At 33.6% G+C, this 72,089-nt stretch overlaps 3 protein-coding genes and 1 long non-coding RNA gene across 7 annotated transcripts; 2 read left to right on the forward strand and 2 right to left on the reverse strand.

Moving 5' to 3' along the window:
• The first annotated feature begins 19,963 nt into the window (after positions 1-19,963).
• LOC18442064 (ethylene-responsive transcription factor ESR1) lies at positions 19,964-21,611 on the forward strand. Its single transcript, XM_006852288.2, has one exon. The coding sequence runs from the start codon at positions 20,363-20,365 to the stop codon at positions 21,371-21,373; it is 1,011 nt and encodes a 336-aa protein (XP_006852350.1). The 5' UTR covers positions 19,964-20,362; the 3' UTR covers positions 21,374-21,611.
• Positions 21,612-28,823: 7,212 nt separating this feature from the next.
• Positions 28,824-40,489, reverse strand: LOC18442063 (Protein kinase superfamily protein). Of its 3 annotated transcripts, XM_020671956.2 has the most exons (8): positions 39,918-40,489; positions 39,772-39,817; positions 39,246-39,356; positions 38,841-38,973; positions 38,490-38,685; positions 30,270-30,394; positions 30,010-30,168; positions 28,824-29,419 (listed from the first exon to the last, which is right to left on the reverse strand). In XM_020671956.2, exons 4-8 carry the CDS (start codon positions 38,874-38,876, stop codon positions 29,105-29,107), a joined length of 831 nt encoding a protein of 276 aa, XP_020527615.1. In that variant the 5' UTR covers positions 38,877-38,973; positions 39,246-39,356; positions 39,772-39,817; positions 39,918-40,489; the 3' UTR covers positions 28,824-29,104. The 3 variants fall into 3 exon arrangements, with proteins under 3 accessions (XP_020527615.1, XP_020527614.1, XP_006852349.1); XM_020671955.2 differs by having other exon boundaries at positions 39,772-40,154; XM_006852287.4 differs by having other exon boundaries at positions 39,246-40,489.
• A 12,222-nt stretch (positions 40,490-52,711) lies between these two features.
• LOC18442062 (protein gamma response 1) lies at positions 52,712-61,259 on the reverse strand. Of its 2 annotated transcripts, none has more exons than XM_006852286.3 (4): positions 61,063-61,259; positions 60,295-60,391; positions 54,129-55,215; positions 52,712-53,738 (listed from the first exon to the last, which is right to left on the reverse strand). In XM_006852286.3, the coding sequence occupies exons 3-4, from the start codon at positions 55,210-55,212 to the stop codon at positions 52,939-52,941; spliced, it is 1,884 nt and encodes a 627-aa protein (XP_006852348.1). In that variant the 5' UTR covers positions 55,213-55,215; positions 60,295-60,391; positions 61,063-61,259; the 3' UTR covers positions 52,712-52,938. The 2 variants fall into 2 exon arrangements, with proteins under 2 accessions (XP_006852348.1, XP_088724834.1); XM_088868708.1 differs by lacking the exon at positions 61,063-61,259 and adding an exon at positions 60,571-60,982.
• Positions 61,260-66,103: 4,844 nt separating this feature from the next.
• Positions 66,104-67,812, forward strand: LOC148781815 (uncharacterized). Its single transcript, XR_016056857.1, has 2 exons — positions 66,104-66,169; positions 66,279-67,812. It is a non-coding gene; the product is annotated as an uncharacterized LOC148781815 (long non-coding RNA).
• The last annotated feature ends 4,277 nt before the right edge of the window (positions 67,813-72,089 follow it).

Genomic DNA, 72,089 nt, shown 5'->3' on the forward strand with positions numbered 1-72,089 from the left:
ATAGGTTTTGGACATGGACCCGATTCCAAAAGTCGGACCCATATCCGTACCTATCGGGTCTCGGGTTTGGTCAAGTCCATTACTAACTTCACTATGAGTTTCTCGTTTTTTTTTACCATCATATATTCATATTACGATCACTTGCTATTAGATTTCAAGCTTTTTGATTTGTCGTTGAACCGTTAAATATGACTAAAATTCTTATTGTATACGATGCTTGATACACCCAAACGAATAGGGCTTGAAGTATTTTATCTTCAACAGTTTATGAGTATAGGTCGGATCCGACCGGACTAAGACCCAAAACCAAATAGTATTCAGGTCAAGGTTTTGGACCCCAACCCGTGTCGGGTATAACCGGCAGGTCCTAGGTCGGGTCCGGGTCCATTGCCACCCCTAATTCCATCCTCTCAATTGGGCTGACTTCAAAAACTTCTACTGAAATCCACCGCAAAACAAATAAACGAAATGTGGATTATGATTGCATGGGTATTCAAAAAGAGGGATTAAAATTTTAGTTATCCAACTTTGAGTTGCCTGATAAATTGCCCAATTCCAAACAGGATTAGGAAGTGACAATTTTGGTTCGAAAAACCTCAAGATTACCTGATTTCTCCTTATTTTCATATTTTTAAAATTTTTCGTTGTGTATCGTTAACGATAATTTGACTGACTATTCACACGAATCGAATCGGGAGAATGCTAGATGCACTGTGTACGTGAGTCACGATTCTACACATGAGATACAATGGCTTACGGAAATATAGATTCAAGTAAGGGTGGCATTGCTCCTGGGGGCAGGCCAGCCCTAAAAAGTTAGCATCTCGGCCACAAAAAGTGGCCCAAGTGGAGGGCCGAGCAGGCTTAGGACAAGGCTGACTTGGTTCTACCAGCTTGGCCTGACCCGTGTAGGGCTGGTGCTGGACCTAAACCAAGGCCTCTTTGGCCCGGCCCAACGTTTGCCCGAAGGAAAAAATAAATAAATTTACGATTTTGCAACCCATTTTGCCATATAGTTTTGGAATTTGCATAGAAAACATTGAGCAAAACAAAGGCGTTAGAGAGGGGAAGATACGTTTTGAGGTGCATTTTGGGGAGAAAATTTAGAAGGGTATTTTTGGTATCAATGGTGAAATTTAATGGGAGGCGGTATTATTTTGGGGTGCGAACAAGCTGGATTGGCGTGGTTCAAATTTGCAGGCTTTTTGTTTGGGGAGAGAGAGAGAGAGAGAGATGGGGGGGGGGGACAAAATGGTCAGAGAAATTCTGAGAGAGGAGTAGTAGTTAGCAGGGCAGGGGGACAAATATGACAAAAATGTGGGTGTGCCTTTGCTTTCACTTTTACACTTGCACCTGCAAAAAGCTTTTCCTTCCCCTTGGAAAACCCCAAATCACTACACTTCTCTCTCTATCTATCCCCTACTATTTACATTTCTTTCTCTCTCATGTCATTTATTTGGTCTTTTGACGCTTATAGTAAAAACCAGTATGAATATTGCCTTAATGGGTAAAATACCACAAGGCTGGGTGCTCCGAAGATGACTAAATACCAATTGTTTTAAGGTTCTTCTTGGCTTTTCTCATGCATTTAAATGGCAGCTCTTCTGTGTACTGTGTCCCCCATGCATGCATGCCATGCCATGCCGTGCCGTGCCATATTTTACCCATACATGGAATGTTTGCGTGTTTTACATTTTTTCGCTTTATGGATGTGGTTAAAATTTTGAAGGATCCTCACATCTGTGGCACAGTAAAAGCCAAAAGATCTCATGCTCTTGAGGGGGCATAGTGTCCATTTACTCCTTCCGGCAACCCAATCTAGTAGTAGTTTTAGGATCTTAAAAGTTTCTTGGGGCTGAACTACTAAGCTCCATGATGAAGTTTTTGATTACATTCTCACCAAAAAGAAGGAGTTCAAATCTCCACAGATTTTACCCCTTCAGAAAAAGAGCCCGGGCTTAAATGGTTAGAGCTTGACGGTTTACAATGCTATGTCCTGGGCTCAATTTTTACCAAGGGTTGGGGCCCTCTCCCCTCTGACTCTCCAAAAAACAAATCCTCTTCTACCTATTTATGTTATATTTAACAAAAAATTTCTAAATTGCATTTTTCGTGGGCTTGAAGAAAATAACACTTTAAGATTGAATAGAAAAACCATCCAATTTTTCAAAGGTAAAATCTAGAACTCAAAATTCAAAAACTTTTCCTTTGAGAATCATCATCTTGTGGTTTTTAGAAGGTTCCCAAAATTTCGAATTCAAAAGAAATCTCCCCAAATTAGTCTTCTGCCAGTGGAAGTAAGATTACATTTTGCTTGGAAATAAAATATCAAAAAGAAAAAATGACAAGATATATAAAGAGGCAATGGAATATAGGCATCATTTAAATTTTTTTGCTATAGACTAATTTGATAGATAATATTTTATCTGAGAGTTGCGTCTAACATATTGATCTCTAGGATTTTCAGTACGTGTTCAAAATTCAATCTTGTAACATCAAGTTGTCTGCTTAATCGACTATTTTGAGAGATTTAGTGATACTAAAAACTTTTTTAAGATATTTCCTATTGACTCTTGACTATTATTATGGTAAGGTCTCCAAAAAATGCCGGGCAACACCTAGGCAGCCGGGGGTGGGTCAAGGCCGTCCAATGCCTAGGCATCCACCCAAATTTTTGGTGACTGAGATTCAAAAGGGGGCAAGGGGTGTCCAGTAATCTTGTTTTAGGCCTAGATTTTGTAATAAAAATACATATTCATGCATTTTGTATAATTATATTCATCATCGTCAAAGCTTTTTCCCACCCAATTAGGGTTGGCCACACAAATTTCAGTATGCCATGCTAATATATTAGAGGTCATACCTTAAGTAAAACAATAAGTCATCTCTTTTTCTTTCACTATTTCCAACTATGTCCTTTTGGGCCTACCTCTTGTCGTTTTTTAGCATTCCATTTGAACTAATTTGTACCTCCTAACATGTAATGTATTGGGTTTGTACCACGCATGGCCAACCCAACTAAGTCTACTTTCTCTCATCTTATCATCTATTAGTGCCACACCTAAATTTTTCTAAATGTATTCATTTCGAGTTTTATCCCTTATTGCCTTGTCACTCATCCATCTCAACATCCTGAGCTATACTCATTTTATGGGTATATTATTTTTTGACCGTCCGACATTCCGCCTCATAGAGTAAAGCTAGTTTCACAGCTGTTCTATAGAACTTTGTCATTTAGCGTCATTGGTATGTGGCGCCCACCCAGCTTTAATTATGTGCGATATATTCCTCAATCTATCTATTTCCTGGCGCACTTTTATAATCCAACCAAAAATAAATATGAAAAATATCCCAACCGATTGGTATTTTTGCATTAGGGCGGGCACAGTCCCCAAGGCGCCCGCCCCAAATACCCTGGGTGCCCACCTAGGCAGGATTCTAGACGGGCGATCAAGTCAGCTTGCCCTAGTTGGTCCGCCCAAGCCTGGGCAATGTGCCCAAGCCCCCCTAGCCGACTTAGGCCGCCCTCATAGTTGCTGGGCTGACCGCTTCTTCAATTAATCGTCATGGTATACTGGGGGGACTGACCACTTTTTGAATCAATGGCCATGGTATGCTGGGGGATTATTGTGCTAGCGTGGTACCTTATGGTTTAGGTTGCAAGTTCCCAGTATGTCTCTCAGCCAAAATTAGTTGAAGGTTTGTACACATTGCGATCATTTTTTCAAGCATATCTAAGTCCATCAATAGTTCTCAAAGCTAATGCAGTTTGATCCCTACGTTTCTTTAGTGGATCTAGGTTTAGGGAAGAAAGAAGATTGAGAACACATTTCATTTTTTATATTATATAAATAAAAAAGTGGGAGGTGAATAATTACGTTTTCAAAAAAGTGCAAATATAACAACAATGTCTCATTTTTTATATGCCCAATTTAAGGGGGCAACGGTGAAGTTCTTAGTTTTTTGACAAACTCTAATGCAATGACTGGGGTTTTCTGTTCAATGAATTACCATCTTTTCCCATGCACTCACCATACATGCCCATGGCCAACAGCATGCAACTTCAACTTCACATCTTGAAAAGTTGGTTATAGGGGATAGATGCATTCTCTACTATGAAAAAAAAAAAAAAGCAAATAATAATAATGATAATAAAAAGAACATATAGAAAAAATACATATTTATTTTTCACTTTCAATCAGAAACATTGAAAAGTGTAGAACATGAAAGACCAATAGAAAAAGGGATTGTATATAATGATAATATTTACCTTTAATAGAATGAGGTCATAATTACTTACAACTATCAAATGTAAAATCTGATAGTTTGGATGTATTACAAAGTTTGAGAAAATTTATTTTGAAATTTGACCTTGGTTAACTATAATAAATGCAGCTATATAATTTCACATCCAATAGTAAAACTTAATTGTGATCACCTTGTATAAAAAATAAATGGTGTAAAATTTTAAACTCCAAAAATAATTCAAATCAAGTAGATATACATATGAATGACAATATTAAAATCTAAATAATGCGTTGCAAGATGCATTATTTTTAGGCGTTGAAAACTTTTTTTTCTCCATATCTATACCTCTCAATATCGAGATGATCAGTTAGACGTTTTTCCAACATCAAATAGACCTTTCATACTTTTTCCGAAAATAGGTACAAAATACATTTCTAAGATGGATTTTTGAAAAATATTGCATTTGAATAAGTTGATGCACCAAACAACCATCCTTCACATAAATCCATTGTTGAAAACAATATTACCCATATTATATTTCATAAGGTTTTAATAACAATCTTTACCTAAGTTCATTGACTTGTAAGAACCATGCGTTGCCCCCCGCACTAATCGACCTATGTCAAAGTATCAACATGTTTCACAACCCAAAAGAAAATAAGAATACCCATGTTACACTAACTCTTATTCACAATTATCGAGCTCTAGTGTCCTGGGCCTTGGGGCACTATTTCCTGTATTTTCTTGGGAATTGAGGGAAATTTTTATTTATAAATTAGAGCATACAAATGGATTTTGAAAATGATAGATTATAGTCATTTAACTCTAGAGACTGAACACAAGTATACAGCCCTCTTTTTTGTCAAGTTGAACTAAATTTTGTCATTAAATTAGAAAGAAACAGTTTAATTTTGAAAACAAAACAGACTAAAGAGAAATATAAGTTGAGAGTTGAAATAAAAGATATTTAAACCAACAAAAAAAAAAAGAAAAAAAAAAAATGGGTTATGAAGATTGATCCGTATCTAGTGTATAAAAGGAATGGAAAAGGAATTTCATATGAGAAGGCGTGGGGACTATTGTATCTAAGCAATATAATAATGTAAAAAATGGGGAATATGTATCTAATGTATAAAAGGAATGGAAAAGGAATTTCATATGAGAAGGCGTGGGGACTATTGTATCTAATGGGGAATATATATATATATATATATATATATATATATATATATATATATATATATATATATATATATATATATATATGGATGCGGTTTGTATAGTGCGAGGCTCTAAACAATCAAAGTTGAGCCCACTTTTAAATAGCATCGAGAATTGTGGTTTGAACATTGAAAATATTTGTGATAGCCTTAAAATATGTTTTTATCTCTAATTATAAAATCTAAAGCTTCAAAAATAGTGTAGCTAAAGCAGATCTATTAAAACTTGAAAATCTTGAAAATTGATGGTCCAAAATGCATTATAAGATCGCTAGTTTCAAAACATGAAATCCATTTTTTTTCTCATGTCCATGCATCTTGATGTCAAGATGATCGATTTAGAGATATTCGGACATCAAAGCAACCTCTTCTAGTGAATTTTTCAAGGTAGGCTCTATTTTGACTGTTTAGAGCCTCGGCTCTACATAAACGTTTCCCCTGTATATATATATAGAGAGAGAGGGGAGAGAGAGAGAAAGAGGGGGAGAGAGGTTCCCAAAGTTGATTCAGGATCAAAGTTAAGGGGTAAGAATCGAAAGATTCTCTGAGTGTTTGGAATGTAAGGATTTCTGGGGTTTATAGTTTTGAGTTATTTTGATATGGACGGCCACAAAGAAAACTGGTCCCCCTCTCTCTTCAACTCTCTTCTTTTGTGTTGTGAGGGATTTCAATCTGTTGGTTAACTGAATTCCTGCTACTGTCCTTTTCTGATTCATGAACCAAACCCCAAACCCCAATCCCCCTCTCTCTCTCTCTCTCCCAATCCCCCTCTCTCTCTCTCTCTCTCTTGTTTCTTAGTATCTTACCCCCATATTCATGTCCTCTCTCGAACTCACCACCCTAGGCTTCCGAGTATCTATGAGTTAGGTGGTTTGATTAGGGATCTTAAAAATAAATAAATAATGAAAAAATAATAATAATAAATATTCGTATTATATTTTTTATGTTTTCTATTATTTTGATAAGGGTACGATTTTATGGAGCCTAGGCTCTAAACAATCGAATTAGAGCCCACCTTCAAATAGTATCGAGAAATGTGGTTTCAACACTGAAATTCTTTGTGATAGCCTTAAAATATGCGTGCGGTTTCTATAAGGTCGCAACCTTAAACAATCCAATTAATCCGTACCTCCAAATTTTTTCATAATATGTAATTTTGTTGTAAAGAATTCTTACAATTATCTTAAAATCTATTTTCAAATCTAATTAGACAAATTTTAAATTCCACAAATGGTTAAAATCAAGTAGATCTATAACCATATGAAAATCTTGAAAATAGACGGTTTAGATAATGTGTTGCAAGATATACTATTTCTGGACTCGAAAACTTTTTTTTTTTATATTCATACATCTTGACATCGAGATGATCAATTAGAGGGTTTTTCAACATTAAAACAACATTTCCGATAGATTTTTGAGGTGCATCTGTAATTCTACATTTTAAGGTTGCAACCTTAGATAAATTTTTCCCTTAAAATATATTTTCATCTTTATTTGTAAAGCTTAAAGCTTCAAAAATTGTGTTAAAGATCTTGAAACTTGACGGTCTAAAAATGCATTACAAAATACACTATTTCCAAACGTTGAAATCCATTTTTTCTCTTGTCCATGCGTCTTGATGTCGAGATGATTGATTTTAAGATATTTGGTCATCAAAACAATCTCTTCTAGTGAAATTTTTGAGGTAGGCTCTAATTTGGTTGCTTAGAGCCTCGGCTCTATATAAACTTTTCCCTTTTGATAAAGAATAGATAGTATTTTGATCGAGAATACTTATTTTTACATTTTCCCTTCTTTTTGGGTTTTTTTTAAAATACCTCAATCACAAATTGATTTATTTCAAAATCTATTTTCACTGCTTTTTTATTCACATTTTACATGTGTTTTGATGAATGTTATTTTAAATATATTTTTCTTATTTTTTGGGTTTTTGTATTTTTTTTTAATACGTTTTTGTTTGGCTGGACGGGGCCGAGTAAGTCAACTCACGCATGGCCCGAGTCCCATCTAGAGTTTGTATGAGGCGCACTCCTTATCCGATAGAAGTAAGGCGTGCCTGTAAAATTTTATTCTAAGATGTACTCTTGTTGGAAACCTTATGATTGGTATGAAAATCTATTTTTATTCTTCAATGTGAAAGTTACAATTTTAAAGATAGTATAGATTAAGCAGATTTATAAACACTTAAAAATATATGGTCTAGATAACTTGTTACAAGATGCACAATTTTTTGAACTTGAAATTCTTTTTTTTTTTTTTTTGTCCATATCTACACATCTTGAGGTCAAGATGATCATTTGGACGAAAACATTCTCTTCCGGTGGCTTTTTTAAAGTGCAACGTATAACAATTTCCTATACATATTGGTTCTACTTTGTATCTCAATGAGCCTTTTATTCTCGGATCCAGTTTAATAGAGTTAGCCGACACATCTATTCCTAAGTGTTGCCCTTCCAAGATTCATATTAAAAAGAGATTTTAGATTAAAATTACGGATTAATAATTTAAAGGGCAAGCTTTTTATGTTTCTCCTACAGCATAGAAGTTTTATTTTCCCCCTTGTCCAACCGTCCATTCTGATTGGAGGGCTAAGATTGCCCCAATCGTAATGTCACATCTCTACACTATTTTATTTTTAATGTTTTTTTTATAAACTATTTTGACACCAAAATGTGCATGTCCATTCTTCTATTAAACTCGCACTAGAAAAAAATATAAAAAAAATATTTTCAATAAAATAAAATGACAAAAATACCCCGGAAAATTTCAAGGGGTATTTTGGTCATTACATTTTATGAAAAAATTATTTTTAATATTTTTTATTGGTGTACCCTAATGAGAAGATGACACGTATCAAATTTCATATAGATACAATTTGTATAAAAAAATAACTAAAAATAAAATACTTTGAGACATTGGATCTAGGATCAAACAGTGAGTGACTATTTTGATCAAAATTGGACAGCTGGATGGTAGGGGAGGATAGAACTTCTATGTTATAGAGGAAGCATAGAAACATTTCCCTAATTTAAAACATGAGGATCATAAAAATCATCATCATAGTCTTTTCCCAATTATTTGAGTAAAGTAAATGAATTTTAAACTTAATTTGTTAAAAATATATATATGAGATCATTAAATTGCAAATTTAAATAAAATTTCTAAACTAAAAATATAATATTTTGAAAAATATTTTTGGAGTGATTGTTTATTTTGGGATGGAACCTTCATTTTCATCAATCATAACGATGGATGCGTGATACCTTGTAGGACGCTAAAGTGGAATTGCATCCCTCGATGCGTAAACCAATTTTCCTTTAGAATTTTAGTTGCACCAAAGGGTACCAATCGGTCTTTGCAAAATCGAACCCGAATGGTAAATTGGCTATGGTTTGGAAGCAGTTTAACCGACCTAGTCATTAAACCGGCCGATTCAACCATTCTAACAAGGCAAGTCCCAGGCAGGCAAAAAAATGTAGAAAAAAATAAAAGAGATACAAATTTTTTTTTTACTAAAATATGAAAAGCATTTAAAAAATGATTGAAACAAAACACGTTCAAATGAAATTGAAAATAAATGGATAAAGATGGATTTTAATCCATTTTATATTTTTCAAAGGCTATTTTTTAAATTTTCTTAACACGATAGGTAAATATAAAAGTGAGTATTAATGACCAAAACAATTTTTAAATTTTACCGTAATGTAAAAAATATTTAAAAATACATTACAAATCAATTTTTTTATTTTTTAGAATTTATATACATTTTTTTGATTTTTTTTTTAAATACTGATTGATCACCAAAACTGCTGAAAATCGGAACAGACCAGTGGCCGATTCCGATCTAACCGAGCGATCAGCGGTTATATCGAATAGTTTTGCGAACACTTGTGGCAATATAGCGGGCCTGAGCTGAGTTAGCCTTGCACTTATCCCCATTGGTGTGGCTCAGACCCTGTTAGGGCTAGGCCAGGTGAGGCTGAACTTGGCCAACACTGTCCTTTGAGCCACAGTTTTTGGCCCATGCCCTACTTTTTTAGGGTTGGGAAGGGCCAACAGGGTGGGCATGCCCGACGACCCCATTGCCATCTATAATTGGGGTGGCAACAAGCCCGGCTAGCCTTAGCCTTGGCCCCGGCCCTGTTAGAGCAAGGCCGGGATGGGCCAAAAACAAATATGAAAAAATAGAAGAAAAGCTAAGAAAGAAAAAAGCCCTAACTAGGCCCTCAGGCCGAGTTTTTAGGGCCACACCTCCCCGGCTATTGCCAACCCTAGTTGCACCCTTCTTTATGACCTCCCATCTTAAGTATGGGCGTCTGTTGGTCAATGGGAGATATGCGTCCTCGGACTCATCAAACACTTCACTCTCTCTCGTGTTACCGTTTTTCAGCTACGGAAACGTGTAAAAAGAAAAAGTTTATATAAAGCTGAGGCTCTAAACAATCAAATTAGAATTCACCTCAAAACTTTCATTAGAAATTGTTTTGATGTTCAAATATCCTCAAATTGATCATTCCGACATCAAAATGTATAAGCATGAGAAAAAAAATAGATTTCAAGTTCTGAAAATAGTGTATCATGTAACGTATTTTTTTTCAAGATTTTCAATTTTTTTAATATCTGCTCAATCTACGATATGTTTTAACTTTAAATTTTGTAGTTAAAGATGAAAACACATTTTAAGGCTAACACAAAAGATATTCAGTATTGAAATTAAAATCACATTTCTTAATACTATTTGAAGGTGCGCTTTACTGTGATTGTTTAGCGCCTCGAGTCTATACAAAACCGCACCCAATGTATAATATCTCTTATTTTACTCAAGGTTCTTGTGAGCCACCCGTGTTCACTGTGTCCTATTCTTCTTTTTTTTTTTTTTAATGTTGATTTGTCCTTTCTCTCTCTTCTTTTTAGCGTAATGTAAAAATGGAAAGAGACATGACTAGGTAATGGTACTTGGTTAGAGAGCTTGCATCGATGTTTTTGGAAGCACTGCACTGCACTGCACTCACTCCACCTTAGCTGAAGCTGGACTCAAATGTTCCTCAGTTCCTCGACAATGACTATTCTGCTACTGCTATGATTTTGATTTATTTTTGTTCCTTTTTCTTTTTAGAATTTGAGCCATTTAATCCAACATTGGATGAAAGGTTTTAAAAATAGGAAAAATTTGTCCATACATACTTAAGATACTGGTTATTTAACATTTTACCCACTAATTTTGATTTATATTCAAAATACCCATCAAAATATACATGATTTTGAGTTGGAGTAGTATCAAAAAGGAAAACATTAAATAGTAAAAAAGCATGGTATATTTTGATAAATTTTGATAAATTTCTTTAAACCTAACACCTGGTGTTAGTAGGTTGATTTTCATGCCTCGTGATTCATTTTTCTATTTTTCATGATTTAACATTTAAATGATGAATTCAAAATATTACATAGACAATTTTTTTTTTTTTTTAATTTCATGTAAGATAGTCAACTCTTTGTAAAATTGATTGCCATCATTACTAAAAAATTGATTGCCATCATTACTAAAATAACATTTTGTGAGTTGTTTGGTACACATCCTTTTTATATATTAGTTATTGGATGTGGTTTGTATAAGGATGAGGCCCTAAACAATCAAAATAAAGCACTCCCTATCAAAAGATGCTATTTCAATACTAAAAATCTTAACGATGACTTGAAAATTTATTTTCATATCTAATTGTAAACTTTAGTGCTTCAAAAATAGTGTCAATCAAGCAGATCTCTGATCACTTTGGTAATCTTGAAAATTGATGGTCTAGAAAATGTGTTGCAAGATGCATTATTTCGGGGATCCGGTTTCTATGCGGCCAAGCCCGCAAATATAGAAATGTTGGCCTCTCAATAGATATATTTTTAGATGGATTTTAAGACTTAATTTTTAAAGACATGTAATCTCTAACATGGAGACCATGAATATGAATAAATAAATAAAAATTAAAAATAATAATTATAGCAAAAAAACATTTAGACCGTTGGCTTCCATTGTTTTTAGATGGAACACCTACTTACAAGGATGGATGCTTTACACTTTCTGGAAGTTATGTGTAGAAATGCGGTCCAAGCCGCTTGAAACAATTTTCCTTATTTCCAAGATATGAAATCTTTTTTTTCTCTCATATCTTTTATCTTGAGGTCGACAAGATCAATTTGAGGATTTTTGGACATCAAGCCAATTTCTTCTAGTGAATTTTTTAGATGCTCCTTAATTTGAGTGCCAATCTTATATGAACTTTCTTTCTTATTTATTTACATAAATTTTTAGTAATTTTTCTACTTAAAGGCTTTCAAAAAGATAAAATTATATGTAAAGCTTCATGAAAATTTGTCCCAGTAATTTTAAAAGATGCACCTCTAAATCACAAACAAAACATTAACTCCGTTCATTTTATTGAAAACGATAAATTATCCGTGATTTATCCATCAATGATATACATCCAACAACCTCATAATGTATAGATATGCAGATACTGGCATATTTAATCAAGATATTTTATAGCTCAAATAAATAAATAAAAGAGAGATTTTCCATGTACAAAAACTCAGGAAAAATAAATAAAAACCTCAAATCACAGCTATTAATAAGGAGATCATTTACATTTCGTAATTTTGGGACGATATGATGGGCATTTAGTCGTCGCCAAATAGTTGAAAAATCTTGAGAGAAAAAAAAAACCATCAATCCCATCTTCTTTTGAAGCCCAGACAACCCCAGCTGTACCTTTTGAAAACCACCCCAAAAAAAAGTTCCAACAAAATTAAAAAATTGTCAAAAAGTTAAACTTCCTCTTTCTAAGGTGTCCTCTTTCAATCTTTTCCATTAACTCCTCAATTTCTTCTCTGGAGATAATAAATACATGGTGCGAAAGCCCACGAGATATTTAAAAGAAAAATATCAAGTAAAATCGAAAATATTTAAAAATGGGTATAGTTTTTATAAGGTTGCAACTCTAAACAATCCAATTGAGGCACACCTCCAAAATTTATCATAACATATAATTTTCATATAAAAAATTCTTAGGATTACTCAAAATCTATTTTCGTATCTAATTATAAAATTTTAAACTCCAAAAATAGCTAAAAACAAGTAGATATATAAATATATGAAAATCTTGATAATGGACAATCTGAATAATATGTTGTAAGATGTACTATTTTTTACATTCACAATCTTTATTTCTTTCATACTCATTTATCTAAATGTCAAGACGATCAATTAAAGAGTAATTAAAATAACATTTTTTTATAATTTTTTAGGTGTGTCTTTAGCTCTACATTTTAAGATTGCAACCTTATAAAAAAATTTTCTTTTAAAAATAAAAAAAATGAAAATAGGAGAAAAACCCCATTATGATTTGAAGTTTGAAATTTGAACTGAGCATTAAATAAAAAGAGATAGTAGAGAAACCCTAGAGATTGGACGTGCATGAGGGAGTGTCACGTGCCACTTAGAGAGGAGCATGGAGATTGGACGTGCATGAGAAGAGGTCACGTGCTAGTTAGAGAGAGAAAGACATGAGATTAGAGAGAGAAAGAGTAGAGATTGGACGTGCATGAGAAGAACATCACATGCCACACCACGCACAATTGGAGGAGAACCAGAAGGCAGATGACAGACATTCCATTTTCTCTCCACCATTAAAATGCTTATCAATTTACAGGAACCCCTGCACAAATTACTCTCCCCTTCAAAAAAAATAGAGAACTTGAAAAGAAAAGAGAGAGAGATTAATCCTTTAGAGAGAGAAAGAGATACATTCATTCTTCTGCAAAAAAAGCTGGTTCCTGTTGATTCTATTTCTCTCCTGACAAGATCTGCATTTGTCGTTGAGATCTAGCTTGGGCTTCTGGCTTGGCCTTTATGGTTTATGACCCCACCACTGTGTGATAGACATTCTCTTCTATTGCTCTTTCATTTCTAATTTATTTATTTCAATGGGAAGGGAACTGCCTATTATTTAATTGGGGACAAAAAATTAGTACCAATATCTTGTGATTGAACCATTTGAATTTGGAGGTCACAAAATCTAGCCCATCATCAAGGTCACACGCTGCAACTTGCACCCCTTGAATACTGGGTAGAGAGAGAAAATGTACCCTTCTACATGTTTAGAGAGAGGCTAATATGGTTGTCGACTCTTAGGCCAAAGCAGTCGTCACTTAGAGAGAGGCTAATATGGTTGCCAACTCTTAAGCTAAAGCAGTCGTCACTTTGAATGAAGCAATGTGTATCGTGTGCCGTCTCTTTGAATGAAGCAATGTGTAGTGTGCGTGCCCCCTGATTTTGTAATGCTTTTTATTTTATCTCATGTTGCTAGTGTTCCCTTGCCGTTATATAAGAACTTTGCTCCCTCTTGATTTTGTAATGCTTTTCATATTATGTGATGTTGCTACTGTTTTATTGTTAAGAATTGTCGATGTAATATTTCTTTTGATTCGTTAAAAAACCGGTAGGAGCCTGATATCCTCACTTACCCAAAAAAAAAAAAAAGATTACGCCTAAGAAATTTTTAGAGACAAAGAGAGTATTCAAGAGAAATGGGTCAATTGGTTGCATCTTTTTCTCATAAATAAAAAGAAACTTGTAAGAGATTTGTGATTAGGGCAAGCTAAATATGTTATTTGAGTGTCTCCACTCTATATTGTGAATTTAATTGAACCCCAAAAGGCTAAGCCTATAAAAATAGGAAATTACATGTTAGAAAAGTTTGTTGGGTACTTGGATTTGTATTATAAAATATAAGTAGGCATGCTAGAGACATTTCTACGACCTGAGTACAGCTAAGGAGCCTTTAATCAGTCCACCTACTAACCCTTAGAAGCCCTACAAACCCTAGATCAGACAAGCCCATGTGATCCACTAAAACCTTGGTTTCCAGCCCTAAAACCCAAAAAGAGTAAACAGTGGACAAACCAGTAAAATAAGAGAGAGGAAGAGAGAGAGAGAGCTCTTGGGCTCCCCAAAAACAACCCATTTTGGTAAACTAAGATAATACAAACAGGAAATTACATGGGAAAATATTTAAAGAACAAAAGGGGAACAGATTCTGAGCGCCGGCAGGGTAATCATTCTGAATGATAATCATGAATGTATCAGAACTCTCTCTCTCTAAAAGTCTACGCTCTCTCTCTCTCTCTCTCCAAAAGTTCTCACTGGTTTGGATGGGATACACGCAGTACTTGGAGGCAACTAATCAAGTTAAGATCTTCCCAAAACCCTAGGTCAAGGCACTGGTTATTAGGAAATTGGATGTGAAAATTAGGGTTAGGTTTTTATTTGGTGGGTAAATATGGGTTAAGGGGTTTTATTTGGCGGACAAAATTAGGGTTAGGGTTAGGGTTAGGGTTTGAGGAAGGGAGGGCCTAGAGAGATGTGCAGGCCTGCAAGTAACTGAGCAGCGACAAAAGAATGGTGAAACATCGTTCCATGCATGCATACGGTCCACGGACAGAGAAAGCCTGAAAGAGAGAGAGAGAGAGAGAGAGAGAGAGGGGCACACGTTAACTAAATTAATTCGTCCACGAGTCTCAGAGATAGGGAAATGCCAACGATATGTGAAGAAATAGCCTGGGAAATGCCAAAAATATGTGAAGAAATAGCATCGATGGCCCCTGGATCTTGAGTGAGGTTCTCTCCTTCTCTCTACAATGTCCCTTGAAAAACACTGGTAGGCAGAACTAAGGGAGGCAGTAGGCCCGGACCCACCCAAGACCCGATCGAGATCCGGGTATGAGTCTAAAAATTAAACCTGAGAGGTCGGGTTTGGTCAAAATCTTAGACCTGAATGCTATTTGGCAATAGGTTTGTGCGCGGCCTGGTATTATTTTTTGGATCTCAATACATGAAATACATTTAAATATGGTTAAATAAATATATATTTTAAAATTTTTAGGTGGGGTTCGGTCGGATCTGTCCTATATCAATTTTTTCGAGTTCAACCGGACCCGACGACGACCCAACCGGTTGCCAACCCTAGGTAGAAATAAGGTGCTTTTATAAAATGTGCCTAGACATGTAGTTATGAATGTCCAAAATGGCTTGAAAATCTATTTATATTCTTAATTATAAAATTTAAAATTTTAAAAATAATAAATATTAAAAAATATTGAAAATAAATAATCTAGATATGTACTAATTTTAGATATCAAATTTTATTTTTTATTCGTATCAGACATCTTAAAGTCAAGATGATGAATTCAAAGATTTCTCAATGTCGAAACACTCTTTTAAAGGATTTTTTAAGACCGCCTTACTTCAACAATATAACGATGAAACCTTATATAAACTTTTCTTACACAAAATGCTCATTAGCACAATCGGCTTCCGTATTCCAATGCCCTTAGCTTTTTGGCTACAAAGGTGGATACACCTATCTCATTATACATATATCAGGTTAGAACTATTGCGCTGGTCGTTAGGACCGTAGGCTGTTGTTTCGCTTGGTCTAGTCCAAAGCAAAGGTGTGTTAAATATAAAAAACTAATCATAGTCAACTTTGGGTCAACAAGTCGAGTCTAAGCAAAACTTAATTTATAAAACACTGGTCCAAATCAAATAGGGTCAATTTTGATTTATTACTTTGGATCAACAAGTCGAGTCTAAGCAAAACTGAATTTATAAAACACTGGTCCAAATCAAATAGGATCAATTTTGATTTATTGGATAGGCCGTTTTTTACTAGTTCGACTAGTTAAATAGCCGTTTTTTACAAGTTAGACTAGTTAAATAGCCGTTTTTTACTAGTTTGACTAACTAACTTAATTTGGGCTAATTTTATTTTAAATAGGATGCAGTTTGTATACAATCGAGGCTCTAAACAATCAAAGCAAAGCACAGCTTCAAATATTATCAAGAAATATGATTCCAATATTGAAAATCTTTATGATAGCCTTAAAACATATATTCATACTTAATTATAAAATTTAAAGCCTAAACAATCGTGTAGATCAAGCATATTTATGAAAACTTGAAAAATCTTGAAAATCGATGACCTAAAAATGCATTACAAGATGTATGATTTCCAAAACTTGAAATCTATTTTTTTTTTCTCATATCCATGAATCTTGAATTTGAGATGATCAATTTGAAGATATTTGGTCATGGAAACAACCTCTTTTAGTTATTTTTTTTAAGTACGCTTTAATTGGATTACTTAGAGCCTCGGTTCTACATAAATCTTTTCCTTTCAAATGTACTTCATATTTTACCCTATTATTTAACCAGAAAATTATTTTTAGACTATTAGTTATATTTTTTTATTTTTTTCATTCGAATCTAACATGTTTAATCAGTAAACAAATTGGTTTTGACTAAAGTAGACATCTCACCAGTTTGGTCCCTAGTCCAATTCTAATGACACTGATTATACATGTAGTACCTGAATACATTAATTATGGACTTCTAATAGGGAAAGGTTTCTATACTTTCCCTACATCATAGAAGATCTATACTTCCCCTACCATCCAGCTGTCCAATTTTGATAAAAAGAGCCACTCACCGTTTGATCTTAGATTCTATGTCTCAAAGTATTTTATTTTTAATTTTTTTTATACAAATTATCTGAATATGAAATGTGGTATGTACCATCTTCTTATTGGGGCGCACCTATAAAAAATATTAAAAATAATTTTTCAATAAAAATATAATGATCAAAATACCTCTTGAAAATTTCAGGAGAATTTTTGTCATTTTATTTTATTGAAAATATTTTTTTTATATTTTTCGTTAGTCAGAGTTTAATAGAGGATTGGACGTACAATTTTTGGTGTCAAAAACGTTTATAGAAAAAAACTTAAAAATAAAATAGTGTAGTGATGTGACATTATGATTGGGACAATCTTAACTCTCTATTTAGAATGAAATGTTAGATAAGGGGAAGTACATAAGTTTTATGTTGTAGGGGAGACATCAAAAGTTTGCCCCTTTTAATATACCCAAATGAAAAATGGTTTTCTAAGGAGTCCATGTGCCATGAGTCTCTCTCTCTTCGCATATATATATACCTAAAAATAAATAATTATTATGATTATGTTGCCTGTCGTCAAATATCGCCGAGCAATAGGCAGCATGTTTCATATTTCACTTCTAATCTTCTTTTGAAACATTGAATCACAATGAAATTTGGGGACGTGTAGAAATTTGATACGAGAGCGTTGGATAAAGTTTAAAATAAGGACACGGTCTCTATGCAGCGAGCTCGAAATATTGTAGAAATGTGGGCTTGGTAATAAATATATTTTTGAAATACAATTTAATCTTAATTTTTAAAGAATATATAAACTTTAACATGGAGATCATGAATATGATTTTTTTTAAAAAAATTATAAATAATAATTATATTAAAAAAACATTTAGACCTTTAATTACACTTGTTTTTAGATGGAATATCTATTTGCATCCATGTTTAAGATGTGGAAGCTTTATCCCGCTCGACCGTATATGGTAGAAATGCAATCCAGCCCGCATAAAACAATTTTCCTAAAAATAAATATCCCTCAGCATCTTGTTGTCGTGAAAGCAAATTGTTTTTAGAAATCTGAAGCATATCATCACTTAAAAGAAATAGAGATCATATAAATGGGAGGTGATATGGGTTATGTATTTTCTAGCTATAATTCCATGACGATGTTAATGATACATTGTCATATGCTTGCACTTTTTCACGTTCATTCAGCTCTCTCTGCTGATAATTAATGAAAAAAAGTTTATATAAGGTTGCAACCTTATATTATAAAAGAAAGGTGCATCTCAAAGATCCAAATGAAAAGAGTCTTACGAAGTTAGAAAACTACTAATTAATTATGTCAATTTCGAGATATATAGATATACACACTAATAATTCAGGTCCTAAAAATATAGTATGTTGTAATAAGTTTCTTGGACCGTCTATTTCAGGATTTTCGAGTGCTTATAAATCTACTCGAACAACATTTTTTTTAATTTTAAATTTCATCATTAGGGTAAAATATAGATTTTCATGTCATCCTAAGGTTTCCAATACCAGAACTATATTTTTCAACAAAAATTAACGATATATCTTATTTATATGGCATAAAGTCCGCACCTTATACAAATCTCACCCGTAGATAATTATTCCCTTTGCATTTTGGAGCACCTGCGAGACATGTTAATATGATCAAGCATTTCAAAACCCAAAATTTGGCTTTGAAAAAAATCAGTAAATTAACAGCAGATAACATTATTAGGTGATTCCAAGGGGGCTTGAAGCGTCCACCCATTGAATCGGATCCGTATCGGTGATTATCGATCCAGATCATTGTTTTCAACCGTTATATCCGTATGGCTTACCATAATGAAAAGAGACCCAATCTAGGCTAGTTATATAATTTTGAAGATCTTTCAGTGCGTCTCCTCTCAATCATTATCATTGAGAGCGGACCATCTCACTAGTCTAACAATTTAGACCACTAAAAAACCTGATTCATGGGAACCAATTAACCCCCAACGATTTTCGATCCGAATTGGAGTTTTTTTAGACCTTCCCTGAGACGATGCCTAAGGGTAAGCAAACAATACACAAACTAGTTATTTGCTAAGATAACCTCATCTCCACCAAGCATCCTTACAAACGGCCGGTGAAGATGGTCTGCGGCTCTCCAACGACCCTCCACACATTGTGCACATAGATTATGTAATTTTATCATCACTATCGAAGCTTTTTTCAAATTTATTGGGATCAGCCACACGAATCTTAATTTATCATTCTACTATATTATGGGTCATACCCTAAGTGAAACTATTAATCTCTATATTATTTTCATTACTTTCAACCGTATCTTTTTAGACTTACCAACTATTTTTCTATTAATGGTCATACACTATATAATTTATTTTATATTTAATAACATGTTCTTTATATAAAATGCTTGTTTTATTTCAAAAAAATAAAATAAAAAACTATTTACTTTTAGTATAAAGATGTCACAACTATTAATATGATTTTTATATTTAAAAAAAAATTCTCAAACTTAACACACCATCCGCTTTAACATCTAGTGGCTAAAAGTACTCGACCTCTTCCTAAGAAGTAAAAATGGGTGTATAGAATAATACCCCTTTCTTCATTGACTTTGAACTTTCAGGTGAAGGAAAGCTGCCCTGCAGGAAGGCTCTAACAAATTCCGCAAAAAGCCACGTATAATTAAGAATCGAGTTTAACGAAACTTCAGAAATTTCGGTAGAATATGATAAGGGTAATATGGTAATTTATACCTCGAAAGCCTCGCCACCCTCCCACCACTAGAGAAGGACGGTTACGCGTTAGAGTTCCCACTGCTGCATGTATAAATCAATTAGTTTTTTTAAAAAAAATTAAAAATATATTTCCAGAAAAATGCAAAAGAAAATAAAATATAAAAAACATAAATAAATTAGAGGAACCGCCACTCCCACCAATCTATAAATACACCTGCGAGCCGCCCCTTCGCTTCCCAATTCTACATTCCCTAATCTCTCTCTCTCTCTCTTCGTTCTCTCTCTAAAATTTCAGGCTGCTCTCTCTCTCTCTCTCTAAAATCTCAGGCTTTGTCTGCCCTTTCTCTTCCTGAAACCTTATAACTCTTCTTCATGGTTTGCTGTTGAATTTTCCTAGAGACAGTACTCTCTCTCTCTCTCTCTCTACATTTTTTGGGGCTTAAGCTGTGATCGATAATTACCAAAGCGAGTTGCTTTCTCTCTCTAAACTCTATTACTCCTCTGCTGCCTCCCAAAGCGCTCCAGTCTCCTCTCACCATTTCCACCACTCTCTCTCTCTCTCTCCTCACAATTCCCATATATTTCTCTCTCTAAAAAACTCTCGCTCACAATTCCTATCACCCTCTCGCTTTCTCTCTCTAAAATGGACGAGTGCAAAAGCCACCACCACGACTCCACCTCCCCTTGCTGCCTCAAGGGCAAGAAACCCGCGGCCAAGGACCCGTCCACTGCAGCACGCTACCGCGGGGTCCGTCGCCGTCCCTGGGGCAGGTATGCGGCCGAGATTCGTGACCCCCAGTCCAAGGAGCGGCGATGGCTCGGAACCTTCGACACAGCGGAGGAGGCCGCCTGCGCCTATGACTATGCTGCTCGTGCCATGCGTGGCGTCAAGGCCCGCACCAACTTCAATTACCCCAACACTCCTGACTTCCCATTCCACTTTCAGTCCTTCCCCTCTAAAGCCCCACCTCCTCCTCTCCCTCTCCCTCTCCCTCTCCCTCCTCGTCGCTATGACTGGCTTGCTTCGAGCTCCAGTAATGGAGGAAACAGGTTATCGACTTCGATCGAGAAAAATCAGATCGATATGATGCTTCTCCAGGGGTTTGTTTCGGGCTATAATGTGGCACCCAAAACCGAAGCCGGAAATTTGTTTTCTGGAGATTTTTCCTCGTGTCTTCCACAACCCATTTCGAGGCCTGAATCTCTGAATTTGCCCTTCCTGGAGGAACCAGTTTGCGAAGCAAAGGTGGAGGAAGCTAGAAAACTGCCAGAATTTGATGACTTTTCCGTAGAGTCTCCAGATTCTGGCCTGTTGCAAGAGGTGATTCATCAGTTCTTCCCGAAGAAATCACCGGATGAAAAATTTGGGCGGAATCTCAGCAATATCGAGGATGCAGCGGGTTTTCGGGGTAGTGACGTAGAGGAAGAGGTGATCAAGGGATTAGAGAGTGATCATTTGAGCATGTATTTAGATTTGCAGAGGCAATTACAGGAGGGTGGCATGGATAAGAATGTTGTTGGTTGTGATGGTGGGTTTTGTTCTCAGGCGATGGGAGTTGGGGGTTATCCAGCAGTGACAGAGGGGATGATGGAGGAATTGATAAGGTGCCCTGCATTGCTAGATTTGTTTGCTTCAAAGTTGCAGAATCTTTGAATTCAGAGAACCTTTCCTTTTTTTATTGTGGTCCTTAGGAGTTGCTTGTAAATTGGCTTTTTATCTCTCTTTTTCTTTCTTTTGGAGGATAGTCTCTCTCTCTAGATTGAGTTTCAATAGTCTCTCTCTCTCTCTCTAAATCTGTTATCTTAGCTCTCTATGTTGTCTTCACCTGTAGTCTTTGTATTTCCATGCATTGGATTATTGCTCTTTCTTAGTAAAAAGCCTTTTTGAATTTTATTATGGCTTGAAGGTTCTTCTCTTTCTATCTCTAATGACTGTAATGGGTCTCGCTCTCAACTTAGTACCTCTCTCTCTCCTCTCATTGTTTGGGTCATGGGTTTAAAGCTTTTAAAGGAGTCTCTCTGTGGACATGCAGTACATATGAGTGGATGTAAAATGAAGAAAGAATGAAGTCGTCTAAATATTATGATTGCTATGCTCTTCATTTTGTTCTCAAGTGAAGAAGGTTTTATTTTTAAGAAAAATTTATCCCGGTAGTCATGAAATATGAATTATTTGTCTCGATTAAAAAATACCCATAAGTCTCAGATAGTGTAAAAAGATGAAATGCAAAAGCGTAGTTTAATAAAATTTCCTATTTTTATTGACCATTAGGGCCAAGGAAAAAAAAAAAATGCTACGTCCCATCAGGACATATGCATATTCAGCAATGATATTAAGGATAATGGTTTGATAGAGTTGGAGCCCGATCATATTAAAGCTTCTCCTCATAATTTCATCAAAAATTACAATTCAAGCACGGGAAAGCCTTTAGATTGATTATCTCAGATTGAACTGTCAAAAAAAAAAAAAAAAAGGGTTTTAAGCTTTAAAAATCATGTCTATTGCAACAAATAATCTAGAACGTCTATTTTCAACTTAAAAGTTAAGTGTTAATGGATTCACAAGATTTATACTATTTTATGGGTTTCAAATTTTATTATTGGTTTTAGAAATTGATTCTAATTTATTATGGAGATTTCTGCTGCCCAAAATGCTCTTTCCAAATGAGGATTTGATGGGAGGTTTTCAAAAAGCCTAAGCCCTATAGAAACTTCATCCTAATAATAATATAACAATAAAGTTAGTGAGATGGAAAAAGCCCATCTAATCACCGTCCTCCTTCCATGCTTTTTTTTTTTTTTTTTCTGAAAATATATTTGCTCAATTTGCACGTGTGCTTCAAATTATGACTTGCTGTTTGCTAAGCTAGTTCGTGTGCTTTTAATTATCACTTGCTTTCGAAGTGTTTGATTATTTCGTGTGCTTTAAATTATCAGTATATACCGATGCCTATGCAAAGGAATTTAAAGGTTAGCCGCATGTCCTTTTAAATCCACGGCTTCTAAATTCATGAGCATAAGAAAAAAGATGTAGAATTTATAAGGCTTAGGCTTTTTGAAAACAAAGTAAAGCCTCATCTCGAATTCGGAAAGCACTTTGGAAATCTTCACGTTGACTCTAAATAAATTTTCAACACCGACTATGAAATTGAAGTTCAAAAGTTGGTAAGGATATTGTGAATTTGTGGGACACTTATTTTCCAATACCAAAATGACAATTTTCGGTTAGTCTAGGGCTGCAACCGTACGAAAATATTTTCCAAATAATGGTACCTTAATTCCTAATAAAAAATAAATATGGGAAAATATTTATATGGACTATTAGATTGATATGGTTATCGAATTTTTTTCTAGTATGCTCCTGGGGATTATGCTCGTCGAATTATGGACTTTATGGGAATATGCACCGATTGAATTTAAGAGGTCAATCCAACAGGGAAATGGACTATATTTGGGCTGAAGTGCATATACGTATGAGCACAGTATTGTGGATGCGCCTTGTGAAAAAAATGAAAATGAATAAAAAATGTGATAACCGATTGTTGGATTTGATAAATTTCATACCAGAGATGTTCATCACGAGAATGTGTCAATTTGAATTGTGGCTTCTGGTGAATGTATCATGCTTGTAAATGTATAAGCTAAGAGCTTTAGCTCGGATAAACCTATCAAGAAGCTAATGTAAAATCTCAGATTTTATATTGATCAATGCAACTCCTCGGAACCCCCCTTCCTTTGCCTTTTATTCGCTTGTAATTTAAGGGGTCATTGAGTTTCATCCCAAGTATTGAAAACTTTTACATCGATTGTTTTGGCTTGGATATTAGGGTTGTGAAAAAACATATTAGGATTTCAAGTTTTAAATATAGTGTATTTTATAACAAATTATGTATACCGCTTATTTTGCCCTTAAAATAAGTGTTTATGGATCCACAAGATGTGTACCATTTTTTGAGTTTTAAATTTTATTGTTGATATTCAAAATTTTCTTTTAGAGCCTCATGGAGATTTTTGTTGCCGAAAATACTTTGGGGCGAGGATTTCATAAAGCCTAGGCCTTATGGAAACTTCATCCGTATGTAAAATCTTCTTAGGCATCTTCTAATTCCTTTTTTGATGGCCAAATCTAAAACCTATCTTCAAGACCAGTGGGCTCTCCATGAGCAGAATTTATTGCCAATAAGCCTGCTCCTTTAGCTTCAAGGACCCTAACGAGTAGTGGGGCCTAACAAACATAGGCTTGATATTGTCCTCGTTAGACTTCTAAATTGATAGCAAATTAATGAGTTGAACGAACTCTACTTCAACAACTATTTTTTTGGAAGAGGATACACTAAGGTAAGGGATAGGCGCAAAAAGACATAGTTGAAAGTAGGGAAAAAAAATGTGGGGATTTATAGCCTCACGAAGGGTATGACACTTAATAGAGCCAAATGGCGGATTAGACTTCGTATAGCCGACCCAAAAAAAGTTTTGACAATGATGATATTAATGCCACTCAATCACATGGTGAAATTGTTTTGAGCTACTAAGCACTTGTTTTCCTTCTTTTGTTGAGATTTCATTTGCATCATATTTTTTTTAAAAGGCTAGGTTAGGGTACTCATATATATAAGTATTTTGTTAATATACTTAACATTTTTAGACACTCAATACTTTTACCCCACCATATAGTAAATTTTTTTATCTAAAGGTATTTTAGATAATTAATTAAAGACAAAATTTAAATTATTGACACAAAAAAGAATATTTACTAACTACCGTGCATAATGACATCATATCACTCATATGGAACAATGATTATTTCTTAAACACTAATAAATGCAGCTGTTTTCTTATAAAAATATCCATTCGACACTTTCTAATGACGTAAAGTATCCTTACTAAAAAACAATTTTCACCGCAAAGCATGGCATATTAGTGTAAACAAAGAAGTTAAGTGAATTAAGATAAGGGCAAGCTTTCTATGTCTCCCCTACAACATAAAACTTATATGCTTCCCCTTATATAACCGTCCATTATGAATGGAGGGCTAAGATTGCCCCAATCACAATGTTACGTTTATAACCTATTTTATTTTTAATATTCTTTTATATACTATTTTGCCACCAAATTTTGGATGTCCAATCCTTTATTAACTTGCACTAGTGAAAATATGAAATAAGAATTTTCAATAAAATAAAATTATCAAACTACCCCTGAAAATTTCTATGGGTATTTTGTCATTATATTTTTTAATCTAAAATTTTGGAGATTCATGATTTAGGTTAAAATGATCATGAACATGAAAAAAGAAAAAGATATTTAAAATATGATTTCTTTGAAAAAATTTCTACACCATATAAACTTTGTGAGTTTTTTACATCGATCTTAAAGGTGGATGTTGGTGAGTCAGCGGGTTTCTTGCACCCGCTTACTCATGAAATACTTTTCCTTTATTCTTGTCCTACTAATCGGTATGCATGCTTTATTTAAAACTATTATTTATAGGAGAAAGTTTATATAAGGTTGACATCTTAAAATGTAGAATTAAGGTGCACCTCTAAAATCCTTCAAAAATAGTTGTTTTGATTTTGGAAAAATATCTCAATAATCATCTTGATATCAAGATATATGGATATGGAGAAAAAGAAGATTTCAAGTTCTAAAAATAGTACATCTTGTGACATATTATCTGGACCATTCATTTTCAAAATTTTCATGCATTTATAGATCTTTTTTAATGGAATCATTTTTGAAGTTCAAGATTTCTCATACCATCCTAAAAATTTTCGAGATCAAGATCAAGATCAAGATGTCAATCAAGACTCATTGTTCTCTTTGATGCCGGTTGGGAAGGAGCCGATTTCTTGCTTTGGATGATTCTAGAAGTAGGATCATAAAGGATTCATACCTTTAAAACCTGGCATGCGCTTGTTACGACACATTTCTTTCTGCTTCCTTTCTATCTACAACTTCCTTATGTAACTCCTCTTCTTCTTTCTTCAGTGTTGCTTGATCGTTCTTTTGTCTCCTACAATGACTGTCCAAACTCGGCTGGTCAAACCAGAACTGGGCGCTCGCCAATCCGATTCTGGTGGTCTTGGATATTTAAAAAATAATAAAAATATAAAATCCCCTAAAAAAAAGAAGGGAGGGATTTGTTTGTGATATATTTTTAACTAATTTTTATCATTTTGAAAGAGATTGAAAAATGTTTTGCCTCTTAATACTTATTTTTATACTTTCCCATCTCTTTAAAAAAATTTTGAAAACAAGCCTGGGCATAAACCAATTTTTTAAAATCCATTTTTTTTCACTACTTTTAATCGAGCTTTAAATATACTTTTCATTTCTTAATTTTTTAATAATTTCTCTTTAACACTTGTTTGACCAGCCAGACCTGTTCGATTAAGCCGGTCGAACCAACCAATTTTTTAGTTATTCAAACCCGGCTCTTGGCCGGTTTCCGAGACCGGTTCGATTTTTCAAACGCTGGTTAATTTTCTCCATAGGCGTACATTCCGAGGGTTTGCTGGTTCGAACTTTTAGGCAATGGAATATCTCGAAGGCGTGTGAATTGTTGAGAGGGTATGTGACCCTGAACGAATCCCCTTACGTCCAAACAAACTGCCCAGTGATTTCTGGATCTCGTACCGATATAGCCATTAACCCGCATCTCTAAAGACGTTCCTCAAATGACCAGGCTATCCCATCTCCTTCCTGGGCTTGCACCTAGCAACAAAAATTTTAAAAATATATCTCATGAAAATAAATGACCAAAATGCCTCTAACAGTTTCAGAAGTATTTTAGTAATTTTACATCATAAGAAATATTATTTATTACTTTTTATCATGCATGCTTTGGTCAAATGTATGCATGCTTCAAATTTTTGTTACAAAATGTCCGATCTTGATTTGACACTCGAGAGTCAGCTTGCGACATTGTGACTCAAACCATCTCAACCATCTACTCAAATCTAACGGCTGAGACCAAAGGTTATGTATACTCTATGTGTGTGGAGTCACATAAAAAGCATTTCCTTTTGTTTTAGGGTGCGGTTTCGATAAGGTTGCAAACTTAAACAATCCCATTAAGGCGCACCTCCAAATTTTATCATAACATGTAATTTTGTTGTAAAAAATTCGTAGGATTATCTTAAAATCTATTTTCAAATCTAATTAGAAACTTATAAACTCCAAAAATAGTTAAAATCAAGGAGATCTATAAACATATGAAAATCATGAAAATGGATGGCCTAGATAATGTGTTGCAAGATACACTATTTCTGATACTCAATTTTTTATATATATATATTCATACATCTCGATGTCGAGATGATCAAATAGAGGGTTTTTCAACATTAAAACAACCTTTCCGATAGATTTTTGAGGTGCATCTGTATTTCTACGTTTTAAGGTTGCAACCTTATATAAACTTTTCCTTTTGTTTTATATCTTAAAGGGTGCACTTTCTATAAGGTTGCAACCTTACACAATCCAATTAAGGAGCATCTTAAAATTTTATCATAACAAGTAATTTTGTTGTAAAATATTATTAGTATTATCTTAAAATATATTTTCATACCTAATTAGAAAATTTTAAATTCCAAAAATGAATAAAATCAAATAGATTTATAAATGATCGCATAAGACTCTCCCCCACCCATGTGTGTAGAACCCCAAGGGATCACAATTAAATTTGACACGGATCTATAGAAATATCAAATCCCATATCCATGTGATAACTTTTCTAGAGATCCGTATCAACTTTAATGATGATCATTTGAAGTCCTACACACATGGGTGGAAAAAAGTCCTATAAGATCATTACTCTTTATAAGTATATGAAAATTGACGGTCTATATAATATGTTGCAAAAACGTTTTTTTTTTTACATTCATACATCTCAATATTGAGATGATCAATTAAAGGGTTTTTTCAACATTAAAACAACATTTTCGATAGATTTTTAAAGTGCATCTTTGACTCTACATTTTAAGGTTGCAACCCTATATAAACTTTTTCCTATCTTAAATCCCCCACTAAGGATCTGTTAGATCCGTAGCAAATAATTAAGTCTATAGCCGTTGACACCACTACGATCCTAAAAAGTGCGTAGCGGTTGCACTATGGTACAAGCACCATTTCAGCGCTTCCTTTGCGCCGTTCTAGTGGGTGTCAATGGCGGATCTAAGGGGAATTTTAGATGTAGAACAAAGAAGGGAGATAAAACGAATACGCGCATAAACTACAAAAAAAAAAAAAAAAAAAAGTATTTTTATAATTTCAAAAAATTAGAGGGATATTACTGAATTTCCCCATGGATCACCATATTTCTTATACAAATGCTGCATTGTATGATTTGCCTTGTGAAGATACAGACTTTGGTGCTTTGAATATCCTAATAAACACTTTCCTCAAAAAGCTACATATTCTAGTATTTTAAGTACAAAATGTATACAAAGAGTCCATTTATTTTTGACAATAAGAAGTTAAAATCATCATTACCAATGGATTTGAAATCAGGTGGTTGAATGCGCATCATTGTTTGCACAGAGTCCAAAATAAAATTTCTTGAATGTTAATGGTATCATTGTTTGCACAGAGTCCAAAATAAAATTTTTTGAATGTTAATGTTATGACACACTGCCAATCTAATTGAAGTTTACATCCAAATAACTAGAAATGTTCGTAACTGCCTTATACTAAAAATAGATAGTTTCATAGTATACAATCCTTTTTAAATATCAGAATGATCCTTTGTAAGGTTCTTACTAGAGTCATTCACTATCGTCCTTCTGCCATCCAAAAATTGGACGGCAATAGACCTCATACTTTGAGGCCATTAAAGTCCCAGCTCACATGCATTTTCCATTTCACAGCATATATTTCATAGCTGCCATTATGTTGGTTTCATGTTTGCTCTGTTCCACTAATAAACAGCCTCCAGTCACCAGCCTTGACATCTGCCATCTTTTTCTTTGAATATGAACATTTAAAAACTGGACCTTACAGACTAGCTCCACTAAACTCGGAGACTAGCCATCTTCCAAATCAATATTCTACACAAAATCTTTCCAAATACAGGCTTACCCACCCATCTGAAAATGACAAAATTAATATACATACTAATGCCTCAAACTAATTTTATTATGAGCATGGGAGAAATTGCAAATGGGTCAGTGTCCAATATCTGATATTTATGAAGATGTAACAAAAAACTTCATGGTTAAAGGTACATTCCTTGTATAAGTTAAACTAAATGTGCCCATTAAGGCGCCGGTCACTGCACATTATCAGGACATAGGGAGGACAACTCCATGGTTAAACATACATTGGGTGATTTGCCTAAATGACCAGGGTGCCTTCTCTTACAAAAAAAATAAAAATAAAGATAAAAAGGTCAGTAGCATTGGTTGAAGCAAGAGAAGAGACCTTTTGGTTTATTCGTGAGGTTGCCTTTTGGGGTCTCTCCCATATCATCACGAGTGGCCATCAAGGAGCTCGTGCCGGGAGATTCAGGTGGCAAGACTCTGTTTTCAGAAGTAAAAACATGAGAAGGGACCGATGTCACTGGTGGAGAAATAGTGTAGAGATAATTCCTGAGCATCTGCCCTATTTGGCTGAAATTGGGTCTGGAGTTAGGGTCCTCTTGCCAACACGAAGTCAATATGCGTGCCAATTCTTCAGGGAGATCGTCAGCACTAGGCCTCACATTCTGAACAAGACAGAGGGCAGCTAATAATTTACAAACAAGCTTAAATGGCAAATATATGATGCGTGTAAGCAATCTAAGTGAGACACTCGATAGAAATCACATTCACAACATCTTATCATTTATGGATGTCTTGGGGAGAAAATGTTGGAATTTCAGAGTGTATTCTTATTCACAGCATCAGTACGTGCGAGCACACGTGGGCACACACACACAAGCACACGTGGGCATACACACGCACTTCATTCCTGGTCATGTGATGACTTGGAAGAATAAAATCATAACCCTCGACCATTGTAAGAAAATCTTCACTGTTTTGTTTGTACTTCTGTCCTCATGTCTGTTCTTCTGTTTTTCATTATATCTTTCCATATTTTATTTCTTTTACATAGATTTTTCCAATTTTTTTGACATTAACCTTTCTCTTTTCTTTTTCTTCTTCTTTTTTTTTGGTAATTTAGTGGTAGTAATTGAACTTGAGACGTATGGCTACTAAATGTCAGTTGCTAACCAGTCAATCCCAGGCCATCTGATAAATGCATGATAACTTATGTTGTGGACATTTTTTGGGGTCAAAGATTGACTAGAATCACCTTAAAAGCTGCTGCATAAGCTGCCTGAAGGTTTGACATGCCCTCAAAAGGCATCCGATTGTGTAACAATTCCCATAACACGATTGCAAAGCTGTAAGCATCTACTTTGTGATTGTAATGCTTTTTCTCTCCATGTCTTAATGTTACAGTACTATAGAGCTGCAAGAAAGATAATGGAATGATCCATTAGTCAGTTTTATTAGTTTTCTTTTTTATTTTTTGAAAAAAAATTGAAGTGAAGAGAAGCAAGGAGCAAAGACCTCAGGGGCCATCCATCGATAAGTTCCAGTTTCAGCTGTCATCATTTCTGTCAATGTCTCTTCCCTTGCTAGACCAAAATCTACCAGTTTCACTGTTTTCTGGTCGGCAGTCAGTAGTAAGTTCTCTGGTACAAAACAGAAAAAAGTAAAACAAAAGAACATCACAAGAAAAAAGTAACAGAAATACGAGATGTGGGTGTTAGAAAAAGGGGATATTTGGAGCATTTAAAACAGAGGACTGCTCATATCATCCACCCAAATGAAGGAGTAAGCCGTCTATAGTTTTGCATGCATTCTAACAAGATAAGCAATAAATACATCATATACTGATTAAGATTCAATAAAAGAAAAGGGAATGCACCCATACCATTGAAAGAGAAACAAATCCATACCATTGAAAACTATTTTGGAAAAAAACAAGGGTAGGTATCAAATGAAGCTAAAAAATATATGATATTGATGGAATTGGAATTAAAAAAAATGCATTTATATAACAGGTAAAATGTCCTAAAAAATAGAAAGTCGCATGCATATGAAAAGGAGGGAACCCAGTTCGTGCTCTGACTTCCCAAGTTCCAGCAAAAATAAAAGGTAAACAAACGAATCAATGACCAAGAACTGTACTGAAACTGGCTTCAACTCCACATGCTCAGGTATGATGAAAAGCCACTATTCTTGTCATTCCTAATAGCATTAATAAACCAACATAATATTCATCTTTTTGCACTCTTCGTAACAGGTAAATTGTATAAACATCAAATTTAAGCATACTTGTACTAACATGAACTCTGCTTTTTATCTTTTTCATGTCATTATTATTGGGAGAGTCCGTCCCATGTGGGAGTTACCTAAATGGAATTTTTTCCTTGTAGAGGACCCTTAGTTATAAACATGTGTTCACTTGTTGTTCAAGTCATATGAGATAGTTAACAAAAGATAACTACACCTGAGAGGTTGTAGGCTTCTTCAAAAGAGATATCCTCATGTGGACCCCAATTGAGATAAGATTAAATAAAGTGGTCAAATATTCCACCATTTATCTACCTTAGAGAGAGAACAAATTATAAAAGGGCCTCAAGTGGGGGGTGGTTGTTCTCTTGGTGGGTTTAACCAAAGCCTCTTCTTTTTAGTTGGAACCTCTCCATTGTAGAAAGAAGAAATCTAGTGATCCTATTTGCAGAGAAGAAGAGAGAGAGAGAGAAGCTTGTTAGATAGAAAGAGAACCTTTTCTTTTAGAAAGAGAGAAAGCCTCCAAAAAAGAAAAGAAGCTTTTGAGAGAGAACCTCAGAGAGGAAAAACCTAGAGAGAGAAAACCCTCTAGAAGAAATCAGAGAGTCAAAGAAGCTTGTTTCTTGGAAGAACATTGTAACCATTATTTTAATAGTGGATCTTATCTCTTCCTCCCGTAGACGTATAGCCTAAAATGGTGAACTACGTAAATCTAGGTGCCAGTAAGCTTTTATTTTATTTGTTTTATTACGCGATTTTCACTCATACACACGCACATCGGTTTTGGTACATCTTGTGTCCCATAAATCTGGGTTCCGCTACATGCATCCGCATTCATGCGAGAGGGCTCGACTGGGTTAGCCCAACAATTACATGGGTACAATTATCATTTGTAGGTAATGTGGCTCTTGTATGTCTACAGAAGATGACCACATCAGGATCATGCTTCATAGTAAGTAGTTAGTGCCTTGGTGGTTATTGTGGCTTAGCAGAAAGACATTGTTCTTGTGGTGCATCGAAAGAGAAATCATTTTGGTCATTGTATATGTCTTAGGTAAAAGATTACCATTGATATAATACAAGGATACAAAATCGTTTCCACCATTGGACTATCTAAACTGAGATAGGCTTAATACCAAACATCCAAGTGTCAATAGATTACATGATTTTGTTGAAAGTCAACCAATATTCAAAATGAATTAGGCCAAAACACAGATTCTTTTAGCATTTGTGTTTCAAATTATCCAAAATGCAGTTGAATTTGGCTGAATGAAAATGCAGCCATTTTTTTACTTTTAAACCTGAAATGCAATGTGACCAAGGAACCTGACACCCTACAAATCCAATGGGTTGAAAACACAGCAATTTCCATATGTACCCCTATATTCAGATGTCATGGGAGTCAATGCATGAGAAAAATGTTCACAACGCACTAATAGCACAAGTATTTTCATCTAGATGGAATTCACCGAGTCACAGTACTAATAAGGATATGGTGTATGACTGAAAATACCAAATGTACACATGTAAGTGTGCATGTGTCACAAACTCAACTTTCTCATAATAGTATCTGTAAAGTGTACATGTGGATGAGCACGTTTTTAGCGTATGATTGCCTAAGTGGGGAAGTGGGAGTGTAGGCATATACACACATATTCCTAGATCAATCATACAATCAGGAAAAGCAAAAGAAATAGTACATGAGAAAGTTCATCCATCTAAAAAGTTCCATTGAATGTGGGACAACTCACAACATTCAAGCCTTGAAGATAAGAAAGTTCAAAATATCTCTGTTATCTGCAAGATTATTTGGTCACCAAAATATTAGGCCGGACTCTTAAGAAAGTCCAGTTAGCATCCAAGAATTCCACAGTTGCATTAAGTTGAACCAAAGGCCAGGTCTGAGCAGTGAACTCACGCTTCCTTTTGCATGCATCCAATATACCAACCAAGAATGCAATGGAAGGATGAAATTCTACATGAAACAAATGGTAGTATATTGTAAATCAATATCAATACAAGATAACCAACACTTAGATAAACAACAGTAGAGATTGACATTTACATCCTAAGACCCTAGAAAGTTTTTATAGAGTGCTGTTTGCAGCATGTGAAATTTCATTTCTAATATCTACATGGTTAAAGACCACGTCATGATTTGACAGCAGTGATTCTCCATAAGCTGCACCTGTGACATCATGCATGCAAAATGACTATCCCCTATTGTATTATCAATTGTCAGTCTGTGCATCTGCACATTCAGTGGCTAGGGACGAAATTGACAATGTTGCCCACCACATTTTATATTAAAAAGAGAGGGGAAAGGTCCTTTTTAAAAAAATTATGAACCCAAAATGCAAACTGAGATTTAATTCGTACTCATGTGACCACACATGTAAGCTATGGATACCAGCTGCTGCAAATTTGAGACTTGGGCTGTTACTGTGCAGAAGTCATGAATAAAATCTTGCAACTTGCAAAAATCTGAAAGTTAAGCGCCATCAACTCGTCAGATATGTGGATACCATGGTTAGGGTTCACAAACTTCGTGGAACTATCTATTGGGTAGTAACAAGAGGGAAAAAAAAAACACTATAAATGATCTTTGAAGATGAGCCACTCTCCATTGAATTTGCTACTAAACTATTTTCGCATGAAGTACAAAATTAAAGCAATATTAACATGCCATTGCATACCTAGAAAGTAGGTCTGAGGCAAGGAGCACTAATTTCAACCATCAAGTAGTACCCAAACTATCCTAATTGCTACATTGTTTGTGGACTTACATCTCCTATCATTTTGGACCTAGAAACACAAGAATCCTTCTTGAAGATGAGCCACTCTCCATTGAATTTGCTACTAAACGATTTTGGCATGAAGTACAAGATTAAAGCAATATTAATATGCCGTTGCATACCTAGAAAGTAGGTCTAAGGCAAGGAGCATTAAAATTTCAACCATCAAGTAGTACCCAAACTATCTTAATTGCTACATTGCTTGTGGACTTACATCTCCTATCATTTTGGACCTAGAAACACAAGAATCCTTCTTGACCTACAAAGAAAGGAAGGTAGAACACCAATACAAGAATATCAATCATTTTGGTAATCTATAAAATCTAGATTCAAATTAATATATGGTACACCACAAACAGGGGGTATCCTCCATCTGTTCTCAGAGATGGTGGAGATGAAGCCCTAGTTCACACGACAAACATTCATATGGAACTACAGTTCATACCCATTGTCGTTCCTGAGAATGATGGAGTTGTTATGAGACTGCCAATTATCTCTAGCCATGCCTTGATGGATAGCTTTGAGGAAGCATATGCCAAGTTTTAGGAACCATAGCTTGTTTTCATCTTATACCAAGGAGAAGCATCAGCCTAATTTGAAACAATCTAGGCCCTTGTATAAGCTCAACTCCATCGTAGACGGCCAGGCCTAAACCTATTAATAACAATGGAGGTAAATATAGTTCTTTATTGGCAGGCCAGCTCTGTTTGGAATGAGAAAGCTTTGAAATCTTGACCTCTCCTGCAAGCCTGGTATCAAAAGATTGGGCCAAAGGAACCAAGTATTTTTCTCAATGATAAATATATCTTATTGGATCCTCATCATTAGGGAAAAATTACTCTCTCACATCTTCAACATATGCATCAAATTTCCAGTGCTGAAATTCCAAAGGTGAAGCTTGATGTCAAAGTTAAATTACATTGATCCAAAGAACCACTTTGAAAACTTCAAAGAGTTTAATTTATGGTCAATTGTTTTTCCTTTACTAAAATATTTTGTTGGTTTACTAGTGTAGAGCAAGTTCAAAACATGCACAATGGAAGACATCCGCAAGAGAATCACAAAAGCAAATAAAAGATGCACTTCCTTGCCAGTCGTCAATGGTCCCTTGATCGGTTTAGAAACAAAACTTAAAACAATAATCAAATCTCTCAGAAACCGAAGTAAAACAAGACTCTTTACAGCATAAAAGAATGAGTTCTACCCCTAATACTTCCCTAAAAATCTCATATCATCCTAATCAAAATCCTAATTCCGAATCTTCCAAATCCACCCCTAATTGGAAATAAATTCAGAAATTCCAGAACAGTCCAGAAACTAAAAAATTGGGACTCCCCACTAGCTAGTGGAATTTGGTTAAAATCCATGCCATTCCATCTAGTGAAGCCAATGATCGTGCTCCTCTCTTCGAGCTACCACAGATCAATATATAATATGCTTTATTCCAGAACCAGCGACAGTGATGGAATTCTGGACATATCCTTCAACGTCAATCCAGATGCAAACTTGAATTCAATTTCCATATTAAAGATTCCAAATTTCATAGGATTTTGGAATAGGGTTGTTAAAATCCAGCCTAATCCATCTAGTGGAGCCTGATTCTTGCTCCTCTCATTGAGCTACACTAGATTGATACATAACATGACTTATTTCGGAACCAATGCCAGTTGCCGAAATTCTAGAGTAAGCTTGAATTCAATTTCAATCCAGATGTAACCTTGAATTCAATTTCAATCCCAAGAGTTGTAAATTCCATAGAAGCCCTTGCTCCTATTCTATATTCAATGGGTCTTCTTCTTGGAATAGGGTCTTAGGACCCTGGTAGGCTCAGGAACAGCTCCATTTGTATTACATAGATTTCAGACCAATAGAGGATATCTATGGAACACTACAACGAAAAACGATAGAATATAAAAGAAGCAACAACTAGTTTGTAACTTGTTTTTTACTGCTTATAGCTCACAAAAACCATATACAGAAAATAACTTCGTTGACCTTCACAATTTTGCTATATTTTACTCCAAAATTTGTTTTTCTGTCAGCCAAAACACGTGGAGATCTAAGACCCAAAACAACACTTAGAGATGTTAAACCCTCCTCAATAACCAATATTCATCCGAGCTTCACCAGATCCCGAACCAAAATTCAGTAAATTTTGACAAAAATCTATCAAATGTTTTCTTTCTCTATTACTTAACAATATTTTTATCTCTTTATTAGTAAAATTCATCAAAAATTTGACACATGACTTTCTCAAAATTGAAAAACAAATGGATAAGTTCTGGTCAAAATTCAGTCAGAACTTTGAACAGTTCCCTCTGAAATTTAACCCTTCGAAACTTGAGTTGTTTGTAGCAAAATTATTGTATGTTTCAACCCATAATTTGCGTCGTGATTCCAAAAAAAACTACCCAGAGTCAGTTTCATTTACCGTTTTGGAAAACCCAAAACTGAATTTGGAATCTCAAATCTTGCAACATACACAAGGATGATAAAATTATGCACAACATTATCTAGACAGGAAACATAAGGACAGCAAATAATCTAAACTCGACTAAGAATCCAGACCCCCAAACCCAAATAATTCACCTTCATCAAAATTCCAAATCCAATAAAAACGCTGCTTGTGAGTCATGTAAACTTGATATATGACATCTTAAATATTTCAAGTTTCTGCAGAGCAGATAAATCAATACTCTAGGGGGCTAATAGGTAGCTTTCACATAATTCCTAAGGAATCAGACATGCAACAAGAAGTGGTCTTCTTATTTCAAGTTTACATCAGCATCCTGGTTTTGTTTTTGCAATGCATTTGGCATGAATTAGAGAACTTCATATTTATCCTTGAATGTAATGAGCTGGTTTCCAAAGGATTAATAGGGGGTAGGGAAGGAGTTGGGAGGATAGGTGTGACAAACACCCACTTACGCTATCCAAATTGCATGATTAAGTCATGTGAGTCCTGATAGTATCTAGAGGTAGAAATATTTTAGGCCCCATGAGAAGTCCACTATCTTCCTTTCTGTGGCTAAGCTCCACCATTTCTTAAAAATAATTGTATACACCACATTTCTGAGTCCACTATCCCAACACATCTTTGTTCCAAATGGCTCTCTAGTCAATAGTTAGAATTTGGAGAGCTGCTGTTGGTCTTTCTTTGAACGGAAGAGGTTAATTTCAATTAACCAAGCATTGTGTGGATCCGCCATGGAAGACTAGGTGAGCATTCATAGAGTACATTCATTGGAGAAACACATGTACGATACAGAGAAGTGGATAATGAGATCGAACAGGGGGTTTAGTAAGCTTTGAGATGATTTAAAGATCAATTATGGAGTGGGTTGGGAATTCAAAAAACTCTGTTGGATAGCATGGGGGTGCAAACTAGTTTCGATTTTGTAGCAATACTTGATTTCTAATATAACTCCTCCATGGCTGGTCCCAAGCCGGTCATGCCGGTCCCAAGAACAGATAAAGGAAGGTTGTATTAGGTAGGCAGCCAGAGTAAAATTTTGCCGCACCCTTCAGGAGTCCTAAAAACAGAACATGATCCATGTAGCCGACCCCAAATAGTTGGGACAAGGCTCGGACGACGATGAATGATGATGACTTGATTTCGGATATGCAATGCAAGCTACTTATTTGGGTTCATTCCAGCCTGGAAGTATATAGGATGAATTGCATTGTGAATCACTTCAAGCAGACAACAGATGAGTTGAAGGGGACTGAAGGCTTAGAAGGAACATGAGAAATGATGAGTTGGCAAAGCGGGTGATTCCGACAAAACTCTTAGAAGGGGAATTTGTTTTGTTGAAAGGGGTTAACGCATGAGTACAGATCGAGACAGATAGGTGGTTTTTTTGCAAAATCGTTCTAAGCACTAGGAACACAACCTCAAAGGAAGGTCAATGTCAAGAAAGTTGGGATTTCTCTCCAAGTGGCAGGTGGAAGCATTCTTTTAGAATTGCGGATCCTACAATAGTTGAAATTAAAGCTCTTCTCAATTGTTTCAATGTTTTAATGCTTCTTTTTCTGACCCACAACTGTCGCTTCTTTTTCTGACCCACGACTGTTGAAAGGGAGTTCCTCCATTTCGTCAAATGGGCAAGTCTTTTTGTTGAGATTGACAAACTTACAAGATAAGGTAATTGTTAATTTCTCGCAGATATTAACTTTAAAAAACAAAAGTTTCATGGAGGTGATCTTCTAAACAGGAGGTAGATTTTTGGCCTGGAATGGGGTCTCTAGGATGTCTATTAGAGTGTGGGGTGCTAAATTCCTTACGTTGTAATAACCCATGTGCTAAAATTTTCAACCAAGATAGTGAATTAAATCAAAGAAATAAGTTACCTAGATCAATAGCCTGGTAAAGCAAGTCAAGAATCACAACTCAAACCTACCAAAAAGGGAGAAAAACAGTCGGCAAGAATAAATAAATGGAAACTTATTAAAAAGCACCCAAGAGATGAAGTTAGAATAGTTCATATTTCATGTGTGTTTTGCTAATGGGTAAAATGATAAATTGTTGACACTGTAGGTGAGTTTTGATAAATTCCCGCCACATAAAGGAGACATGAAATTTGATGAAAACCAATAAAATTGGCCTCTCTTAACCATGCCCAAAAAAGGATAACAGGAAAAATGATATGATCAAATTAGTTCCTAATGTTTCATGGTTTGTGTATTTCAGGCTTACCTGGTTTAAGGTCACGGTGAATGATCCCATGGGAGTGCAAGCAATCCATTGCTTCAGCAATGTCCAAGGCAAATCCAATCGCAAAACGCATGTCCAAGGGTTTTGGACGCAAATTCAGCATGTATTTTCGTAGTGATCCACCCAATAAAAGCTCAGTGACCACCACCATAACAGGTTCCTTACAAGCCCCAATGAACTGAGTAACCAAATACTAGCCATCATAAGAACTACTGAATGGTCTGAGACGATTAGATAGATAAACAATAATAGTTTAAATTCGACATCAAAGAAAGAATATGCAGATTTATTTTCAATCTTTCTATTGTCAATTCTAGTTGTTTGAACACAGACCTTTACTAAGTTCTTGTGTTGAACTCTAGAGAGCATAGCAACCTCTCGATTGAAACGCCCCTCTCGCTTCGCAATTTCCTCAGGGGTGTCTCCTTTCTGAACGATTTTAATCGCAACATTCTGATTCCGGTATCTGAAAGTTTTATAACACAAAAGAAATTATAACACTAAAAAGAAAACATCTGTCGCGATTAAACATAAAAAAACTATATAAGCGATGTAAGCTGCCAAAATTGCCCCAGAGATGCAATTGCCCAACATCTAATCATAACCATGGGCATGTCCTGTTCAACAGACAATTTGAATAAGATAGAAGGCAAAACCTATAATAAATATGCATTTGGCTCCCATAAACCCCAGTAAATTCTGTAAATAGAAGAAGTCAAAGGGGAAACTGGGACTTACTTTCCCTCATATACTTTGGCATGAGCACCCTCTCCAATTCGTGGGCCGACAAAGAGTAGTTTGGGATCAAGGAGCCATCTAGACTCCAATTGGAACTCGTCATCAGAGGCTCTATAAGAAGGTGAGTGATCCATAGAGAAGCAGCCATGAGAATCCATGGCTAACCCACCTCCCAAAAAAGGAAAAAAAAAAACGAAAGAAAAAAAACTACAAGCTAAAATAAGATCAGAGACACCCAACTACAATTTTGACACACAAAAAGGCTAGGGGATCTAGATGAACACACAAAAAATTACGCATTTATAGTAAAATTGGCAGCTTCTCAGAAGAACAGTCCTCCATGGAAGCCACTAATAATAGGCATACGCACATGAGCACCAAAGCTGATATGGGTACTTTTCCAACATCAAAGGAATCATCTCAGAAATTAAACCCTAATAAAACTACAGAAACCCATTTGATAGAGCCAAAGAATGATGCGATTTCTTCTCTCATAAAACCCCAAAAAAGTCATCCAAAATCCAACCTTTTTTCTAAGTCCCAAAAGACAAGGTTTCAGTGGCTCTCCACCCCTGGATCAAAGGACCCAAAAAAGTATCAATACAAAACAAAGTGAAGCAATATAATAATCAAAGAAAAAGTTTAAGTTCCAAGTTCAAGCAGCAGGAATACCACAGTGAGATGCAGTCTGACAAGAGTGCTAAGTTTTGGCAAACAATGGGGAGAGCAGACCATGAGGGTATGTTTCAGAAACATGACAGAGACTCATGAACATTACCCACCACCATGGCATTGGGAACAGAGAGAGAAAATGTAGAAAATTAGCATTGGGAATAGAGAGAAGATGCAGATAGGGAAAAGGTGAGTAGTGGGGAGAAAAGGAGATCAGATTCAAAGGCACCCACAATCAAGAGAGAGAGTCAACAAAAGAAGAAAAAAGAAGCCACACCACTATGTCCAAAATGTGTACTACAGGTGATGACCTTCCTCACTCTTGCACCATGCAGTGCCAAAAAAAAAGTAAACAGACAGGAGCCTTCAAATCTTTTATGCCCATGATCAGCAACCCATCTCTTTCTAGCAAGATCCTTCACCCTAAGTTAACTGGTAAACAGTATGAACGAGAAAAATCACAGGAAAAAAATCACAGGAAAAAAATCACAATGAAAGAAAAAAGAGGGGAGTGGTGATGACTGTTCATCAAAGTCAATCCCAGTGTAAACACAGGGCGGGTCTCTCGTGTCAATCACGAAATAAGGACATAAATACTTGCACAAAAATAAACATAGTAAGAAATGATAAATAATAAAAGTGAGGTAGTCGATGACCAAATAAAAATAATAAAGGAAAGTGCCTCACCTCATAACTCATTGAAAATTGCATTCGACCCAAAAACCCTTTCATTATTATGACTTGAACATTATGTTTAAAAAACAAATTAAGATTTAAAGTTCTAAAAATAATGTATGATTTAAAGTTAAAAAAATAATATATATTGCAACAAGTTATCTAGGAGTCTATTTCAACAAATTTGGTTTTATTGTTGGAGTTGAAAATTGATTTTAGAGATATAAAAGAGTGACTAAAAAGAATGAATTAATAAACAATGAGTTAAAACTAAATGATTATGTTATTTAAGAGAGAGACCCAAGATATAACTATTATGGGAGCCACAAAAATTTGAGAATCTTTGGTGGCCTTTTTATACTAAGAGTGTGGGAGCCAAAAGAATTTAAGAGAGAGAGGCAATATATATGATGTGCATTTTTATATTAAGAATGTGGAAACCAAAAAATTCAAGAGCACATGGAGACTGACCTTGAACGTGGGGACAACCCACACAAATAAAATTTTTTTGGAGAAGCTTTCAACTTTGTGGTATATTTAATTCTTATAAATAATGAAGGGCAGGTGCACAAAATGCCCATTGTTTTTTGATTCTAGAGATGTCCACATAAAACTTCTAACTATGACCACAATGCTCCTTCAATTGTGAAAATTATCATTATATCCCCCACATGCTTATGACAAAATATTTTAGTCCTCTAAGAGCCATATTTCAATAAGACTTCTAACTATGACCACAATGCTCCTTCAATTGTGAAAATTATCATTATATCCCCCACATGCTTATGACAAAATATTTTAGTCCTCTAAGAGCCATATTTCAAAGAGCACTGAGGCTGAAAATGACTCCATTGTGGATGTACACCAATTTGAATGTGACCATAGAAAACTTGTAGGCCATAAGTTTATATCACCATCTAATCAATGGATGGATGGTGATGGAGACAAAAGGCCCTACCACTAGGATCGTCACGTGTTTTGGCAGGGCCCACTCTTTGTTCCAGACACAACGTCGATCCGCTGCACGGAAGATGATGACACTCATAACCACAGATTTTTATAGTCAAATGAATCATATTATACATTGGCTTCAGTGAATTTTTTACAACAATTTGATAAAAAACTTCTCAAGACTACCGAGGGAATTCATTATGGTGTACCACGCTACCTTTCAAGACTACCGAGGGAATTCATCATGGTGTACCACTAAACTCATAATGGGGTTTGAGTTTAGGGGGGAGAAGGGACAGTGAGAAAGTGAGTGGAAGCCTTCCACTCAACGCACGCTCCCACACCATACGTACTTCAAAATAAATGCTATGTCATGGTAATTTATGCTCCACCCCAAAAAAAAAAAAAAAAAAAAAAAAAAAAAAAAAAAAAAAAACAAAAACAAAAACAAAAACAAAAACAAAAACAAAAACAAAAACGTAGCATATAAATATGAAAAAAGAGGTTGATTTAGTGTTGCAACTTTAAAATGTAGAATAAAAGTACACCTCAAAAATCTATAGGAAAATACTGTTGTGACATTGAAAACCCCTCTAATTGATCATCTCAACATTGAGATATATAAATATGAAAATAAAAACATTTTAAGTCCCAAAAATATTGCATCTTGCAACATATTATTCAGACCATTGATTTTCAATATTTTCATGTTATTTATAGATCTACTTTATTTGAACCATTATTAGAGTTAAAAATTTTATAATTAGAGACTAAAATATATTTTCACACCATCCTAATAATTTTTTATACTAAAATTACATCTTATAATAAAATTTGGAGGTACACCCTAATTTGATTGTTTAAGATTTCAACCTCATGCAAACACCCCTCCCCCCAACAAAAACACACACACATATATAATATGGGACCTTATCTTCATGAACCCATATGCTTATCCTTTATACATTACGGTTTCTTGGAACGTGTCCTCCATAATGGAGGGTGAGTATCTTGAAGACAAGGGAAGCTTACAGGGAGACATGATTCTGACCCATTTGTGTAATAAAAAAGGCTTTGTGCCTTATGTTTATTATCTAAGATTAACCATCAACACGTGAGTTCTTAGATATAAATTTCTTAGTTCAGTCCCTCTAGTAGTTGTTCCTTGTCCCAATAAAATTTCCCCTTAGGATTATATTAATATGAATCAGAATCGTACCCCTATGTCACACGTACATATCGCAAACTTATCAAGTTTAGTCAATGGGATAATTGCAGCCACTCAATTTCACATCATGATTATTTGTGACCACTTTGTATCAAAGATAAATGGTCTCATGTTATACTTTCTCTTTTAACTTAATGTTTTCTTTTAATTAGCCAAAATGGTTTGGTCTTAAAATGAAGTAAAATGCACCTTTTTTAAAAACTCATGAGCAGTGTAGGGAAGGACGACTTGGCCTCGGAACCCGGCCCTGGGTAGGGTCGAGTCCGAGTAAGCCAAGCCTGAGCTAGACACCTCCTAGCCAGGGTAAAAAGTGTAAAATAAAATAAAATACAAAAAGAATTCTAAAAAATATGAAAAAAAAAAAAAATTTTAAAGTAAAATTAAACAAAACACCTCTAAATAAGATTTAAAAAGTCGTGAAGGTGATTTTGAAAAAATCAATATGTGATTGGGGTGTTTTAGTAATAACCCAAAAATAAAGGAATGTGTGACATAAAAATAAGGAAAAGCTTTCTATGTTTTTCCTATAACATAGAAGTTCTATCCTCCCCCTACTATCTCCATTTTTAATCAAGAGAGTCACTCACCGTTTGATCTTAGATCCGATGTCTCAAAGTATTTTATTTTTATTTTTTTTAATACAAATTTTCTGAATATGAAATTTGTTACGTGTCATCTTCTCATTGGGGCGCACCTATAAAAATATTAACAATAATTTTTTGATAAAAATTAGTGATCAAAATACCCCTTGAAACTTTCAGGGGTATTTTGGTTATTTAATTTTATTGAAAATAATTTTTTATATTTTTTGTTCGTGCAAGTTTAATAGGGGAATGGATGTCCTAAATTTGGTGTCAAAACAGTTTATAGAAAAATAAAAAATAAAAACAAAACATTATAGAGACGTGACATTGTGATTGGGGCAATCTTTGCTCTTCATTAAAAAATGGATGGTTGGATGGTAGGGAGAGGATAGAACTTCTATGTTGTAGAAAAAACATAGAAAGCTTTCCCAAAAAATAAAAAACACATTTGAATTTTTATTTTTTGAAATTTTTTTATGATCCCCAGCTGGACTACCAAACTTGGGATACTCCTGAGCTACTCAGACGAATTTAGGTTACTCGCCCGAGTAGTCGAACAATGTTTATGAATCTAATATTTCCTATATGTACCTTTTTGGTGACCTCATTGCAGCCATGGCTTCATGATTATTGTCCTCAATTACTTTTATGTGTTTTTTATGGAAGAATTACGGTGTCATTCGTGGAAGAGATGGTATCATTGAAGTTGATATATCTGCTAGAGCAGACATTTCTAGAAGGGCAAGCTTTCTATAATGGAAAAAGTTTATATAAGAATACAACCTTATAATGTAGAACTATGGATGCCCCTCACAAATTCATCGGAAAGATAGTTTTAATGTTGAAAAAGCCTTTGATTGATCATCTCCGCATCGAGATGTATGACCGTGAAAAATAAAAAGATTTTAAGTCTCAGAAATAGTGCATTTTACAGCATATTATCTACACCGTTCATTTTCAAAATTTTCATATGTTTATAGATCTACTTGATTTTAACCATTTTTTAAATTTAAAATTTTATAATTAGATATAAAAATAGATTTTCAAATAATCCTAAGAATATTTTACATCAAAATTATATACCATAATAAAATTTAAAGGCACATCTCACCTCTACAACTACGGATCCATCTGTATGCCAACTGCACCCTTCTATAATTCCCCTATTATATAAAACGTATATGCTTCTCATTGTCCAACCGTCTATTCTGAAGGGACGGCTGAGATGGTCCCAATCATAATGTAAGGTCTCTACACTCTTTTATTTTTAATGTTTTTCTACAAAATGTTTCAACAACAAATTTAAGACGTCCACTCCTCTCTGAAATTTGCATGTGTAAAAATTATAAACAAAATATTATCAATAACATAAAATGACTATAGTACGTCTAAAAATTTTAAGGGTATTTTGATCATTGTATTTTATCAAAAATATTTTTTAATATTGTTTTAGATACGCTTCGTTGAGATGTGGCACATATCAAATTTTATATTCATTTAATTTGTGAAAAAATTTAAAATAAAATATTTTGAAATGTCAAATCTAAGTCAAACAGTCAGTAGCTCACTTGATTTAAAATGAACGGTTGGATGGGTATAGAAACCTTTCTACTTGTAAAAAGAGGAAGAAAATGTAGGGGCAAGTCATATAGGCTTGGCTCAAGGTTTGAACCCTTGGTTTGGGGATATTTCAAAGAAACTGTGATGGGGGTAAGTTCTATGGCGTTGGCTCTACGTTTCAACCTTGACCTCAAGATTTAGCAGGAAGTCTAGAGAGAGAGAGAGAGAGAGAGAGGGGTGTAGGTCGATTTGGGTTGGTCCGGGGTCATGCTCATTGTTGACTGAGTGGTGCTTGCAATAATGTATGAGTCGATGCGGGCACATCTACTGGTCAATGTCATGATAATTGCACATTGTTGGAGGTTTTGGCTTTCATGGATTAAAAGTTATGGGTTACCATGCCATGGTTTTGTAAAGTGTTTTTTCAGCATTGAGGACTTAATATAAAACCAGATATTTATATTGACATGGCCATCAGTATTATAGGACATTTGATGTAATCATGCAAAAATGAATACCTTAAAAAGGCTAGGTCCTACAATCTAGCAAAGTGCAACAAACTTCAAGGCCAAGAATCAGGTTCTTAGAGGTGTTTTAGCCTAGTTTACTGCCCAAAACTTGCCCATGTCAGAGGGCATAGCGGTGTGTGTTGGGGCAAAACTAGTTGATATCGGAGCGAAAAGTTAATGCCTACACAGGTTAGGGTTTTTTTTTTATAGGTTATTTTTGGAATGAGTTTTGTCTTAATTTATTTTGTCAAGTTTGAGTCCAAAATTATTTAAAAGTTCTAATTACATCACAATTAGAATGAAATCTCTAAAAAAATCTATGAGTGAAGTCAGGGTTTTGGTTTAGATTTAAGTTATTGTTTAAAAACATTATTTATTGAAATTGTCTATAAAGATACCATTTATTTTTGGTACATATAGTCACAATCATTTTTGTCCCTTAAATTTCAACATGGACGGTTGTAATAATGTCATTGAATTGACACAAAATTCTCAAAAAAAAATTCTCAAACTGCGTGATTCACCCCAAACCATTCAATTTGACATCTAATGAGTGAGAATGATTGTAACCTCTATGTACAAAAGATAAATGGTCTCTTTATAAACAATCCTTTATTTATTTGAATTCTTATGAATTTTGCAAAGGCATTGAAGTGAGGCCCATTAGCTTCCTTTTTATTTCAAATCAATTTATTAGTTTATTTTTATTTTTAAATCTTCGCTTCTATTTCTTTTTTTACAAATTTCATTCATTTTGTCACTCCAAATGTTATTTTGCAAGAAAAGAGAAGGGTTAAAATAACTGTTGCTATACGGAAAAAGGATTCATAATACATGCATGGACATTTAGAGGGTAAAATTCTTAAAGTTGTTAAACCTGTTGCAGAGGAGGGTGAGATATGTGTTAACCTTTGGGTCCTCAAAATACTTAAATAACTTTTCTCATGTTTAACTTAGGTCCGAATAGTATAAACACGGACAAAACTGCATATATATGCTCAAGGTATATAATTAAGAGGTAAATTGCACTACCCAGCGTTTTAAAAAACGCCGAGTCGAACCGGACTCGCCCGGTTCGACTCGGAAATAGTGAAAAAGGAACCGGATCGCCCAAAAATCGGAAATCGTCCGGTTCTAGAGAGAACCGGACGATTCTGTACAGTGAATAGCCGATTCACTGTACGGAATCGGCGAGTCCGAACAGTGAATCGGCGATTCCGTACGGAATATCTTTTTTTTTTTTTTTTTTTTGGGTAATCCATGATAGATTTTTTTGTAATCCATGATCGAATTTTTTGGTTTTTTGTAACCCATAATAGAATTTTTTGTAATCCATGATCGAAATGTTTGTTTGTTTTCTTTTCTTGTAATCCATGATCGATTTTTTTGTTTTTTTTTTTTTTTTTTGTAACCCATGATAGAATTTTTTGTAATCCATGATCGAATGTTTTGTAATATATGATCGAAATGTTTGTTTTTTTTTTGTAATCCATGATCGAAATGTTTGTTTGTTTTTTTTTAATCCATGATTGAATTTTTTGTTTTTTGCTTTTTTTGTAACCCATGATAGAGTTTTTTGTAATCCATGATTGAATTTTTTGTAATCCATGATCGAACTATTTTTTTCTTTTTTTGTAATCCACGATTGAATTTTTTGTTTTTTTTGTTTGTTTTTTTTTGTAATCCATGATCGAATTTTATGTAATCCATGATCGAATTTTATGTAATCCATGATCGAATTTTATGTAATCCATGATTGAATTTTTTGAAAATTTGTGATTTTTTTTGTTTAATCCATGATCGAATTTTTTTTTGTAATCCATGATAGAATTTTTTGAAAATTTGTGATTTTTTTTTTAATCCATGATCGATTTTTTTGAAAATTTGTTTTTTTTTTTTTTTAATCCATATTATTCAAAGAGAAAACGAGAGAGATGATGATTCTGAGGCCACCCTATCCCAGCCATATTATTCACATATCGAGTCCCAACAGCAACAGTGTAGGGATGAGCACGAAATACTGTAAATTAAATGCTGAATGGCGGTTCATGCAGGGAAAGAACATATCAATATTCGCATATTCATTCAAAAACATGAAAATTCTTAATGGAGTACCCTCATTTTTTATTGAATTCCTAAAAACCAATATTTATAATGAATTTTAATAATTTTTTTGGATTTTTTTGAAGCTTTATTCTGACCGATTCACCCGATTCCGATCCGGATCGCCGATTCGCCGATCCGGATCGGTTTTTGAAAAGCCCGATCCGGGTCACCGATCCGGTTTTTAAACCATTGGCACTACCAATAACTAAAAGGAAAAAGTTTATATAAGGTTGCAACTTTAATTGTAGAACTACAGATGCAGCTCAAAAATCCATCAAAAAAGGTTGTTTCAATGTTGAAAACCCCTCTAATTGAGCATCTCGATATCGATATGTATGAATATGAAAGAAAAAATGATTTTGACTCCCAAAAATAGTGCATCCTACAACACATTATCTAGACCGTCCATTTTCAAAATTTTCATATGTTTATTGATCTACTTGATTTTGACCATTTTTGGAGTTTAAAACTTTATAATTAGATATGAAAATAGATTTTGAGATAATCCTAAAAATATTTTACATCAAAATTATATGTTATGACCAAATTTGAAGGTACATCTTAATTGGATTGTTTAAGATTACAACCTTATAGAAACTACACCATAACTAAAATTGCTTAACCAAGGTCAATACATCCCAAAAAAGTCTAAATTCCAAGCCTATACTATAAGACTCAAACAACCATTTTGCTTTAACCATTGGACCCTAGCAAAGGACAAGCAAAAGCTTTATAAGGACTTGATAGGCATGGTACATTGGGTACGATATCCATTAAGCAAGGGGAGCCCTCCTCATGTGTCTAGAGGAAGAGATTGATGCGGATTTTTTTTCTTCTAAAAATGTGTTTCTCGCACCATGAGGAGTGGGGCCTATTTCATGGGAAAAAAAATTAAGAAAGATAATTTTGGAAAAGAGAAAATATTAAAACATAGGACTTCTAATAAAATGAGTTTTTTTTTTAGAAGAGGTGAGCCAAAAAATTAAAGATAGAGGTTGAAGTCCTTCATTTATCTCTCTAAGTTTTTTGAGGTGAAAAAAAGTTACAAGAGGTTTTTCTCCCAAAAAACTCAAAAAGTTTAGGGCACCATAGAAAGTTGAAACTTGTGTTCTCCAATAAAGTTGGAAAAAATATCTTTTTAATTAGGAAAAAAGGATAAATATCCTATAGGGGTAATCCTATATTTTTCTATGTTTTTTTTTCCAAATCAAGTTATAATTAATTTACTTGTGAAGAATGAATGCAATTATTTTTATGTAGTATGGATTTCATTTATAGTGCACCGGTTTTCTTGGGTGTCCCATCCCATGGTAGGAGGGGCACTAATGAAATTTATCCTAAGGACAGTTTGAGAAAGTAGAAAAATTGTGACTTGATAACCATCCACACAAATAGATATCTTAGGTATGGTTTTAGTATGGGTAGATATCATCTCTTTCTAAAAAGATAAATAGATAGAGATGGACCATTTATAAAAGGTAGATACTTTTTTACTACTCTCTCTTGAAGTTGTGCATGCCTCTTAAGTTTCTGTATGCCTCTTGTGGGAGCATCTACATTGTTGAGAGAAAGTTAACCTTTTCTTATTGCGTGTTTGTTTTTTTTCAAAAATATCTTTTGAAAAATTGAATGTTTTGTTTTTAGTAGGTTTAAATAAATTCTGAGTACAATTTTTGATAACCTGTTGGAATATATACATATGAACCATATAAATATAAATATATAACATGCATAATATCATATATAATATAATATATTTTATATTTTTATTAACATATATAAATATATAACATATAATATAATATAATTATATATGGGAAAAGATGGGACTAGCCCACTAGCTCATATGAACATATGAGCCCAACGTCCTAGATTGATTCTTGGCCCATCTAACAATCACGGATATCGGATAGTATTAGAATTTTAGTTTTTTTTCTACAAATTCAAATGACTTGAAATTTTAGATGTGTGTTCATCAAAAATAGGTGAATCTTTGAAAAATATCAAAAAAATATTTTACATGAAATAAATTGACCAAAATACCCCCGAAAATGTTTTGGGGGTATTTTGGTCATTTTAAGTTTTGCAAATAATTGTTTTTATATTTTTATTAAGTGCGCCTTGATAAAAAAAACACACGCCTAAAATTTTAAGTGATTTGAATATATAAAAAAATAAAATAAAATTCAAGCACTACCGGACATCTGTGATCGTCTGATCAGCCCAGATTCAATCTGAGCCGTTGGATTTATATGTTCATATGAGCTAGTGGGCTAATATCATCTTTTCCTGTTATATATTTCCTATAATATAATAATATACGTATTATATAATATAATAAATATATATTATATATAATATAATAAATAATAATATAAATATTCTATAATATATATATCTATGTTATATATAATATATATTATAATATAAATATTATATATAATATGATAAATATATATTATATATAATATTTAGTATAATATAAAATATTATATTAAATATTAATATATATATAATATTTATATATTACATATATAATATATATTATATAAAAATTATATTAATAAAAGAAATAAATAATATTATATTATATTACATCATATTAATAATATTAATATTATGTATTTATATTATCCATAGTAAATAGTGATCAACAAAAAAGTTTCGAAAGATTCAGTTCCTCTTCCAAGAACTTAATCTTACACTTTTTAACAAAGAAATGGGAACTTTGTTGAAATATTAGTTTCTGAATTTTTCATGAAAGTGTGAAACAAAGGCGGAAGTTTTTGAAAATTTGAAATAATAGTATCTGAAATAATACTTCCAGAAAAACAAACACGCCCCTATAGAGAATAAGAAGGGAGAAAAAAAGACCTATTTATTTTAGAGAAAAAAGCTTATGGAAGAAAGAAAAGAAAAACCGAAGTTTCCGAGATAGAGAAGAAACTAATATAGAAAAAACCTAGAGAGAGAAAGTCCCTAAAAAAAAGTTGAGTGTCCAAGAAATGTCGTTTATCAAAAGATCATTATAATGGTCGAGTTAATAATGGAGATTTATTTCTTTTTTTTTTACATGTTTTTCCAATCATACACATAGAACTTTGGCATATTGTTGTGTATCCTATATTTGTGTGTATCCGTTCCACTGTGCACATCCACATTCATGTAAAAAGCTTGTGCAAGAGAGTTTGGGTGAGCCCATCATATCAGGTTTTTCCCTTTCTTTTAGAATTTGATATTTTTCTTTGATTCACAAATAAATAGGAAGGCACAGCTTCCCAACACAATCAACTGTGATTCTCCCTCATCTTCCGCCTGGAGAAATGGAGGCCTTTCATATGTCTGCCGACATAGAAAGATGTGGGGATATTGTTTTCTATTGTATGTCCACTCGGATTTAGCTTGGAGAGTTCAGATTTCTCTATTGGAAATGTCTTTTCATGTGCACCATCAATCTCCAAGATTATGAACCTTGGGACCGCAGTGGAGGCATATCTTCTACTTTGAAATCTTGGACTTGAAATCTTTTTAATAGAGATATAAGATATTATAGATGATTTAGATTTAAAATTAGTAGTATGAATCTACATTATCTGTTTATGTTAGATTGTTCACAGTGAATAATGTGCTGTATTAGAACCCAAATAGTGAGAAATGAGCAAGAGTAAGCTAGGACATTTTGCCGGCCCAAATAATTGGGAAAAGGCTATGTTGATCACTCGTTAGTCATGTTATTATGTAGGATTATACGCTCCTAAGAGCATTTCGTCCATTCACTCCCTTGATGAAACCAATCTAGGGGTATCTTGATGCTTCTAAATTTTAAGAGATATAAACTCCTCACCTAAACTAACAACTATGTATTGTATTATTTAAAGTTTCTTATAAACTCAAAATCCATCTTTTTTTAAAAAAAATAAAAAATAATTTTTGATAATTCTAAGATGGTTCTCAAAATTTATTATCGAAAAAATACTCGTAGCATTACGATATTTCACCTGTTAAATGAAGGTTACGGCCACTGCATCTCAAAATCCATGCCATTCCAGCATTGCAAACATTTGTAATGACTAGAAAATGTCTAGAACTCCAATTCTAACGCCGAAAACGGAAATACTTGCAATAGCTTGAAGATATAAACCTTCGCAGTAGTGCCAAAACCCTTGTAATGGCTTAAAAGTCTAGCGCCACCCTTGATTACAAATTTGAAACTCCAAAACTAGTATGGAGCTGATAGATCTAAGAACACTTGAAATAGACGGCTGAGAAACGTGTTACCAGGTAAATCGTTTTTAAGATTTGAAATCCTTTTCTTTCTTTTTTTTCAAATCCATCTTTTCAAAGTCAAAGTGATCAATTTGCGGATATTTTGGCATCAAAAGTACACTTCCCAATGAGATTGGCCCTACAAAATGATCTACCTTGATTTGGTTTCTCACATGATAATACACACAAACCAACTAATCTATGCATATGATTCATGAAATCGTTACTGGTGTCCTCTCTCCAAAATGTTGACATCTCAGCAATCATTTGATTGGACATAGACATAACCTACCAAGTGAATGAAAGCACAAGCCAACTCTATGAGCATCATATATTTGCCAAAATAATAGACGCATCCAAAGCTAATCTGCCTCTTAGGTGCTACCTAATGTTTTATTGGACAATTTCATATGCTCATACTTTGGGTTTCCTACAATTTGCTACTGCGCCTTTCCACCCATCAAATGCCAAACACAGACAGGGGAGCTCGTTACTCCTTTCAAAGTCCATCAAAAATTTATCTAAAATTTTGGCTAAACTTTGATTGGAGGAATGATCCACCCCAACCATATCGAAAGTCCATTTGTTATTGATTTGCAATATAGAAAAAAGGTTCTTAAATTTGAAAGTTAACCTCCATGGTGTTCACATAATTCTACCCACCCAATTAATTATTGTCTCCATACTATCATCTTGGTTTATAAAGTCTTGCATAAGTTGGAGATGAGGAATTCAAATTACTATGAACTGACCCAAGACCATAGCCTTACCTACTGTGAGAAGTATAAAGAGTTGACAAAAGACTAGTTTGCAACCCCCTTTTGCGGTGTTTATTTTTTATTACTTAGTCCACTTGTTTTGGTAGATCTTCCTTTCAAAAAGAAGAAATAGCAAGGACAAGAACAAGATAAGGTCTTTTAGAGAACAAAAGGGATGAGTAAAAATGTAAATACCATAAAAAATGACAAAATATGAACATGGAGATGGTTTAGAAACAATGGAAGAACAAAAGAGTAGGATGCACAGATACTGTCCTTCCAAATTTCAGTCGAATGAGTAAGATGATCAAAGAAACATCCAAGCCCGAAACGCAAATGACTGACCAAAGAACCAGTTCACATAAGCTCAAGACTTCTGCCATGCTAATTTTCCATAACTGAATCAAACCCGATATTCCAAAATCCTTCAGGAGTTGAAGGAGGAGCATAGCGATAACGATGCCTCGAACCCACATCTCTATGTTCACATCGTACAATATCACTATTACCATTTGGAAGAATGGCATCATAAAACTTCTTACACTGGTTGCACTCAGCCCCTTTAAGAGCTTCTCTTTCTTCTTTCTTCCTGACCGGTTCAACATACTTATAGCCTCTGTTCAATTCTCTTGTACTTGTTGAACTGTTCTTTTTGGGTTCCAATTTTGGGTCTTCACAAGCTTTTAATTCCTTTGAAGAATTCGAGTCAAATTCCTGGGTCTCATCCTCATCAGAATTATCGAAATCCATGTCATTCAGGGGCGGAACTGCAATTAATTGAGCTCCTCCTCTCTCTGTTTTAGGTTCAAGCCCATTAGTAGGCTCTTTATTCAAGTTCATATGAACCATTTCCATTGGGGTATCAAGAAAATCATCATGTGGGTCTCCCTTTTCCTTTAATTCTTGGCAGGCCCGAGTATCCCTCCAAGAGGAGTTTGAGCGCTTTAGGCCAGAGTGAGATTCAATCTTTGAAATGAAGGGGCGTTTTAGAGCTCTGGAACTAGAGCTTTCTGTAGGGGCAACAGGTGATATTTTTTCAGAATTGAAGCCTGGTGCTGTTTCTGGGGTTCTAATTTTTTTTGGTTCCATACAGGTTTTTGGTTCTATTTCTGCATCGCCGTTCTTTTCAGGTTTGTCCAATTGAGGAGAGAGAGGAGCGGTACTTGGGTTCTGACCTGCATCATCTGAGATGAATTATGTAGATCAGTTGAAATGAAAATAAATGCCCTTTGACTTGCATCATCAAGGAAAGCAAATCCTACTATTAAACTTAAAACGATGTATCATTGAAACCCAGGCAGTATTCAATAAATGAGAGTGTCGCTCACTGATAAAAAGTGAGCATTTCAATCGGTTCTGAAGTAACAAAATAGTTTGGGCATTTTTACATTATTTTTCAAATCTTTCATTAATAAATGTGCACATCATTTGCTAAAATAATAGGCCTGGATCATAAGAATTTATGCTGCAAATCCCTACGTAAGAAAACCAGCCAGTCAACTTTCAATTGATCACCATTGCACTCTCTCTCTCAGATGTTTCATAGCCAGATTGATACTTGGTAACTAAAATACCTGGTAAGTTTTCCTGCCGAGGATGAATAGATGATTCTCTCCCTACATTCATATTGTGCCTCTTGTCCAATGAAAGACCAAGTTTGCCACGAAGAAATTTATGCTGTGAGTGTAGGCTGATGTACTTCTTTTTCAGAAGCTCGAATTCCTGAATTACACATGCCTTCTCTCTCCTTTCATTTATCAGCTTCCCCTCTGATATCTCTTTGGTACTCTTTAGCTGATCTCTGCAATTATCCAGGTGCATGTCAATTATCCTTTGCTCATTATCGTTAGATTTGAGGTCCTCTGCTAACTTTTGGTTCATTTTTTTTAATTGGATGACTTCCACTTCTTTCAGGCAAAGCTTTTCTCGAAGCTGAGAAAGCTCCCCACCATTTTCTAGCTTTTCCAACCTACCTAAGAGCTGAGATTTCTCAGTTTTTATCCACTTTTCCTTCTTATTAAGGAAAAGTTTTCCCAACTTCTCTTTCTCTTTCTGAATTTGTTCTTGGGCCTCCTTATCTACTCTCAAAAAATTTTCTAGCCACTCTTTAGCAAGTCCTTCTTTACATTTAAGGTCAGTCATTAGTAGGTCATGCTTTGCTCTTAATTTGGTGAGTTCCTCTATTTTTAACTGTAGCTGTCTCTGAAGCTCCTCAACCTCTCCAATGTTCTCTAATTTGTCCAATCTTGTAAAAAGTGCATGTTTCTCCCCTTCATGAGCTTTCAGCAATTCTTCCTTTTCTGTATCAAACTTTGCCAACAACTTTGCTTTCTCCTGTTGAATCAATTCTTGGGCCTGTTGTTTTTCATTGCGAAGGTCTTCAATTAACAGTAACAAAGAGCGCTCTTTCTCTCTCCACTCATTTTCTGCATCTTTCTTATCTTTGACAAGCAGTTTTTGCAAGCCTCTTGATGTTTTCAGTTCAGATTGATAGGTAGGAAAGATTTGGCGGCAGAAAATGAACTCTATCTGAGAGATTCGGTCTTTTAGTTCTTGAATTGAGGCCACCATAATTGTGCTGAGCCCAGTGAGGTATTTTGGAGTGCCTTCTTCAAAGGAACAGTCAGTTGGTATGGCATTTCCTGAATCATTGTCCATGATCTGGAGGCGATAAGCACAACAGTTTAATCAGAGTCATGGAAATCAGTAGGAGAGCATATTATATTGATGAAAATAAAAATTATAAAACAAATTGAGAAAAATAAAATTTTAAGAACTTTTTCAGAGTAATGAAAAGATTACTTCGACAGGTTCACTCTAGAACTTTAAGATATTTAACATCCAAACTGCACCGTTGAGCTGATTTACAAAATTATCAATAACATTTGTCATACAATGCCATAGTGAAGGAGAAGCATGATGGAAACAAGGATTTGTAGAAACTAGTGTTGGAAAAATCGAACTGGAACGGTTAACCGGACATAGGCTTGGAAGCGGTACCACTGGCCTAACCGGTAAATTGGCCAGTTCAACCGTTCTAGCCAGGCAAGTCCCAGTCGGTCAAAAAAAGTGTTAAAAAAGATATCTAAAAAAACAAAAATCTACTAAATTAGGAAAGCTATACTTAAAGAATGATTAAACAAAGCACATCCAAATGAAGTTGAAAATTAATTAAAAAAAACAAAGACTTGTAAAGAGTCAATTTGTGCCCAGGGGTATTTTTGAAATTTTCTAAAAAAAGATGAGAAAATGTAAAAAAAAAAAATTAATGGCCAAAACAATTTTCATTTTTTGCTATAATGATGAAAAAAATTAAAAATACAAGACAAACAGAATCCCTTATTTTTTAAGATTTTATATATATTTTTTTATTTTTTAAAAATACTTGGTTGGTCACCAAAACTAGCATGTTCCGATCTAACCGGGCGGTTACCGGTTAGAACAAGCGATTTTTCCAACAATGGTAGAAACAACTGATGCATTTCCTATAAGAAAATCAATATGTACACAACTATAAGTAGGGGATATGACATGGCAAGCCTTAAAGAATCACAGGTATTACATTAATTCAATTAAAATACTGAAACCATTCAAAAATAACATTATGTTTTTCCAGATCTTAAAAGCTCATCCTTGAACTTATGGGTGAAGGCCTACTATCTCAACTTGGGTATGAACAGCTGAAAGTTACACATCCAAGGGCTAACTTGAGGACCTTTGGTAGTTTACAATCCCTTCTAATTAATGATTTTTAAGATCCCAGTCGTGAGAACACCTATGTGAACAACTAAAATTCTTTCCCAAATTCAATCTGAAACTTGAAATTTAGTTAAATACATTAAATGAACTCTTTAAAGACCATAGGATATGGTTAACCCAGTCTAATTAAGTATAAGTAATCATACGAGAATTCGATTCACTTAAAAGATTTAAAAAAAAGAACCATCCTTTGTTTGAAAATGCAATCAGAATAAAATGCAAGGAAAACTGTTGAGCTAGGGGGCCCAAAGCCTGACTAGCTTCTTTTAGATAATTGATGAACAAAAAAGAAACAAAAATATTGTTTTACATAAGCTTAAAACTAGTTGTGTATATGCTCCTTTGTTTTGTGTCAACCACCCTTTGGTGTGTGTCAACCACGAATATATACCAAATGAATTCCTTACAAAATATTTATAATTATTCCAAGCTTAATATAATTGCAGACTGGACCATTCATCATCTACTTTTCTGCCCAAGCTTGTATCCATCAATGCGAGTTGTAGCAAAGATGTCAAAAATAGAAAAGGCCCCAATTTGAAATACAGGACGTAAATTAGTTTGAAAACTCAAATGTTAAAATTTGGTTGTCCAAACTCCTCAAATTGATGATGCAAGATCCATGTCAACAATTTACCCATAAGAAATAAATTATTCTCTGGAGATCCAAAGATTAAAAGATCTACAATCTCAATGTACCCCCAGTATGAGTAACAAACAAGAAACCAAAAGTCTAAGCCATTCTTAGAAATAAAGTTTTACATTTTATGCTTAAGCCAATATTAAAAATAGAGTTTTATATTTTATTATTTTTACAAAATAAGTTTATGTTCGTAGATCATACAAAACCAACCCCCAATTGATATTTCAACAGTTACTAAAGGATAGTTTGGCGTCACATTACATGGGGCTTTATAAGCTGTTTAGAGAGAGACTAGTTATTGCATAGGAGAGCTTTGGTTGAGGTTGAACTAGCTACAATTTTTTGGGTAGTTTTATTTGAATTTGCCATTGCGGGCAGAGCAGTAATGATGAAGTCGATAATGAAGGTTGGTTCGACAGTTGTTCTATGGGAGCAGAAAGGGGATTGATACTGTTTTCCAATTGTAAAGTAAGTCTTGGTATTCAACATAATCTTGTAATTCCCCCTCTATAACAAAATCATAACCTTGTCAGTTGCTTGAGGATGTAGCTTTATCAGGGTGAACCACATATAATTAAGTGTTGGTGATTTGCTGCTTGCCCGTGGATGTACACCATTAACTTGCTAAGGTCAATTAAAGCATTTTATGGGTTAGCTGGCTATGACTATCCAATAAGATCTGATGGATAGTTGGCATGCATGGCTATCCAATATGCAAGATCTTTTCTTAGTCGTTTATATTCTATTGTTTTAGTAGAAAACATCCTGTGTTCTAAGAAAAGACATTTACTATAATACATCTTAGTGTGGTTTTGAAGGACAAAGGGGAACAGAAAAAAATCACCATTAACATATTTGATGCTAGTTTCTTCTTTGAAGAGGCACTGAACCCAACTACGATGCAGTCCTATGTGGTATTGTTATATAGTAAATGCATCCGAAATTAACTCGAGTAGTTCATGTTCATGTTCATGTTTATAAGGATAGATTCTTCTAGAATTCCCAATAAATTACTTAAATCACAATAAAGTCAAGGAATCTTCACTGCATTTGCTCGAATTCGACGTAAATGATTAATCAATGTTTAAAAATTAGAATGCGGTTGCCTAGGCAGCCAAGTGTCCTTGACGCCTAGACGGATACCTACAAACCTTGGCAGCCTAGGTAGAAATAAAGGGCATCTAAGCCCTCAAGGTGTTGATAGGGACTTGGATGGGATCTCAAAACATCCCAAATGACCTATTGATAAAACAACTCAATTACAAACTGTTACTATTTTTTCTTTTTTTTAAGTTGTCCCTGGGATGAAACAAATCAAACTTTACTAATGAACCAATAAAGGAACCCAACTATATCATGAAAGTCACAAATGCCATATGCCCATGTTAGAACTTAAAAAAGAAACACCAAATAATTGAAAAGATGCAATAAAGTAGGAAAAAAATAATCACTCTATTAACCCTATCCAATCCTTGAATTATTTAAGAAGTATAAGGACAAATAAAGTGGAAAAGATCCAATTGGATTCAGATTTGACTTTTTCTTAAGATTGGGTCTCCCAATCTTAAGAAAATATAAAAAAACCGAAACTAAAACCTACTCTTGAATAAGGGCCAAAAATCCAAATCCAAACTTATAAAATATCACAAAAACAAAAACCAAATGGGAAATAAAAACAATTAAAAGCCCTTTTTACACAATAAATCAACAAAACATAATTCAAATATTGTAATACACTAACCTTTCCAAAATCAAATCAATATAGGCTAGAACAAATGAACTGTGATGGTCAAATGCCCTCTTTTGTATCCAGTCCAAGCCGTAAAGTATTTGATAGGTTAACTTTTCAATTTTGCAAACCATCTAAAACTATGAAAAAAAATTCATCTTGAGAAAAATCTCAAAACAAAACAGAAAAAAAAATATTTTTGGCTCTCTCAAGAAGGCAATATAAGGGTTTTGGGGGCATTCTATTCCCCCAAAAACCCTTCCCTCCTTTATAGGGGGAAAAGGTCAATTTTTCCCTTGGACAAGGACCTTACTTAGCCCTAGGCTAAGGGTATCGAGGCATTGCCTATGCGCTCAGGCTACGGCAGCACTTACAAACATGGCAGCCTAGGGTGCCCACCAAGGCCCCTATTAGGTATTTTTCTTGCCTAGGACACCGGATGGCCGACTTTTCAAACAATGCAATCAATTATATCAACACTAATCTTATCATTGATCACAATTAAAAAAGAAAAAGGAAATGAGTTCACAACAGGAAAAAGTACAAGAGGTTTTAAAGCGGTTAAAATAGGAAAGTAGACGCATGAAGCACCAGAAGTACAAATTCACAATAAACAAAACTAAGGAGAAGAAAATTAACGAAATTATATACTCAATTTGGTTAAAGCTAGTTAAAAGAATTTTTTTCATGAATGTAACGCTTCTAAGACTAATAGGTGGATCTAGTGGGTTATCTATCTTATATTAAAAATTTGATCAATATGTGGGGTTTTGGGTAACTCTGCCTTGGTCGGCCCCAAGTTAAAGAAAGAGGGTTGTGTTAGGTAGGGCACCCAACATAAATCTTTGCCAAATCATCAATCCTGAACCTATGTTATATGCTCATACTAGGGCATTCCCTATAAGCGACATGTTGTACTGTCTGACATGTGGTCTTACTGAGAGTATGGCCCTTAATAGAACAGAATGATAGAATATGATTCATGTAACCAACCCCAAATAGTTTAGATACGGCTTGGATGATGATGTGGGATTTTGGGTTCTCCAATCTTCAAAGAAAATGCAAAGTGGGTGAGTAAAATTATGCCCAACCCCCTCCCCCCATCCTTCTTTGATTTTAAGTTGCAGTAAGTTACGAACTCAATCCAAGTACTATAAAAAGGCAACCCGAGTTCTACAGTACTCAGTTCAGTCCATACAGTACTTGCCCCAAATGTATAGATCTCTTAAACCTGAACCTGGACATTAGAAGCCACCTCAGCGCCATGCCAAGGCCGAGTAACTAGGCAGAGTTTTAAAACACTGATCCTTAGATAACCAACCACCTTAAAATTACAGCATAAATGGATTATGAGACCATCAATCCACATAGAACCAGCTTAACTTCTTCAAATACAATTGACTGGATTTTTTGGTTTTACATTCCTTTTAATAAGGCAAATGAATGGCTCCAAAATATAAGTATACAAAGAAATTAAAAAAAAAAATCAAAGACAAGTAAAACAATGATAAAAGGATGAGGTATCCTGTAAAAGTTACCATATTACTCCTTGCTTTTCATCAGAAAAAAAAAGAAGAAAAAGAATGCCTCTACAATCATATATGATTACCTTTAGCAGAATAAGCTCTGGTTATTACAACCCTGCTAGTTTGGCAAGGCCACCAACAAATAGAAACTCTTGGGATAATATAGGCTTCGGAATAACCCTGGATAGAAAAAGATAAAGAATATAAACTACATTATTATGATATGAATTGCAGAAGATTAAACAAAATGAATTGCAGTAAATAATAAAAAAGTAAGCGACTTCAAAATTTTCAAGAAAAACAAAAAAACGTAGAGAAAATGTGAAACGGAAACATTCTTCAAAAAAATGTAGGAATACCAAATGTGCCTCCTTTTGCAGTTGATTTAAGCAGAGTTTGGGGAATTTGCGTCCATCTTAAGGTTTGAAATAACTCAGAGTAATAAATAACCTTCCTTAACCATTTAGGGAGTACATCCAAAAATGGAATTGAATACAATATCCATGATACAGTTTTTCATTTACAAAGTAACATAATCAAAATCCCGAAACCTTAAAATCAAAATCACTCCCTCAATTCATTTACAGAGTAAATCTGCATATGAATTTCACAGATTTACAGAGGTTTAATCTGTTGAACTCATTTACAGTGTAAACAAGAAAAAAATAAACAATTGAAAATGAGAGGGAAAATGGAGAAAAGGAAGAAACAATTTAATGAAATGTACAATACAAGTGAAACCCTCACTCAATAAACAGCCAAAAATAAACAAAAAATGAAGAAAATGGAGCAAAGAGCATCATTATAACACTGATATACGCACAAATCTAACAAAATAGCAAAGTTCTTACTCGAATACGGAAAGTGGATGGGGATTTAAAGATCAATTTAAGCAAGTATCAGAGAAGCTAGAGAGAGAGTAGAGAGAGAGAGAGGAGAGAGTAGAGAGAGAGAGAGAGGAGAGAGAAGGGAGAATGCGTAGAGATAGCAGGGAAGAGAATTGGGGGAACGAATAGATTGAAATTTTCAGGCGGGAATTCAAAACGTGTGCGCCACACCGTCGACCCGTTTGGAAGAGAGGCGATCTCTCTCTCTCTCTCAAAAGCCAAAAGATATTATACTCCTACGGGAGTGTACTGCCAATTTACTCCCTCGGCTAAAATCCCTTTTAATTCGGCTAAAATCCCATTTAATTTTAGGACTCAAAATCTTGGGATGTAACTCCAATCCATATATTACCTTCAATAACAAAAATTTTCTAATTACATCACTTGAAAATAATAATGTATCAAGATTGAACAGAGACCGTACAATTTTTATATAGTGAGATCTAAGCGTTAGACAACTCAAAATTTTCAATTTTTTTTTCTTTTGAGACTAATCATCTAGTAATTCTTAGGCGGTCTGCATATTTTCAGAATCGATCTCGTATAACTGCTCCAACAAAAATTGTTTCTCCTTTGTGCCAAAAGGTTTCATGCTCCTAAAGGAACATGCTGGCCATTTACTACCTCGGGCATACCCAATCTAGAAGCATTTCTAGGACCATATCTTTTGGGGATTAACCTCTTCAACCTGTATGTCATACTCAATATAAAAAAAAGTTCCAACGTATATGTTATACTCAATATAAAAATGGAACATAGTTTCATAGGTTTGCAGCCCTGTCAAAGTAAATAAAGCATCACCTCATACCTCATCCAAAATCACAATTCAAGTATTGGATAACTATTGCATCGATCATCTCGACTTGAACATTATAGTTGTATAAAAAAATTAAGGATTTTAAATTTTAAAAATAGTACATATTGCAACAAATCATCTAGACCATGCATTTCAACCTAAAAATAAGTATTCACATATCCACAAAATCTGTACTATTTTTTAGTTTCAAATTTTATTGTTGGTTCGAAAATTAATTTTAGAGCCATCATGAAGATTTCCGATAACGTGCTCTTTCCATATGAGGATTTCAGGTGAGGCTTTATTTTCTTTTCATGAAGCTTAGGCCCTATAGAAACTTCATCTTATGGAAAGAGTTTCAAATTTATTCTCTACCATTTTGAAAAAAATGCCCCAAAATTAAATAAAAACCATCCAATTATTTAAGGGTGAGATATAAGCGTTAGAAAACTCATATATTTTTTCTTTTGAATGTCATCATCTAGTAGTTAGGTTGTTTCAAAAATTCCAGATCAAAAAAGAATATTCTCAAGTTAGTGTCTCTGAGAGAATAAGTTCACAGTATGCTCCAATGAAATTATGGTGTATGTGCTCTTCTTTATTAATTGAGTAGAAGAAAGTTTCCACTAATAAGATATTAGGGGGATAATCTATATTGTATGTAGAAATGAAATAAGCCATCACATAAATAATTATGTAAATATGTAATCAAGACTGTGTAGATTCTGTTTCAAGCATTTATGTAAATAATTTAATAAATATGTGATGGAATAGTATATTGATATGTGTTAAGTGATCACTTAAATAATTACATGATTTTTCGATGGGAAAGTTTATTGCATCTAAAACATATTCATAAAATTTATCTACGATTCTAATTATATTTCTATAGTTGTTGTAATATTTATTAAAAATATTACGATTATATTATTAATGTTGATTCTAATATTACTATAAAAAAGAGTTAACGATAATAATTTAAATTATTATCTTAACTTTGAATTAATTATAATAAATTCATACAACTTTATTTTTATTATTTGAATATATTAATAATATTTAATTCCAATTTTAATAATTCTTTATAATTTTCATAATTATACTTGATGAAACTATACTTATTATTACATTAATTAATATTAATAAATTAGAATCAAATAAATTCATATTATATTAATTAATATTAATAAAATTTGTAATCAAAATAAATGCAAGTTGTAGTATTTATAATTAGAAACATATAATTATGATATTCATGAAAAATCATAATTATTTGGTTATTACTTTATTAGTAATATGTTATAACTACTAAAGACATCCTAAGGTTAAATTGATTTAAATTTTTTTAATTGTAAATTTTAATATATATATATATATATATATATATATATATATATATATATATATATATATATATATATAATATCACCTATAGTTTTAAAGAATTTGAGTTTTTTAAAGTATGGCCATAAAATTTGTATACTTTCAAATAACTATTAAAAAAATAACATGCATTTGACATTTTATTTTGTAGAAGATGCCATTTCTATTACATACTTTATTTATGTGTATTTGGGCCCATGCTTTGAATGTGAATAGGGCTTCATAGATGCCCCGTATAAATGATTTATTCCAAATATCATTTAACTTTAAATTTTCAAAACTTTAGTGTTCAAGATCATCCTAAAAAAAATTGTGCAGTTCAAGATCGATTTGAACTTGGATGAGAATTAATTGTAATATTTTCCCTTTTAAATTAGAAAATTGGAAGATAGCTATTAATTTTAACTTTAACTTGGAATATTGGAGGAGACCAATGGTAAGTATACTTGAATTCTCTTTAGTAAAAAAACCAATATCCCCTATATCTTTCGTTTTTTCGAGGGAGAACTTTTCAATTTCTTTATAAATATCTTTACTTCCTCACTTTGAAATTAGTTTTCATAATATGAAAATTTATGTCCTAAAATTACAATACATGAATTACTACATTAATATGAATAAAATTGTAATAAAAAATAAATACATATTATAATATTTATAATTAGAAACATATAATTGTGATATTTATAAAAAAAATATAATTATTTTGTTATTACTTTATTTGTGATATTCACGAAAAAATCATAATTACTTTGTTATTATTTTATTAATAATATATTATAACTACTAAAAACATCCTCAAGTTAAATTATTTTTATTTTAATTATAAATTTTAATATATAGCTACTTAATATCATTTGTAGTTTTAAAGAATTTGAGTTTTTAAAACTATGGTTATAAAATTTGTATATTTTGAAATAAATATTAAAAAGTAACATGCATTTGACATTTTGATTCGTAGAAGATGTCATTTCTATTAGGTACTTTATTTATGTGTGATTAGATCCGTGCTTTGAATGTGAATAGTCTTTTATAGATGCTTTTTATAAATGCCTTATTCCAAATACCATTTTAACTTCAATTTTAAAACTTTAGAATTCAAGATCATTAAGCCCGATGTGAAATGTGAAAAAGCAAATGTCCTGTACTTTATTCTAAATACCATTTTAATTTCAATTGTCAAATTTTAGATTTCAAGATTATACTAAACAAAGCTATAGAGTTCAAGATCCATTTGAACTTGGATAATAGTTAATTATAATATATTTTTTTAAAAATTAGAAAATTAGAAGAAAGTTAAAGAGTGAAGGGTTGCTATTAATTTAAACTTTAACTTAGAACATTGGAGGAGGTTAATGGTAAATACAATTGAATTTACTTGGTAAAAAGACCGCTATCTTCTATCATATTCATACCCGATATCTTCTATCATATTTATTCCTATATATGTTAAAGCCATCTTTCTTTTTTTTACAGTAAACATTTTCAACGTTCCTCTCTTTCTTTCTCAAATATTTTTATCTCACCACTTGAAAATTAGTTTTCATGTCTAAAAATAATAATACATGAATTATTACATTAATATTAACAAAATTATAATAAAATAAATACATATTAAAATATTTATAATTAAAAACATATAATTATGATATTCATGAAAGAAATTTACTTTGTTATACCTTGTTAATAATATATTATAACTCTAAAAACATCCTCAGATTAATTGGTTTATTAATTCATTTTATTTTTAATTGTAAATTTTAAATATAATTATATTCAATAGGTACAGTTTGTATAGAGCCGAGGCTCTAAACATTTAGAGTTGAAATCACCTTCAAACTTCAATAGTATCAAGAAAGTGATTTCAATACTGGAAATCTTGGTGATAGCCTTAAAATGTATTTTCATCTCTAATTGTAAAACTTAAAGTTTAAAAGACAATGTAGATCGAGCAGATCTACAAAACCTTAAAAATCTCAAAAATTCATGGTCCAAAAATACATTAAAAGATGTACTATTTTCAAAATTCAAAATCCATTTTTTTCTCATATCCATGCATCTTGATGTTGAGATGATCAATTTGAGGATATTTGGACATCAAAACAACTTCTTCTAATGAAAATTTTGAGGTGTGCTCTAATTTGATTGTTTAGAGCCTTGGCTCTATATAAACTATTTTCATATTTAATATCACCTATCGTTTTAAAGAATTTAAGCTTTTAAAAATATGATCATAAAATTTGTATATTTTGAAATAAATATTAAAAAATAACATGCATTCGGCATTTTATTTTGTAGAAGATGCATTGTTTCTAGGAATTTTATTTTTTTTGAAATATATCATGCGCTCTAATTTGATTGTTTAGAGCATCGGCTCTATATAAACCTTTTTCATATTTAATATCACCTATAGTTTTAAATAATTTGAGCTTTTAAAAGTATGATCATAAAATTTGTATATTTTGAAATAAATATTAAAAAATAACATGCATTTGGCATTTTATTTTGTAGAAGATACTTATTTTATTACCTACTTTATTTATGTGTGATGAATTAATTATAATATTTTTGCTTTCAAATTAAAAAATTGGAAGAGAGTTAAAAGATCCAGAGCTTGCTATTAATGTGTGATGAGTTAATTATAATATTTTTCTTTTCAAATTAGAAGATTGGAAGAGAGTTAAAGAATTTAGAGGTTGCTATTAATTTTAACTTTAACTTGATATTTGATATTTTGAAAGAGACCAATAGTAAGTATACTTAAATTCACCTCGTAAAAAAAACCAATAATTTACGTCTGAAAATAGTGACTGACTCTGTAACTATGATCGTGTTGCTCCCTCTAGGTTAATATGAAGATGAAACATTTGAAGAATTCTATGTTTCTCTTAGGTAAGGAGTTGTAACTTTTGGCCCTTTCTTTCTATCTCTAAAGTCATGCAGATATTTTCGAAATATGTACACTCCTTAACTATGTTCATTTTTAAAATAAATGTGACAGTTTTACGACATGTGTCTACCTCTTGATTGCGTTCAAGATTCATCTTTGAAATTGATACGGACGCAGAGGCAAATACGGCTGTAAAAATGCCCTTCCCCGATAACTAGCCACTTTTCTTTACTTAATCTTATATTTGTTAAATTATTATACTTTTTAGCTGGGTAATATCATCTCCATCATTTCTTTTTGTTAAATTATTATATTTGTAGTGGGTAATATCATGTATGAAGCCATCAGAATGTCCACATTTACTAGCAACACAAAGTAATTAGAAATAAAAAAAGTCTTCTTAAATATTAAATATGAAACTTATGCTCTATCTATATGAGCAATGATTTCATGTAACTGTTGTATTGTAATATCATGCAACAACCTTAAAAAAACATGACCATTTGTTTGATCTAAATTTTGAAATATACATTTTTGTTTATTTTAATGAATAATCACAAAAAATAAAAAAATTGAAAACACAACTTTTAAGTATTTTTTTTAGCCCAATGAGCATAGGCTGTTCATTTTGATGAGTTGCTTAGATTTAGACCGTAGAAGGATTTTTTCATTTCCAATCTTTTTGGATGGCTTTATTATCATTAGATGAATAATGTTAAAAACTGAAAAAAATAATTGTGAGTTTATAAAGGCTAAAATCTTGAAATTCACGATGAATGGTCTAAATTCATTTTTGGAGGGGGACTCATTTTGACCTCAGGGTTCAAATTGAACTTTTCTTTTGGGGGGATTGATTATTGAGATGAAGGGAGTGTGTGTGCAAAATTTGAGGTCATACAAATACCACAAATATAGTTTTTTAGAAATGTCATTGCATTATACTATGATACAACCGTTGCATTGGATCATTGTTCTATATTTAAATATCAAATTTGATATATTATATTATTATTTCTTTTCACAAATGGCCATTATATTCAGGAGATCTGACTTGGGCACTGCTATAAGAAAGATCTATCTAGATGTTGGACTTATCATAATTTTTTAATTGAAATTCAAATCTTGAATTTCAAATATTTTATATTGGTATGAATTTCAAATATTGGAATTATCATAATTTTTTAATTGAAATTCAAATCTTGAATTTCAAATTTTTTATATTGGTATACACTTAAACATGTACGTTTTCCCAATGGTATCTTTTACCAATACCCTACTATTGGATAATACAGACTATCATGGTGATCTAAATTTTCATATGTTATCAGTACTATAAATTTCCTTCACTTTTTTTGTGAGCCTTGTTTTATTTTGCATTGTCCATCATCTTGAATTGGTAAGCAAGCTTTCTCTCCCTATACATAATAGAGGTTTCTTGAAACATGTTTTTTTAGGAGTACTCCATCAAACCAGCAAGCATTCTCTCATGTTCTCAAGCTTCTCTCTTCTGCGACATCTCAATCCCAACTCCAAATCTCTCTCTAGCCAACTCCAAATCTCTCTTTAACCCGATTCCAGCTAGACTCCACAGCTGCTGTAAAGTTGTAAAATACATGACGCAAATGAAAGAAAGATTAATGAGATCTTTTCGGGAATAAATAAATAAATATATATATATATATATATATATATATATATATATATATATATATATATATATATATATATATATATATATATATATATATATATATATATATTTTATTTTTTTTTTTTTTTTTTTTTCACCTGTTTTCTTTTTTCTTTCTTTTCTTTTAATAAAAATCTTTTACAAGTAGTCTTACCACAATAATTCTTGCTTCAAAGAAAATAAAACTAACAAATCCAAGATCTTACAAACATTGATGTCATTAAACCAATTTTCTTTAAACAAAAAAAATATCCACAATTGAAATATAAAGATAATATAATTAAATATGATCAAAAACAAAAAGAGAGTACAATAGATTACCTCAACTGGGCTTATTACACTCCACACCGAGTCACCACCATCCGATGGCACGAGATCAATGATCAATCTTCAATCTCAACCTAGAAATCAAGTTTAGTTCAAACAACACCAATAGAACATGAACCCCTTGATCACAAACTCAAACCATACGTTAATTCCCTTCTCAACCTAGTTTGAGATAGATGAATTCTCTTTTTGGTATAGAACAAAGATGAGAGAGTGGGGCGTACCCCTTTTGTAGGATATAAGAGAGAAATATGAAATTGGGTACAAGAGATAAAGTGTAGAGATTTTTGGTAGAGTCAATCCCTTTTTATAGGCTTTGAACAAAATTAAGGTTTTTTTTGTTTGCTTCTTGTTGTGAGATTGAATATGAACCATTGATCTTGGGTGACTTCTGTGGTGAGAGATTTGAGTCATCCATTTCATAGATGAATCATTAATATTATGGAAGAGACATGAACCATTATCCTCTTTTCTAAACCATTTTTCCATCAATAGAAATTAAATAAATTAAATCTAATCAAAATATTATGTATATCATAAAATAACTTAAGTCTACTCATCTTTCAAAGATATACCAAGTCAATATTTAATCAATATCTTTCAACCATTTGGCCACATGCCATATTACCAAAAAAAATAGGAAAGAGAATAAGGGTTGGGCGTGCTACCTAAGGGAGGCACACATGGGCCCTACCTTCTAGAAATATGGTAGGCGCATGTGCATAATGGGCCCATTGTATTTTTATATTTTTAAAATGAATAAAAGAATTTTAGAATATTATTTGAATATTTAAACTATTGTAAAATCAATATCTTTAATTTTACAAATCCAAAACTTAAAGTGGTTTATAAAAATTAAAATATTCAGTGGTTCATAAAAATTCAAATAATAATTCTAAAATAATTTTTATCATAAAACTAACACAATTAAATTAATTTAGTGGGAAAATGATCCATATGGTTTAGGATATGAATTAACAATCATGAGACACTCCACCTTCAACTATGGACTATAGACCACACTTGCTTTATTAGACCGACTTAGTGTTTCTCATGACCCATAGTCCAAACAGGGGCTTATTAGTAGGTCACCAAAGTCTAGCCGATGAGCTAAGGGGTTGCAATCCTAGTCTATGGATTACAGGTCATTCTTTAGAGACGAGTCAAGGTCACCTAGACTTGATGCGATCACAGCTCTATAATACAAGCATACGCTTCACTCTAAAAGTGACTCATTTGCTTTCTTGAACGATCTATCAATATGCATGCCGTGCGATGGCATATGGATGAGGCTTTGGCCCCCGTCTTTGTAGGCCACCATCACACACAAGGCTCACACAGTCTTTCGGCTCACTCATCCTGGCATGTGCTTCGACCTCATTAAGGAATGACCCATTAGAACTTTTCTCGATTTGTTCTCTATGCCCAAGTAACATGGGTTTTTCCAACTAACTGGCCTAGATCGTCAAGCACAGTCCGGTATCTGTAAACATTATTGCATAATATGGTTTACGAGGGACAACGCTCCCATTGAGTTCATGTTCCACAATATTATTTCATTTTACAAGCACTCATAAAGCCTTTAAAGGCCACATAAACCCAACAGAAAAGTGTGGCATTTTCTCACAGTAAATTTCATTAAGTGCAATTTAGTGAATTTCACTATGTTTTTGTTTTGCCTTTTGGCCATCCATAGCTTCCATAGTTTCATGTTATATCAAAACCCCAAGTTATTTCTCTCTCTCACATCCTTTTAAAGTCCATTCTTCTCACACCTTTATGGCCAAAAAACATTAAATTTTTTTTTTTGAGAGAGTCAAAACAGTTGATGAAAGTTTAGAGAGAAAAATAATATTATTGATGATCTTTAAATTTTAGGGATTTTGTGCACATCCCTTCCTTTGAAAATCAATCTCCTTACTTCTTATATCATTCTAACCATGGGGGAGAATTATTCTATATGGTATCGTGTAAGTGCCAAAATAAATTGGTCTTTATTGATGGAACTTTGCCCCCCTCTTCTATTGGAAATGTGGCTTATCAGGCCTTTTTCTTTTGGGTATTTATTTTTAAATAATTGTACAAAAACCATATTGTTGTATATGTGAAAGCACATGTGGTTAACATGAGGCAATGTCATATACTTGGATCCAGTTTTAAGTTTTAATAGGATGTTGCTTTGAAAGAAAAACCCAGTGGTGTGTTTGGATTTCTTGTAAGAATTGTTTTTTTTCTATATTATAGATATACAAAGTTTATTTAATTTCTAAATATCCTTTATCAAATTGTAAGAATACTTGGATAACATCCTATTATGTTAGTCATCAGTGGACTAATGGCCGGTTTAGCTCATTATATAAGATTAATAGTTTAGTGACAACTTGTTAATCCTAATCAACTGCACTTAAAAAAATTGAAGCAGGAGCTATGCTTGGATCTCAACTCCTGTAGACCATGAATGCAAGAGTTATAAAATATGATCTCTATAAAAAGAGGTTAACCCCCATGAGAAAGTGAGATCGAGAAAGGTGGAAAGTAAATGAGATTCACCCAAGAGGATTATCAAGGTAGCATGTCACTAAATGGTTTGGTCTATAGGTTTTAATATAGAACCTTAAGTCCCTCGTGGGATTTAAGAACAGATCTGAGTAAGTTGTTTATCAAATTTATTTATTTATTTATTGATACTTATTATGCTGATTAACATCTTCTCCATCTCTTCATTCATGGAAAAGATGCAATGACATGATTTTGTTTGGCTTATTAATACATTGTCTAAAGATCTCGCAAAAAGTGTTGTGTTTGCCTCTTTAGCCCACGAAGTGTGGACTGATTTGTGAGATCGTTTTTCACCAAGCAATGCCCCCCCCCCCCCACAACTTTATCAAACCAAGAAATTTTTAGCCACTTTACAACAATAGCAACTCTCAGTTGGCTCGTACTTCACACAAGTAAAGAAAAAAATGGGGATGAATTAGCTTTTTGCACCCCTTTTTCTCCATGTTCTTGTGGGGCACGTAAAAATCTCAACAGTTAAATTCAGCAATAGCAACTCCTTCAATTTCTTAATGGGTCTCAATGAGTTTTATAGCATGGTGCGTAATAACATTTTACTCATGGATCCACTACCAATTCTTGCCAAAGCCTACTTCCTTATCCTTCAAGAAGAAAGACATCGTGAGATCAATCTTCATATCCCTACAACAGACGCTACAATCTTTTCTATGGTTCAATCTCATGCATCTGAGAAACCCATTCCAAATCGCAAGACTGGTACACCCCCCTTGTTGCATTGTGATTATTATCATAAAGACAGTCACACGAAGGATCGATATTTCAAATTCGTGGGCTATCCAAAACGGCAAATCAAGGCCCATGCCTACAATACTGAATCCAATGCAGTTCTCTCAACTAACAAACTTACAACTACAACAACCCCTCAATTACACCCGACCAACATCGCCAACTTTGCAAATGCTATAGGCAGGTAATTCAAGCCACTTGGCCAATCTTGCAGGTAATCTTTGTTGCTCAAGCTTTTCTATATTCAATTGTATATGAATCATAGATAGTGGTGCTACTAACCACATTATTTATTCTCCATCTTTTCTTTCATCCATAGAGCCTTTATCACCCACTAATCTTGTGAAACTGGTAAATGGTAATTTTGCACCTTTCTTCATAGTGGCACAATTACTCTTTCAGAGCACAACTTTGTACATTGTTTTATGTGTACCCTCCTTCTCATTTAATGTACTTTTTGTTCAAAAGCTTACCTTTGATCTACAATGCTCAATAACCTTTTTTCTCGATCGTTGCATTTTTTAGGACCGGTTATCGAGGAGGACGATTGGAGCGGGTAGAGAGCACAATGGCCTTTATCTCTTTCATTTGTCCAAAGCTGT

The sequence above is a fragment of the Amborella trichopoda genome, chromosome 6 (assembly GCF_054954075.1).
Source record: "Amborella trichopoda isolate Santa Cruz 75 chromosome 6, AtrichopodaSantaCruz75HAP2 v2.0, whole genome shotgun sequence".
Lineage (NCBI taxonomy): Eukaryota > Viridiplantae > Streptophyta > Magnoliopsida > Amborellales > Amborellaceae > Amborella > Amborella trichopoda.

Bases quoted from the DNA above. Each gene is read 5' to 3' on its own strand.
- LOC18442062 (XM_006852286.3), bottom strand. From the start codon at position 55,212: ATGGACAATGATTCAGGAAATGCCATACCAACTGACTGTTCCTTTGAA. The intron at 53,739-54,128 runs GTATTTTAGTTA...AATTCATCTCAG, and splicing joins TCGGCAGGAAAACTTACCAG to ATGATGCAGGTCAGAACCCA.
- LOC18442064 (XM_006852288.2), top strand. From the start codon at position 20,363: ATGGACGAGTGCAAAAGCCACCACCACGACTCCACCTCCCCTTGCTGC.
- LOC18442063 (XM_006852287.4), bottom strand. From the start codon at position 39,403: ATGGATTCTCATGGCTGCTTCTCTATGGATCACTCACCTTCTTATAGA. The intron at 30,395-38,489 runs GTAAGCCTGAAA...GTTTTGTACCAG, and splicing joins TCACCGTGACCTTAAACCAG to AGAACTTACTACTGACTGCC. The intron at 29,420-30,009 runs GTGATTCTAGTC...TGTCTTGTTCAG, and splicing joins CTTATGCAGCAGCTTTTAAG to AATGTGAGGCCTAGTGCTGA.